We start from the raw sequence: 59,134 nt of genomic DNA, 5'->3' as shown, positions 1-59,134 counted from the left end.
TGCCAGCTTCGCCGTCATCTTCCGTCGAGGGATCTCCTGGCTGCTCCTCTCCTGGGGCCCGGAAGGATCAAAGGACTGAGGTTGCCAGCAACACCACAATCGTCCCTGAGTCTAGACTATGTTACATATTCTTTTGTGTGCATCTTTTAACCTTTCTTGCTTGTTTGTTATCTATGTTAATATAGTTCTGGTTTAAATTTTACTTAAAAGTTGTCAGTATTTATTTATGCGCCACAAACCAATGACCACTTAAAGGGACGACCGGTGATAGATACAGAATTTGGTGTCTGCATTTTGAAAATCCTCTTAAATTTAGGTGGCTAATTGACATCTCAAATCATTTATTACAGTTACTTTGAGTAACACAATAACCAACACAATAATCAACTGAAAAATTGTCTATTTTTATTTACAAGCAGGAGGGGGAGGGGGAGGAGACCTTCAACTGGGACAGGGACAGGGAGGAGACCTTCAACTGGGACAGGGAGGGGGAGGAGACCTTCAACTGGGACAGGGAGGGGGAGGAGACCTTCAACTGGGACAGGGACAGGGAGGAGACCTTCAACTGGGACAGGGAGGGGGAAGAGCTACTCCTGGGAGAGGTGGCCCCTGCGAGCACTCCTGCGGGGGCGGAACTACACATGCGGGGCAGGCCGCATTGGGGCAGGCTGCACGGGGAGGTGGGCAGGAGGAGGGGGCATTGCAAGGGCGACAGGAGCAAGGGGCTTTGGAGGGGCGGCAGGAGCAGGGGGCATTGCAGGGGCAGGAGGGGGCATGGGCAGTTCTAGGGTAGGGATGGCGGGGGTATGCGGTAAGGCCATGCCATAACGTATTGCATGTGCTATGTGCGCTGTGAGGGTGGCGATGGAGCCCAGGCCTCTTGGCACCATTGCAGGTCCCTCTGTACGCGCTCGCAAATGGACGCCTCTATTCGCTCGACCGCCTGCACATGCCGGCAAAGGAGCTGGTTGCGATGGCGGAGCCTGTGCCTGCGTGGTTGGGCAGCTGGGGGTGCCGCTGCTGACGGACTGAAGGGTCCCCAGCTTGTGCTCGGTCCCGCTGTAGGGAAGAGAAGAAAGGATGGGTCAGTCAGGCAGGCCAGCCACTGTTCCCACACCTCATGCCCTCCACCCCTGAGCCCAGGTGACCCCACAGTAGTGTGGCTTGGGCCCACTTGGTTCCCCTTCTGCCCCCTGTGTTGTACGTTTGCAAGGAGGAATGCCCCTGGAGTAGGGTCCTCCTCCATGTATTGTAACCACCGGTCTGTGTCCTGGCCCCGTGGAGGGTGGGAGGGCGCTTGTGTTGCGTTAACCTGTGGAACTCCCTGCCGGTGGAGACTGTGAAAAGCTTTGGGCTAGTCACTGGTGTTTGACAGGGAGCGAGATGCATCCCCACACAGTGCCTGGGGCACATCTGGCAGAGGTGGTCTGGGCTCTCAGATCCCCATCGCGTGGGATATCTCCTGGACGGAACCAGAAGAATGACTGGGGAGGGGGGTGGTGTCCCATCCTTGCAGCAAAACTCAGGCGGCCCTAAGGGCGGCCCAAGCGCTTCCCCCCCTTCTCCCTCACACTATCCCTCACACATGGTAGCCCAGGTACATGCGTGGCCACAGTGGGGACTTCCCTCGGGGAGCCAGCCAAGGCACTGGGAGCAGGCGAGGGGCTCGGTGGGGGCCACGGTCACAGGTCTGTGATGCTGTGGTTTACCCAAGAGCAGCTGGCTGTGCCTCACAGCCAGGCATGGGACAGTGTGCCGTTCTCTGTGCTGCACCCTTGCGGAGGTGCAGGCTCTGGGCTGAGTCCCTGAGGCCCTGGCCAGTTCCAGCCGGCATCCACTCTTCCCCCTGGTCCCGCTGAAATGTGTGTGAGCAGCACGGTCCTAGGCGTGCCCTGCAGTTGCCTGCTGCGGCCACGTGCTGCTCGGTCACCAGGCTGCACGTGGTTGCACGTGCTGCTTGCTGCCTAATGCTACACAGCATGTAGCTCACGTGGCCTGAGTGACATGCTCTCCCCCTCGCCCCTCCGGGCACCTGGCTCCTCCCCTCCGCCCCCCCGCCCTTGTGAGTGCAAAGTGAAAGACTCACCGGTGGATCCTTCCCCGGCCTCGGAGGGGCTGCTGGAGGGGGCCTGCTGGGTGACGATGCTGGCCTCCTCCTCCGACGCACTGCTGTCTCCTTCCCCCGCTTCGGTGGTCCGGGTGACCGGGGGGGAAGGGGGGTGCTCGCAGGTGTCTACGGGCACATCCGGGGCTTGCGGGGCTGGCTGGCCAAGGATGGCATGCAGCCGGTCGTAGTGTGGGCAGGTGTCTGGTCCTGTCCCCCTGCCCTCGTTGGCCTGCACGTAGCCCAGGCACAGCTCCTTTACCTTCGCCCGGACGTGGTCTAGGTTCCGGGCAGGATGTCTGTGCTGGGCTAGTACCTGGGCCATGCGGCTGTAGGTGTCGGCATTGCGGCGCCGGGACCTCGTGTCATGGAGGCCCTCCTCCTCCTGCCAGAGGTCCAGGAGGGTCTCCAGCTCCCTGGGGGACCACGAGGGAGCCCGTCTTTTCCGGCCCCTGGGGGCCTCCTGCGCTGGGGGTGCAGGTGGCTCAGCGCCCGGAGCTGCCATGGCTGGCTCAGATGGCTGCTGAGCAGGACAGGGGTGCCGTGGCAGACCTCAGGGCAAAGAGCTCTGTGGCACGGTCCTGCCACGTGTGCTCAGCAGCCTGCGTGTTCTTTAAGAGCTCGGGTTACCAGGAAGTCCGTGGCTCCTATGGGGTCTCCCGGCGATCAAACCGTTTTTTTCCGTTTAGCCTGCTTTTGAGCAAAAGCGTTAGCTAGCTGTCTACACTGGCCCTTTTGTGCAACAGTTTTTCGCAAAAAGGACTTTTGCCTGAACGGGAGCAGCAAAGCTTTTCTGGAAAAACGGCTGATTTCGCACAGTAGATCGTCAGTGCTTTTGCGGAAAATCAAGCGGCTAGTGTAGACAGCTGGCAAGTTTTTCCGGAAAAGCGGCTGATTTTCTGGAAAAACTCGCCAGTCTAGACACAGCCTGAAGGTTTCCATCACAACCATTTGTTTCATTGGGGACTGTGGGCATGGCAAGGGATGTACTCATCGAATGTAACTCCACTGACTTACAGTGATGAATTTGAAGCCAGATTGTGTGGCTTGCCTTTTTGTTTGTTTGTTTTTACTCTTACATATCCATCCCACAAGCCATGTATACTGTAACTTTCGTTGGTTATAGACTGGCTCAGAAGAACCATTTCAGGACTAAGATTTTTACATTTTTTTTGTCTAGCACCCTTTTCCTCTATATAAATGTCAGGGACTCGAACCCAGATGGCGTCCGTTCGTTGTCTGACCGCGAAGAGACAGACAACGCCAGCAAGGTTCAATCATAAGCTCTTTATTGAAGAGTGAACACAACAATAGAGAGCGGCCTGTCTCCAAAGAGAACCAGCCACGATTTCATTAACAGGTAGGCTTATATAGACAGTTCCGTTGCATCATAGACTATTCGCCCAAGCAACCCACCGCCCTTTATCAGTTAGAAACTTCTAGTATCCATGAACACCTGGCCAACTATACATCATGGCCTTAAGCAATTCATAATGCATCAGCAACTTTCTTATCAGCCTAGAAGATAGGTACCGGGCAACAAGGAGACAGTTTGTTGAGAACATAAACAGGGAGTTTGGAACAAACAGGAGAAGAGCAGAAACAGGGAGTTTCCTTATCAGTTCTCAAAACAAACTGTCCCTCATCACGGCAGGTACAAGAATGCAACTTCTTACTTATCTTACTTTTGCAACTTAAGCAAGCGTGTAGGGTGTGCCCCTACTTGAACCTATCTCCAGTTCTGCCCAGGGACTACCCAGAAACCTTTGTTACGTCTGCTTTAGCATAACTGCACTAGGCCTAATTTTCTAGGGCCTAACAGTCCCCTCTTTGTCCCTAGAGTACCATGAAGGGACTCTTGGGACACACTGCAACCATTTACTACTTGGTGGCGCATGCCTTAGTGCCCATCCAACATCCACAACGAATTATGACATAGAGAACTACTAAGCCACAAATAATGATGACAGCGCTATGAAGTAAGTTATGGAGCCAACCACCTATATTTGGAAACCAGCTAAACAGGTTGCTCCACCAGGAATCCCCTTTCTTCCCTCCATGGTCCTTTGCTACCTGCATAAGATGATTCGCTCTTTCCCAAGTGGCGTTATAAACATCGGGAATATACACACAACACTCTTGTCCTATCAAGGCACATGTTCCCCCTTGAGAGGCTAGTAGAATGTCTAGTGCTAAGCGATTTTGGAGAACCATCTTCCAGATCTTTTTCTCTTCGGTAGCCAGATCAGTTAAAGCATCAGCAGTGCCTTTATTTTCAGAATCCCTTGAAGCCTCATTACTCCTTCTCCTACTCGATAAAAGGCCCCACCACAGGCATGGGGAAATCCCGCACAAGCACCTGTCCAATCATTCACAGCCCACCAAGTAAGAGGACGAGATTCCTTAGCATCTGTCTCAGCGTCCCTTCAATTTCTAATCTTTCCAGTGGGGAGATGAGGGCGGTAAACAGCAGGTGGCTCTAACCAGGCCAAGTAGCAGGATCCACTCCATGAGGGAGGAAGAATTAAATATGCCTTGTTACCGCACACCCAGTATACTCCAAATAAAGGTGTGTTCCACGGTGCCCAACTACGGGGAGCAACCGGTGTTAGAGGACTATCAGGAAAATAACAAGCATAAAGCAATCGGTGACCAGGTCCCTGATTGCAGTGAGTGCAATTTAAGGGAGAGCAGTTATAAGAATTATTTATCTGAAATAGGATACACAAGGAAGGGTCTATAGTCATCCAGGTAGGGAGGAGTGAAATAGAGATTCCATTGGGGATCAGATATTTCAATCTCTTTCCTTCCACCTGATTCCTGTGACGGGAGAAGTTGTATCGTGTTTCTATCCTTTCAAATTGGTACCTAATATGTGAGGGTATGTCTACACTACAAAGTTAGTTCGAACTAACGGACGTTAGTTCGAACTAACTTTAATAGGTGCTACACTAGCGCTCCGCTAGTTCGAATTTGAATCGAACTAGCGGAGCACTTAGTTCGAACTAGGTAAACCTCATTTTACGAGGACTAACGCCTAGTTCGAACTAGCTAGTTCGAACTAAGGGCTGTGTAGCCCTTTAGTTCGAACTAGTGGGAGGCTAAGGCTTCCCAGGTTTCCCTGGTGGCCACTCTGGCCAACACCAGGGAAACTCTATTGCCCCCCTCCCGGCCCCGGAGCCCTTAAAGGGCCACGGGCTGGCTACTCACTTTGTGCCAGTTGCAAGGCTGCAAGCACCCGTGCCTGCACAGCCTGCACCTGCCACACAATGAGCCAGCCATCCGAGGGCTCCCAGCCCTCCACTGCTCCCCACGACCAGCCTGGCGGCTCCCGGGAGCCTGCCCGGGGGCGCAAAAGGTGGGCGCCCGCCTGGTCAAGTGTGGAGATCATGGACCTCATCGAGGTTTGGGGGGAAGCCTCAAATGTCCACGATCTCCGCACTAGCCACCGGAACGCGGCCGTCTATGGACGCATGGCTGCCAGCCTGGCCGCCAGGGGCCACCAGCGCAGCCGGGAGCAGGTGCGCTGCAAGATTAAAGACTTGCGGCAGTCCTACTCCCGGGCCTGCCTGCCAGGGGCTGACCCGGAGGCCTGCCCCCACTTCCATGCCCTGGACCGCATCCTGGGGCCTCATGCCGTCCCTGCCCCCCGGGACGTGATTGACCCCGGGGCAGAGGGACCGCTCCTGGACACCGAGGAGGAGGAAGAGGGCTCTGAGAGCCAGGAGCCTGCCGCCAGCCTTCCCAGGACCCGGGACCCCCGAGGCACCCCACAGAGCCGCTCGCCTGCATCATCAGAGGCCGGGGAGGCGTCCACCTGTGAGTACCCTCGTGTTCCCCTTATGTGTACGGGGGGCTGGGGCGAGAGGGAGCCCCGGGACCGTGCGCCTGGGCCTTGCCCACCACGGAGCAGCAGCTGGGGATCCTGCAGGGGCCCTGGCCTTGCAGAGGGGAGATGGGTTTCACACACCTGGGCCCCTGGGGTAATTGACCGCTGGTCTTCTTGCACCACAGCTGCAGCACCGGGGCCTGCAGGGCGCACCACACCACCTGCAGCAGCCGCCCGCGCCCGGGCAAGCAGGACAGCCAGGAACCAGGAGGACTACCAGAGGCGGCATCTCCGGTTCCTGGACCGACAGCTCCGTCTCCAGGACCACTGGGTCCAGGAGGACCTCAGGCTGCGCCAGAGGAGTCTGGAGGCCCTGGAGGAGCAGGGCCGTGCCCTGCGAGGCCACCTCCAGAGCCTGCTGGACCGCTTTCCATTTCCTCCTCCCCCTGCTCCCCCTCTTGCTCCCCCTCTTGCTCCCCCTGCTCCTCCTGCTTCCCCTCCTGCTTCCGCTCCTGCTTCCGCTCCTGCTTCCTCCACACCCCCTGTCCTCTCTGCCCCCCCCTCCACAACCATTCCCCACCGACGCCCCCGGACCCGCAGTGTGGCGAGACGGGAGAGGCACCCAGACTCCCACCCCTGAGCTTTCCTTTCCCTTCCTCCCTTCCCTCCCCTCCCCTTCCAGCTCCCTCGTCCCAGGTTTCCCCCTCCCTTCTCCCACCTTCATTCCTCCCTCCCCCACCCCAGTTCTCTGAAATAAACAGACGTTTTTGTTTGAAAAACAGGTGTCTTTATTGTACAGTAGATAGGGAGGGGAAGGGGGGGGGTAGGGTGGAAGAAGGCCCCGGTGGGGCATGCAGGGAGAGGTCAGTCCTCCTCCTCCTCCACCTGGAAGCTCTCCCGCAGGGCTTCCCGGATCCGGATGGCCCCCCGCTGGGCTTCCCGGACGGCGGCGGTGCGGGGCTGACCGTAGTGTCCAGCCATGCGGTCAGCCTCAGCCATCCAGGCTGGCAAGAAAGCCTCCCCCTTCCGCTCACACAAATTGTGGAGCACACAACATGCCGCCACCACGGGAGGGATGTTGTGCTCGGCCAGGTCCAGACGGGTGAGGAGGCATCGAAAGCGGGCTTTCAGTCGCCCGAAGGCCCCCTCCACCACGATGCGGGCCCTGCTCAGCCTGTTATTGAAGGCCTGGCGGGAGGGATTGAGGTGCCCCGTGTAGGGCTTCATGAGCCAGGGCTGCAGTGGGTAGGCGGCATCCCCCACCAGGCACACGGGCATGTCCACGTCCCCGACCCTGATGTGGCGGTCGGGGAAGAAGGTCCCGTCCTGCAGCCGCTGGCACACGGAGGAGTTCCGGTACACCCGTGCGTCGTGTGCTTTGCCGGACCAGCCCACATTTATGTCCGTGAACTGTCCCCGGTGGTCACACACGGCCTGCAGGATGACGGAGAAGTACCCCTTGCGGTTCACGTACCGGGACGCCTGGTGTTCCGGGGCACGGATGGGGATGTGCGTCCCGTCGATGGCCCCCCCGCAGTTGGGGAAGCCGAGGGCGCCGAATCCCCGGATGACGGCGTCCGGGTCGGCGAGGCGGACCACCCTGCGGAGCAGCACCCGGTTGATGGCCTTGACCACCTGCGGAGAGAGACACAGCAAAGCATCAATCAGTGGGGCGCCCGGGTGGCTGGGAGCATTCATGCCCTGGCAGTGCCCCGCGCCCCACTCCCGGAAGCAACCCCCCTGGCGGCGTGTAGTACGGCCGGGACAGCCCGACCCCTCCGGTGCGGGGCGCCTTCGCCTCCTCCCGCCCCCCCCCTTTGTCCCTGGGGCGGCCCATCCCCTCCTCGCAGCCCCCTCCCCCCCGGCTCGGTGGCTGACGAGCGCCGTACCTGCATGAGCACTGCTCCGACAGTGGATCTCCCCACGCCGAACTGGTTCCCGACGGATCGGTAGCTGTCCGGCGTGGAGAGCTTCCAGAGGGCGATGGCCACCCGCTTCTGGAGGGGGATGGCGGGCCTCATGCGAGTGTCCCTTCTTTGCAGGGCAGGGGCGAGCCACTCGCAGAGCTCCAGGAAGGTGTCCCTCCTCATCCTAAAGTTCTGGGTCCACTGTCGGTCGTCCCAGTGCTCCAGGACGATGCGGTCCCACCAGTCGCTGCTGGTGTCCAGACGCCAGATGCGGCGGGGCACGCCGGTGCCGGGGCGCCGCCGCGGCTCCTCCACGGCCCCCAGGGCGGCCAGGCGGAGAGGCAGGGGGCTGACGTTCCCCAGGTGGTGCCAGGCAGCCTCGAGCCATTGCTGGCAGGCTTGCAGCAGCAAGTCCAGAACGTGCACCAGAAGGTGCAGGGCGAGCCGTGGCTCCATGTTGCCACCTGCGGCGGCCCCCCCCGAAGGGAAGCACCGACACAGACGGGCACAGAGACCGACGCTTTGCTGTCCCTCGGCGAGGTTGGCAAGCAAGCAGGAAAAGCTGAGAACCGGCTGTCCAGGGGGGGGGTCCCTTTAAGCACGAGCCTCAGATAGCCTCAGACAGCAGCCACACAAAGCAACTGCTGACCTGATGCCCTGCCAGAACCGGTTTCAGCTGCCCTTAAATGCCCCCCTGCGTCCAATCAGTGTGGACGCGCTAGTTCGAACTAGCAAAACGCTAGTTCGAACTAGTTTTTAGTTCTAGATGCGCTAGTTCGAACTAGCTTAGTTCGAATTAACTAATTCGAACTAAGTTAGTTCGAACTAGCGCTGTAGTGTAGACGTACCCTGAGATATAATAAATTTCGCACTGACTTTCACCAACCCATAAAGTATTGGATGTAGAAGATCCTTTGAGAAGACACCATTTACCGGGTCGCTGCCACACCAACAGATATTTATCTGTATGGATTCCGGAGTTTGCCCAAGTTATATTCTGGGTGCCTAAGGGATCTTTCCACGATGGAGTCCAAGTCATATTTGCTGCGCTAAGGGCAATAGGAATCATGGGAAGGCCCTTTTGACTATCTATTTGCATTAAGGAGCAAATCCAGCAGGATATGTTACGTAATGCAGGCATGTGAGCCTTCATTTCATGAGCAAAGCGTAGGAAGGTATTAGCCTCTGATGCTTTCACATTCCATACTACCAAAAGAGCAAAGCAACAAATAAAAGACAAAGTAACACACAGAGGACCCCGAAAATATAACAAAGCCATTCTTCAGTAAAGGGGTACCACAGATCTGAGTCCTTTTCAACCGAAACTTCAGGTCGTCCAAAGGGATAGCAGTCCATTTGCCTCGGACACAGATGCCGTCTGCTTCTGGTTCACCCGATTCGCGGTGGGTTGAACGTGCGTGGCTCCCTAGAGGTCAGACGTCATCTGCTTCTGGGCCTGGGTTTCTGGTACCAGGTTTGCAGTGCTCCTTGTTGGGGCCAACCTGCGTAGGCACTGGAACCGGTTTGCAGTGGGAGGCATGAATCCAGTGGGCAATTTCTCGTACTTTATAGCAGTATGGGTGGTCAGAAGGACTTGGTAGGGACCTTTTCACCTGGGTTCCAGGGCAGTCTTCCACTGGTGAACCTTCACGCAAACCCAATTTCCTGGTTGTAGTTTATGGCACGGCACAATCAGGGCCTTCTGGAAGGCGTCCTTAACCTGAGAATGATAAGACTGTACACACCTCATAAGTTCCTGACAATACTTGACTATGCTTTCTTTAATAAGCGTGGCATCAGCCAGGTCAATTTTTTTGGCTGCTTAACAATTTCATAGGTCGGCCACATGCAATTTCATGTGGACTGAGTCCAGTTTTTCGATTAGGAGTCGCTCTCATGCTCATTAGGGCAATCGGGAGTGCTTCTACCCATGTTAAGCCAGAGTTCTTACATATTTTAGCAAGATTTTTTTTTTAATCCCGTTTCGTTTCTTTACTGCTCCTGCGCTCTCTAGGTGTCACGCACAGTGCGGTGCTTGTCTGATAGAGTAGTACTTTGCTAGTTTTGTTAAACAATTTGTCCAGTAAAGTGGGTACCTCTATCACTGGAGATCACAAAGTGTATTTCCTATAATGGGATGTAATGATTTAGAAGTTTCTTTGCCACTGTGATGGCATCAGCTTTTACCCATTCCAAACACAAGCAAACAATAACTAGCACATAGTCAAAAGATTGACATTTAGGCAACAGAATAAAGTCCATCAGGCATGGTCCCAAAGGTGGAGGTCTGGTTGCTGGAACTGTCTTTACAGGTTTGCCTACATTGTGGGCTTGGCAGACAGGGCAAGCCAGGCAGTAATCTTAAGCAAGCGTGTAGGATGCACCCCTACTTGAACCTATCTCCATTCTGCCCAGGGACTACCCAGAAACCTTTGTTATGTCTGGTTTAGCATAACTGCACTAGGCCTAATTTTCTAGGGCCTAACATAAACAAGATTGTCCTAATCACCACTGCATAGGATATGAGGCCCTGGATCTACCCAGGCACCGTGCTTTTCTAGGGTTGCCAGACGGTTTCAACAAAAATATTGGACATACGTGACATTACATCACAATCTACATTACATCTTATTTAGAAAATACCGGACATTTCTATTTTCTCAATTTGTTTCCCAAACAGAAAGCTCAAACACTGGACTGTCCAGTTCAAAACCGGACACCTGGCAACCCTATGCTTTCCATGCTGCTGGGTGTAATGGTGCAAGGGCCAGGAGCATCAGGCTGGTGGTTGGTTGTGGGGGGCCGGGGGTCAGGCAGAGGGGCAAAACTCTGACCCTAATTTAAAGGGGCTTCTGTTACGCCTCCTCCACTGTGTATTCCAGATGACACCAACATCTTTCTGGTTTGCAGCTGGTCTCCCTCAGCGTTAGATCCAGGGTACATGTCTGTAAATGAGGGTCTAAAATGCCCTCCCCTCCTGCTACATATTTTGCATGACTTCGCCTGTTAACTCACAGCCCTTCCGCCCATCCCCCACGGCCGTGCTCTTCTGCCTTCAGTTTCGATTCTTCTTACCAGCTGGACGGGAGGAGGCGCCTGCTCCGCCCAAGAAACCCAAGCGAGCGGAGCCGCCCACCGCTCAGTCCCGTCCTACCTCCGGGGAAGCGAGCAGGGATGTCGGACCCCGCGGTCTGCAGCTTCATTACCAAGGTGCTGTGCTCCAGCGGGGGGCGGCTGGAGTTCAGCCAGATCCCCCAGCACTTGGGGCTCCCCGAGCCGCAGCTGGAGCAGATCCTGCGGGATGTGGGGCACGAGCGGTTTCTGGTGCACATGCAGGGGGGCTGCCGCTGGGTGCTCGCCGTGTCGCCGCTGCGGCTCTGCGTCCGCAAGGAGTGTGCGGGCTGCCAGCGCCTCCACTTCTGCAAGCTCAACCTCATGGGCAAGTGCAACTTCGGAACCCGGTGAGTGGCGACGGGCGGGGGGCAGCGCGGTGCGAGGAGGAAAAGTTGGGAGGGAACTCGGCTCCAGGGTGTCCAGGAGGGGGGAGGCGGAAAGGGGCGGGGTGGAGCATGGGATCAGGCATTAGATGCGAGGAGGGGGAGGGGAACGGAACAGGGAGTCCGTACCAGTTGCTGGGTAGGAAGGGGCGGGGTTAGGCACCAGGGTGCCAAGTGAGGGAGAGGGCAGGGGGATCTGTGGCACACAAGATGGGGCCTGGTTGTTGTGCTTTGCACGCCTGAAATTCTAGGTCATGGGGGCATGCAGCTAAGGAAACCCTGTAGCTCTGAACATGGGTGGTTACAAATGGATTATTTAGTATCTCTCTCTCTAAAAAAAAAAGTTCCCCCCTGGGGGGGGCGGTAACAATGACGTCATCACACCCGAGGGGGGCATGAAGTCATCGCACCAGAGAGAAGGGGGTAGGCGAGTATAGCGGGCACGGGGCGCAGCCCGCAAGTAATACATTTAAATAGGCTTTCACTTAGGTCATGATCTCAAATACATTGAAAATATATTTGAACAAAATCAGATTTATGTAAGTAAATATTAAGGAGTGCACAAGACCACCGAGCTATACAGGCCCATCATGCCCAGGCTCCAGTAATAAACCCAACGGTTTTAACCATAAGGGTGATGCTTCCTGGTTAACGATTCCCATTCCTAATCCCAGCTATCGGGTGACTAGATGTCCTCCTATAACGCTGGATATGATCGGGGTGTCCTCACTAATGACTTATGTTATAGCTGAAAATTATGATGGTGTTGTAATTTGTCATAACCCAGATCTGACCCCTCTCAGATGTAATCCATATGTTGGAAAATCCAGCCTGTGTTGCTTCTATAGCCTGTAAAAATAAGATAGTTAAGAAGAGCTGCTAACAGAATTGGAAGAACAATTGTTCTGATGATTCCTTCCAAAGAAAATGTGCTGTGCTTTTTAGTCTTTTTAACTAGAAGATTTACCTGGCATTGCTCCTCTCCTTAACTGAAATAAGATTTTTGTTTTTCTTCACTTCAATTATTGCTCTGGGGTGGGGCTGGCAATGAGGGGTTCATTGTGCAGGCTGCCCTAGGGACAGAGGACAACCCGCATCCTTTCTCAAGGCAGCAACTTGGGGCCAGGTGAGAAGTGCTTCTCCATGGCCACTTACGTTCCAACAGGCACAAGTGGGGGAGGGGTGCATGTTCCCCAGCTGAGGGACAGACAGACACATTCACACAAACTCTCTGAAATATACAGTAGATAGCTATCCCTTTCTCTACTCCTGTTCCTTGCTAGCCCAATGGGGTCATAGCTATCCTGGTCCCCATCTCTGTCATTTTGCAGCCTCCCATGGCCATTCTGCCATATCATTTCCTCTTGCCATGCCCTTCCCTTTCCATTTTATGAGAAGCAATTGAATTCCACACATATCCCATTATCCTGGAGCAACCAAACCCTCACTTTGCTTTAAGTTATGATAAGAGGAATCTGGGTACCAAATTTACCACTTAGGAGAAGTTCTTGAATGGATGGACAGACTGACAGAGTCACATTTCTAAAGTCTCTCTCTTTCTCTATAAAAAAAAAATGTTCCTGTGAGACACAAAGTGACGTCACCACGTCACAGCATCCACAGGCTGGGGCTAGGCATGGATGGGTAAAGCCCCGCCCCCAACCCCACTCCTTCTGCCCCAGGCCCTGTCCCCGGAGCCATGCCCCATCCATTATCAATTGGAGAGATGGGGCATAGGATTGCCAGTTGTCTGGTATTGGCCCGGACAGTCCAGTATTTGCTGCTTCTGTCCAGTAAAAAAAAACCCCACAAAATACCGGACAGATGGCCGCTTGGGACATTCTTCCCCTGTAGCGTCTGGTGGGGGTTGGGAGCGTGGGATTTAAAGGCGCTGGGACTTTTTTTGTGTGCGTGTTTTTTTGGGGGGTTTTTTAACCAATTTTTTCTTCCTGCCATGTTCGGTATTTTTTGTGAAACTGTCTGGCAACCCTGCTCGGGCACCATGACCTTGGCCTTCCCCTGCCACCGGGAGGTGAGCCGGACTAGGCACACCATGGCCTAGCCTTCCCCAGATGCTGGGGGCAGGGCCTGGCATGGCCTCGCTTGAGAGGGGTGATTTAGCGTTAGGCTGAGGGGTGGCCGGGGGACGGCTGGTGTTGCCGGGGGCGGGGAGGCAGAAGGGGTCTGGGGTGGTGCGGTAGGGTATGTGTGAAGGGGCTTGAGCTGGCATGGCCAGGGGCAGGAGAAGGGGCTTGGGCTGGCAGGGCTGGGGAGAAGGTGCCCAGGCTGGCGCGGCTGGGGGAAGGAGGAGCAGGGACGGGGAGGGAGAAGGGGCTCGGGCTGGCACAGCCGCAATCTGGCCCTGCCTGGTGGCTGTGGGGGAAGCTGGGTTTGCCTACTGCCCACGATAGGGGGGTTGCTGAGCATAGTGAGCAGGGCGTGTAACTCCCTAATATACTATCTTAGGCTTTTCACTTGGCAACCCCACAAATCTCCATCTTAATCTCATTTTTTTGTTGTTTTACATAGATATAAGATGATATTCAAATTTGTCCATTTCCTTTAGGTTCATAAAAAAGTAGACAGTATGTTGATAAAATGTGGAAATAACTCTTTTCTGGGTAAACAGCCTCTTTTCTTAGGCAATGCAATATTTTTCTTAACTTAGGAATTTTTAACAGTTTGATTCTGCAACAAATTATCTCAATTCTGTTGGACAAGTAAGCTACTTTAGTTTATGCTGGAACAACCCAGAAAAGAATGAGATTGTAAGGGTAAAATCTACACTTAAATGTGCATGTGTTATCTCCTCCTGAACCTAATCCTGCTCTTGATTACACCTCTGTCACTGTTGACTTCACTTCTATGCAGGCTCCAGGAGCCTATTCTCAAAGGTCCTGCTGCAGAATAAGGGGCCTTAAAGCAGAGAATTTACCTTATTTATCAATAAAACACCAGGCAAAATAGAATGTTGATATGGGGAGGGAAAAAACTCCAGAAATCAAGTCTTGTACAGGAGATGTGACTCAATCGCAGCATGTGAACAGAAGGTTCAAAAGTCAGTGAGATCCAAAAAGGGTAAGGACTAAAAAGTAGTTAAATTTAAACAGTGTCAGGAGAAGTTTTATTTTACAAATGTTATTATTTTGGTATGCCTGGCTACGGGGCTTTACTGAGTTACATTTTAGGCTAGCCAGACTAACAGCATTGTTTCTGGATCTGTCCTTGTTCCCCTCTGCGTTTCTCATTTTCTTTTGTTTTCATTGGTTCTCACTGCAAATGGCCTATTGTGGCTCTGAGATAAACAGATCCCTTTTAATATTTTATTGTCCTAATGTCTTCCAGAATTTCTTCCCACCCTTCTTTGTACAGAACCCATAAGAGTGGGTTCCATATTCTTTAGACACATTTTATAAGTCACTCCTCTGCCTTCCTTGTCACTCTCTCAATGACTTAACCACCTGCATTCTGCTACAAAGACCTTTTACATCTGCACTTGAAAGGGAATCCTCTGAACTGTCATTCATGTTAAAATTCGACACTTTCCAAAAAGGACTGAACAAACATTTGAACTATCTCACCCATTACCAAGATAGTTTCCCCAATTATCACCTCTAATACCATTAACTCACAAACATCCCACTCTCCCCACCTCTAATATCATCAATTCACAGACACTTACCTTCCTTCCTTCCTCCCCCCCCCCTGCATCCCCCTCCTGTTCTGCAATGTGATTTGTCCTTTTCATATGTGTTCATTTTTTTAATTGTATCCTTTGGTATATATGGTTGTGACTACTTTCTTCCACTATTTGATCTGAGGAAGTGGGTCTGGCCCACGAAAGCTCATCATCTAATAAACCATCTTGTTAGTCTTTAAAGTGCTACATTGTCCTGCATTTTGCTTCAGCTACCCCAAACTAACACGGCTACATTTCTATCACTATTCCTTGTCAGTGAGTGTGCAATGGCCTTGTTATATGCAATTCCTTTCTCTAGCCTGAATGCATGTGTGAGCTCTTGACACTTTCTCTACACTGGCAGTTGAGCTACAAAGCTTTTGTTATTCACAAGTACTTAACCCCACCCTCCCAACTACAAAATCTTTGCTCTGGTAAGTACTAGTGTACATTGCTGCTCATGGGTGGGGGTGGGAGATGGAGGGGAGATTGAAGCAGGCTTCCCCCCCCCCTTGCTGCCTCTTTGCATTTGCTTATCAGATAGTTGTCAGGGACTCTAGCCCAGACGGCTTGATTTGTTGTCTGACCGCAAAGAGACAGGCAACACCAGCAAAGTCTAATCACAAACTCTTTATTGAAGAGTGCACACAACAATAGAGAGCGGCCCGTCTCCAAAGAGAACCAGCCACGATTTTAGTAACAGGTAGGCTTATAAAGACAGTTCTGTCGTGTCATAAGCTTTTCACCCAAGCAGCCCACCCCCCTTTCTCTTAATTAGAAACTTTTAGTATCTATGCATATCTTGGCCAACCATACATTGTGGCCAGAAGTGCTTCATAATGCATCAGCTACTTTCCTATCAATCACAAAAGGCAGGTACCAGGAACAAGGAGACAAGGGATTTGAGCACAAACAAAGGGCAAAAATAGGGAGGTAAGATTAGCGAAGGGGAACAGAAACAGGGAGTTACTTACCAGTTCCCAAAACAAGCTGTTCTACTTACAGTAGGTACAAATATGTAATTTATCACTTATCTTACTTCTATAACCTAAGCCAGCATGGAGGGTGCACCTCTGTTTGAACCACATTCCTGGTTCTGGTCAAGAATACTCAGAGGCCTATGAAATTAGCCTTTGTTAACTTTTCTTAGCATAATGTTGACCAGGCCTTGTTTTTCTGGGCCCAACATAGTCAACTAGTCGTTCATATCCCAACTGCAGGAGCAGTAGCTGGAGCCAGCTCAAGTGGCCAGTGGTCAGCCACTGGGGTTAAAGCAGTAGCTGGGGCCAGGATGGGGCAGAAGCAGTAGCCAGGGCTAGTACTGGATAGGAATGTAAGTGACTAGTTGAGTAGTCGACTACCCGATAAGCCTAGGCTTCTTGGGTAATTGATTATCAGAGGGGTAGCCGTGTTAGTCTGAATCTGCAAAAGCGGCGAGGAGTCCTGTGGCACCTTATAGACTAACTGAAGTGTTGGAGCATAAGCTTTCGTGGGCGAAGACCCACTTCATCAGTCCCATGGGGGGCTGTATGGAGTATAGTTAGTCTATAAGGTGCCACAGGACTCCTCGCCGCTTTTGGGTAATTGAGTCACTACTTGACTACCTGCTCCCCAGATACAGAAGCAGCAAAGGGGGGGAGCTGGTGCTGGGAGGAGCTGATTTAAAAGCCAGTTCCTTGGTGGGAGCCGGAAAGGCTCTGTCCCAGCTTGCACCAGGTCCCGGATCTACCCCAGCTGTCGCTCTGCAGTTTAAATGTAGTAGGAACTAGGCTGCCTGCTCACCCGTCTCCTACTGCATTTAAACTGCAGAGCTGCAGCGGGTCCCCTTATCTACTAATTGTGTAGTTGATACAAATTGTATTGATTACATGATTAATCAATACAATTAATCTGTTACCCACCTCTTAAAATCCTTGATACTGGAGCAGGGGGTCGGTGGGGGTGCTGGACAAATTATTTTAATGTGGGTGGAGAGACATAGAACAAACCTGTACATGATAGAAACCATTTCAAGCCAGGGGGTACAAGAATATCTTTAGTTCCAGCACGTATGGGGGGGCTGGATCAGCTTCCAGGGGCAAAACTGAAGCAGCTTGACCTTCATTTCCCAAATAGCTCTGCCCAGTACACACACTCCTCCAGTAATGGACATGCTTGCTGACAGGTATTTTGAAATAAATTACCTAAATCATTGAAATTGGCTTGATTATATTGTGTTCTTTTGACAAAATATACAGAATTTTAAAATATTGTGTGCAGAGCTTTTTAATTCTTTGGCACAGAATTCTCTCAGCAGTAGATTTTAAAAGTTATCGGTTACAGAAAACTACTTTCAATGTGCTGGATACATAAAAAACCCAAACCCATTATCAAAACATGTTTTGCTTTTAAAATTGATTAAAGAAAAGCAATAATGTCTGCTATTAATGAATTGAATTCATTATTTCTGTGGTCACCATGTCCTTCAAACTTTTAGTAACTCTTATCTCTCTCACATTTAGTTTTTATGCATAGACTGTCAGAAGAAAACAAGCTTCCCTGAATTTTCAGCTCCTAACTGGTTTCTTGCTTGAATGAATTAGTCATTGTACTGAACTATTTGAATAAACTGAAAGGAAGAAAATAAATATTCTCTCTGCACATACAAGAACCTATGGTTGTGAAAAGCTTGTTTAGTACAGTACTGCAGCACATGCTGTTCACAAGTGCTTAGCTAGTGACTTTGCTTAGTTCATTGTTTTGGCAGCAAACATCTGATAATTTTTCAATTTAATGTAAATTATTTTAATAGATTATATTAAATTTAAGTCTTAACACAGGCTTTATATTTATATTTATATTTTAAATAAGTTTAAATTAAAGTTTTAATTTTTTTTAAATAAACAAAATCAGATTTAAATAAAACATCCAGTCTAGGACTTGTCCACATGCTTGTTGATCACCTCCAAGAACTCTAGTAGATTAGTAAGGCATGATTTTCCTTTACAGAAACTATGTTGAGTTTTCTGCAACAAATTATGTTAATCTATGCATCTTATAATTCTGTTTACTATAATTTCAACTAATTTGCCTGGTACTAACATTAGATTTACTGGTCTGTAATTGCCAGGATCACCTATAGAGCCCTTTTTAAATATTGGTCTCACATTAGCTATCTTCCAGTCATTAGGTACAGAAGATGATTTAAAGGATCGGTTACAAACCACAGTTAATAGTTCCGCAATTTCACGTTTGAGTGAATGCCATCTGGTCCCGGTTACTTATTACTGTTAAGTTTATTAGTTCGTTCCAAAATTTCCTCTACTGACACTTCAATCTGGGACAACTCTTCAGATTTGTCACCTAAAGAGAATGGCTCAGGTTTGGGAATCTCCCCAACATCCTCAGCCATGAAGGCCGAAGCAAAGAATTTATTTAGTTTCGCCACAATGACCTTATCATGTTTGATTGCTCCTTTACTATCTCTGTTGTCCTGGGCCCCACTTCTAGGTTAGCAAGCTTCCTGCTTCTGAGGTACTTAAAAACATTTTGCTATTACTGTTCTTCATTTCCTTTTTGGATTTTTCTTCTTATACTTTTACACTTAATTTGGCAGTGTTATGTTTCTTTCTATTTTCCTCACTAGGATTTAACTTCCACTTTTTAAACAATGCCTTTTTATCTCTTACTGCTTCTTTTACTTGATTGTTGTGCTGTGGTAGCACTTTTTTGGTTTGTTTACTGTGTTTTTTAATTTGGGGGGTATACATTTAAGTTGGACCTCTATTATGGTGTCTTTGAAAAATCTCCATGCAGCTTGCAGAGATTTTATTTTTGTCCTTGTACCTTTTAATGTCTGTTTAACTAACTTCCTCATTTTTGTGTAGTTCCCCTTTCTGAAATTAAACGCCACAGTTTTGGGCTGCTGAGGTGTTTTTCCAACCACAAGGATGTTAAATGTTATTACATTATGGTCACTGTTTCCAAGTGGTGCAGTTATATTTACCTCTTGGACCATATCATGCTCCACTTAGGGCTGCATCATGAATTGCCTCTCTCCTTGTGGGTTCCAGAACCAGTTGCTCCAAGAAGCTGTCATTTAAGGTGTCAAGAAACTTTATCCCTGCATCCCATCTTGAGGTGAATATGAGGAGAGTTGAAATCCCTCACTGTTACTGAGTTTTTATTTTTATTTTTTTGAGTCTCATCTCGTTCCTTCTCCTAAACTCACTTTGCTGTCCCTTAAGTGTGGTTGGTCTTGTAAGCCATGCTGGTTGAAGATCCATGTATTTGATCTGACCTTTGTTTTGTTTGATCTGACTTTTGTTTCCTTTGCAGGGCATGTAAATACTCCCATGATATCTTCTCAGATGGGAACCGCAAAGTACTGAAGAGCCATGAAGTCAGTGGCCTTAATGAGAATGAGCTGAGGGTCCTCCTTCTCCAGAACGACCCTTTCCTCCTGCCTGATGTGAGTCATACTGATTTCATAAGGAAAGGCCACTTGCTAACTAGGAATGGAAGAGGTGAGGGATTATGTTGAAGCTAAAGCATGGAACTGGATATCAGGGAAGCCATGCCAACAAAAAAAACATTAATGTCATTGGGGTATCTGAGCAAAATGTGTTGTGTTATGTAGCAGGTCAGAGTAGATCAGGGTGGGCAAATACTGGCCCCATGGCTGGATCCAGTCTGCCAGGGATGGCGCCTTGTGGGCCCCCCACTGCTGTATTACCTACACTTTTGCAGGTATGAGCAATTGCAGCTCCTGTTGGCCATGGATCGCTGTTCCCAGCTAATGGGAGCTGCAGGAAGTGGTGTCCTGGACCACATCGCTTCCTGCCACTCCCATTGGTCAGGAATGATGATCTGCCGCCAATTTAAGCTGTGATTGCTGGTACCTGCAGTGATGCAGATAAATATAGCGACCTACCAGAGACTAACCCTGGTGAACCACCACCATTTTATTGCCCACACCTGGACTAGATGATCTAATTGCCCCTTCTGGCCTTGGAATCTATTAAACAAGAATCAACCAAGACCGGGACAGGAACTTAAAAAGCAACCACACATTCCCCTTTCAATCAACATGTTTATGAATGAGTTGAGATTCCAGCACCTAGTCTATTCAGTAATAATGAACCTGAAATCTGAGAATGATTGAGAGTCTCATGGATTTAGTGCTGTTTATCCTTTTTAACCTTTATTTGTCCCCAGAGACTTGTTATGTGTGCGTTTATTTGTCAGCTGCATGTGAGATATGCTTTCGTATTTCCTGGTTTCATTATCTCCTTGATGCTGTGTTTGCATTTGCTGTGGAAACTAAGTCAGTTGATTTGTCTGCAACTTTCCTCTTGTCTGTAACCGGTGCCATGAATATATTTTGTACAAATGTTGTGTAAATGAAAAACATGAGAGAGAGACAAACATGTAAGTCCAGCATGATGTCTGACTTGCTTCCTGCATACAATCACAACTTCTCCAGTGTATAGTCATGACTTGAAGCTTCTCCAACAATTCCAGTCCTGATCTACAGAGGCATACATGCATCTACTAAAGGAAAAATCTAATCCAACATTACATAAGGATATCCCTAATTAACAGTCGAGTCCATTATAAATCTTTTTACTGGTCTTTGTCAGTTTCTGCTCCAGGGCACAAGCTCCTAGAATCCCTATGAAGTGACAGACTGGTTGATCTGTTCCAAAGTCTAGCTGTCAACTAAAACCAATTAAGATTTCTTTCCCTGAAACTTCTAGGGTTACTCCTTTCAAAATGGGAGGCTTTAATAAATATCTGTGGAGGCATGAATGTCTGTTAGCCTGGTCCTGGAGCCATTGAAAGTACTGTGAAAAGTTGATTGACATGAAGGAGAGGCAGTTTTATGAGTATATAAGTGCAGGTATGAGATGGAGGAACCGCTAAAGAGGGTAAAAGTGAATCTGCGATGGGAAAGTGACTGAAACACAGAAAAATATGTTGTACCTAGCTGGGGAAGACAGGGAAGAGAGATTGTCCTCTGGGAAGAAAAAACAGTGGCAGTGAGCATGCTACACATTAAATACTAAGGGTCTTCTAGCTTTATATACCTTGTCAGTCAGATTAGACATGTACCATTCCAAACCTGGACATCCTGTATTGTCTACTCCCATTGCTAGGTTCACTGTTAGAGTGGAAAGTTCCATTCTGCCACAGGAGCAGAATTTTCAGCTGTGATTGTGGGTGTCCTTGGCCCAAGTCATTGAGAGCCTGCTCTCTGTTCAGTGAGCAGATAAAAATCAAGGATAATGCATTTCGAAATGTACTCTTAGTTTCTTTTGGCGATATTAATTTTGTGTCTAATTATTTGATGTGCCATTTAACTCTTTACAGTAGTATCTTCTAGTCATACTCAGCATTACATAGGACTTTTCCCATCAGAGTATTTTGACACTAGATGTTGTTGCAAGACCAAATAGCACTCTTTGTTAATTAGGGAGACAACATCATTTGTGTATGAATTGTAAGGTGTGGCTCATTTACTTCTCAGTCCAGCCTAAGAAAGATCTAGAAAAAGCACAGAACAAACCTGTCACCTAAGCAAAAAGGAGGCTTGGCCGTTGCAGCTTAGAATTTCATATTTTTAATTACTGTAACATCTAGGAACCTTAGTCATGGACGGCAGGACCCAGCGGTACTATGCGCTGTGCTAGGGTTGACCGATAAGCCTCACCCTTAACAGGTGAGGCTTACAGGTTACGGATAACTGGCGGGGCTGGAGCAGCTCCCTGCCTGCCATGGGAGGGTCGCAGACAGGGTGTAGGAGGGCGTTCCAGCCCAGCGGAGGGAGAGGGGCTGCTCCAGCCAGGGTGGTGTGCCTCCTCCCACACATGCCCCGTTTAATCAGTTAACCAAATAAACAGGATTTTATAATCTTACACTGAACAAATAGGAACAAAACGAGAGACCTTGCCTTGGGAAATGATGAATTTATGCAAAATATTACATATCGTTCTATGTTTATACAGCAACTAATGCAATGGGTGCTTGGTCCATGGCAGGTGCAACACAAATCATAAATAATCTATGCAAACAATTTGGTGTGGCCAAAAGTGCCATTTGTTAGAAAGGTTGGCATGCCCTTCTAGAAACTTCACTCAGCTTTGAAATCCATGAAAATGTCTGCAGAAGCTTACAATGTCTATTCTCTGTGACCTTCCACTCCACAAATATGGCCCGGTTACTGCATCTAATCGATAGTGTCTTTTTTTGTTTGTTTTTTATTCCTGTTTTTTTCATCACAGAATCCATATGCAAGTCAGGTTAAGCAAAGCCTAATGACGCATTTTTCCTCCCTCCTTGCCCAGGTATGCCAATTCTATAACAAAGGGGAAGGACTGTACGGGTCTTGCAGCCAGCAAGGCAGTTGCAACAAACTTCATGTTTGCCGACATTTCCTCCGCGGAGAGTGTAGGTTTCCAACGTGCAAGAGATCCCACAAGATTCTGGACAGCAATGTGCTGATGTTGCTGCTAGCAGAAGGATTAAATAGTAGTGTGGCAGAGAACATCCAGATCATCTGTGATCACAAGCATGCCGAGTTCAGCAAGGTGGTGGGCCAGAGGAGAAGTAAGTGTAAACAAACAGGTGTAAATTGTAGCATGAATGATACTTCAGCCTCTCCCTTGGATGTGCTGGAGGCTATTCTTTACCTAGTGCTGTGTGGGATTCCACCATCCTTTTCTGCTTTCAGTGCCACAGTACAGAGCAACACAAGTTAGATATAAAGTGGAACCAAGTGCTGGGAATCCAGAAGAAATCAGACCTAAGCCCACTTCTACACCAGCCTCTACACCATATGTGTCTCCATCACAAGGTAAAGCTATACACGTACCAGTTAGTTTGTATGTTCAGCCATCTTTTCTGCTTTCCGCATCTCCTTAGTACTTGAGCCTAGGCTGGATATTGACAATCCCTCCTCCTTTCCTTCAGTAGTTGTTCTGCTCACAAGAATGGATCAAACAGTGGCTAGATCCTATCATAGACCATGCAGAGGGAAGCACTTGTACACAATATGCATTGGTATCTCTTCATGCACATAATAGATCCCTGGCCAGTAATTGTACAGTAAGTTGCTACTAAGGGCTAATAAAATAATTTCTGTTTTCCTAGCTGGAATGAACACATTCATTTGTAACCATTACTACCGACATATTATGTAGTAGCATGTTGCTGGGGAAAACAGTGTATTTTCATTGGACATTCGGTGCAGGTCATGTACTCATGTAAACCAGTGTGATACCATTGAAGTCAACTAGCAGAGGATTCAGTTCATTGGCAGCTTTTTGTGGTATTATGTTGTGAGTCGCAGTGGAGTGCTGGAGTGACACCAGAAGCTGAGAAATTATTGGGGTGAAGACAAAGGCACAGACTTTTTTGGACTGTTAACTACTAGAAGCTAATAGAGGCTAATGCAGAGACCTGCTCTCCCTACCTGCCTTTTCCCCCTCATCCTTGAAGCTGAAGATTTCATTTAATTTCTTTTGTTGTCCATCTGTTAGTGGCTTTGGCAGCTTTGTTAGTATGTCGATTTAAATCATCCCACATTGTGTTTTATTGTTTGGCATCTTTGTTCTCCCCATCTCCTATCTAAGAAGTAGAATATAAAATTTAGTATTACAACTTTATTCGCTGCGAGGTTGTGTTGAAGCCCACTCTGAGATATCAGTAATGTAGTAGAGAGGGAGCCCAGAGCACAAAGCCTGGTGCAAGACCTGTAGCCTGAACCATAGGCAGAAAAATCAGGCCATACTCTGAACCAAAGACAAGCCATGTATCAGTCAGTGCTTATGTGTTCGCTGTCTGTTACATGAACTTGGCAAAGGGCTAGTGGTGCTAAAAAATCAGGCACTCCCAAGCAGTGTTCCTGCTAAGGTGTGCGCCTGCGCGGGCTAGCACCCAGAATTTGAGGCCTGCCCACCTGCCCAGGAGAGCCACGCAGGGGCTGCTCTGGGGCAGGGCTGATTGGCAGGTGGATACCCTGCCCCAGGAGCAGTAGGGAAGCCACCACCTTCAGCAGTTCCCCAGGGCTGGAGCCATGGGCCAGGCAATGGGCAGCAGATGCTCTGGCCAGAACCACATGGCAGGCGGTGAGTTGCTCTGCCAAGTCCCATTATCATAGAATCATAGAGCTGGAAAAGACCTCAGAAGGTCATCAAGTCCAGCCCCCTGCTCTAGGCAGGACCAATCCCAACTAAACTATGTAATTATCAACCCCAGCCAGGACCGGAGCCGGAACTGCGTGTCAAGTGGGCCAGAGCCACATGGCGGGGAGCGACTCTGGTGACCGGAGGTGGCTAGGGTCATGTGGTGGGGAGCCTAATGGGGGTGCCAAGACCGTGGCTGCCTTCCTCACCCTCCCCCCACCCATGCCCAGCTCAGCAGTGAACAAAGGTTGCGAGGGGGAACAAGCAGGAGGCCGGTTCGCAGCACCTCACGTCCCCTGCAGAGCACTAGCAGGCAAGTGTTTACTGTGGCTGGCTCCTCTCCCCTGTGTAGAGCAGTGGCACAGACAGGGACCCAGCTGTTGCTGGGGGAGCTATGGGGGGGACTTCCAGGGAATCCTGGTTGATGACAGAGGCCCCCTGCAGAGGTGTGAGACCTTCCTGCCTGTCCCATGTCTATCCCCCTCCCCTCCCCAGTCCTGGAGGTGGACACAGTGCCCTGGCTTCTCATGCTGTTGCTGCTTCTGCTTTCCCCGGAGTGCCAGGTAGGTTGGAGCCGCTCTGCCTGGTTCATGTGTGGAGTGTGCAGGCTGGGGAGCCTCGCTCTACATGTCTTCCGTTCTCCAGGGTTGGGGACTGAGTGTCCTAGAACAAGCTCCTTTTAGGTTTAAGCTCATGGAGGGTTTTGTTCTGTTGTCCAAGAGCTGTCCCGTAATCCCTCGACTTTGGAACTTCTGTTTGGCAAACTTTTGTACAGCAGTGGAGCAGAAACACTGAACCTTAATCTGGATTTTAACTTTCACTGATAACCTGATATTTGGAGGAGAGGGAGTTTTGGTTGGTTGGTCGATTTTTTTTTTTTTTTTTTTTAAGTGCATGGTTCCTATAGTACTGGATTTTATTATGGGATTTTACACATCTCTGAAGTGTTAGGCATTCTTTCCAGTTCTAAAATCCTATTATGTCATGTTCTGGCTGTGATCTGACCGTTCGTGTGTTGAGAGAAATCTCATGTACACCATAATGCTATATTAATGAGGACTTTTTAGTGGGGGGTGGGAAGAGAGATCTGTAAATCAATCTTCAATCTCCCGTTAAAAATCTGTTCTCTGGAAAGAGCAAAGAAATTAGAACACTTTCTCCCACTCACTGATTCTCCCCCCCCCTCAGATTTTTCGTTAACTTCTCTTATGCACACTGATTGCATGACTATTTTGAACTCCTTTATATTTAAAAAAAATGGTGGCCCACATTTACAAACCCCCCTCCCCCCCAGAAATTCCTGCATACGGGCCTGTCCTGGCTTCCTAACTGTTCCCTGGGCAGGCTGCGTGGTGGCTGCCCAAAGCTGGAGCCGGGCTGTGGTGCGACCGCTCATGGGGCTGGAGCCCCCTGCATCTCTTCCCCCCTCCCATACCTCTCTTTTGCCCCTCAGAGCCCTCTGCCCCCCAATGCTCTGCCCTCCCTCCCCATTCCCACATGTCACTGCACCACCCCTAGCACCTCACTCTCTGCAAACCCAGAGCACTGGCAGCAGCTTCCCTCTGCCCCAGGTGGGGACACACAGCTAGCCCCATGAAGGGTAGCCTGGGGCAGTCCCTGCCCTGCACATAGGCTGACCAGGGAGTAGTGCTCCCTGGGAGGAGGTGCACGTCTCACCTTCTCCCCACGAGGTGGGGGGGACGACACGCTATCTGGTGTAGTAAGTTGAGGGTTGGTAACATGGAGTCAGCAGGCCTGAATAAAGGCCTGTAACATAAAAACAGCAACAGGCCTGGAATCTAGTGAGCAAGACTTTGGTTCAGTAACACGGCAGCCAAGAAAGAGGTCCTATTGATAACTGTGTGATTGTGTAAGTTAGGTCAAGCATGGAAGGACATAAGGAGGCACCGGGTACAGACTGTGAGCCAGAGGGGAGTAGCAGAACATCTCAATAAGAAATGTCTTGGTACCAACTGATTCCTCAAAAACTAACGTACATACCGACCTAGGTTCAGGACCGGGTCGAAGTTAACAGCATGAAGGATAGTAAGTGAGCTCCCCTTCTGCAAGGGGAGGGGTGGTAACTAGGTAACAGAGGGTGGCAGCCTGGTAGGTAAGAAGTGATGTAACTTTTGTACATGTCTATAAAAGGGCACTGCAGAGGGTGAGCGCCAACCAACCCTAGTTGCGGGGGTGCTTTATGCACATTTGTATGTGGGGGCGTTATTAATGCTTACAGAATGCACAGTGACTTAGTGTTGAGACTTTCTGCTAACAACTGTTAATGCATAGCATTTGGCAATACACCTGCTCGACTGGTTTCATCCTTGCCTGAATCTATCATTTCTGGGGGTTCTCGGAGATCTACTGCATTGACCCAAGTGCACGGGGTTTAACTCTTTAGATAAAGGGAGCACATGCATGCATGCAGCCAAAAGTTTATCAGCACCAACGGAGTAGAGGACCTGTCAGGAACTCACCAGGACAACCCCAAAACCCTGACTGATGACACCTGGGAGAGTCTCTTGGGGAGCCATGCAACTCGTGGGTGCCATGGTGGCGCACATCCAAACAAACGCACATGACCTCATTGTTTGCACACAAGACACAACTCACTCCAATCATGAATGGAAAAGCTTAGAACATAAGAATGGCCACACTGGGTCAGCCCATCCTGCCCATTGGCCACTGTCGGCAGACAAAGGTTCATACAGTCCAGTATCCTGTCTGCTGATGGTCGACAATGCCAGATGTCCCAGAGGAGGTGAACACAACAGGTAATCATCACATGAGTCCTCTTCTGTCATCCATTTCCAGGCAAACAGAGGCTAAGGAAACCATTCTTACTCATTCTGGCTAATAGCCACTGATGGACCTAACCTCCATGAATTTATTTAGCTCTTTTTTAAACTCTGTTAAAGTCCTAGTCTTCACAACATCCTCTGGCAAGGAGTTCCACAGGTTGATTGTGAACTGTGTGAAGAAAAACTTCCTTTATTTGTTTTAAACTTGCTACCGATTAGTTTCATTTGGTGATCCCTAGTTCTTATATTATGGGAACAAGTAAATAACTTTTCCTTATTCACTTTTTCAAAACTAGTCATGATTTTATAGACCTCTGTCATATCTTTTATCATATCCTACATTTTATAGACCTATATCATGCGCAAGCAGTGTTCTTTGTAAGCTGAGTGCTTGGACAGCCTCCCCAGGAGACGTTCAGGTGCCTTCCTGCTGATTGGCAGAGTGCCCACAGCTGACTACTGCCAGTAGCATGTGTTTCTATTGGTGGCGTGCATCCACACATTCCTTGGTGTATATAACAAAATTTATTCCACTCAAAGATAGAAAATCTTAGAGGGAACATTTCTCCCATGTAGTACAAGGCACAGGTATTCATGTTGACACATTCCAGAAGGTTAGCACAGGCTTACCCCAACATAGTTATAGCATAAACACACTCCTTGAAGATGATAAAGGGATGCATTGATCCTGCTTAAAATAAGGATGAAAGGGTAATGGGTGGGAAAGTACAAGGTGTGGGCTGGTAATAGGGATGTAAATACCCCTTTAAAACGTTAACTGGTTAAACAATTAAAATGATGTCATGTAACTGGAATCCAGAAATCCCGTAGTGGGTGGGTGGGGGGGGGGGGGGGAGGTGGCTCCTCCAGCCCAGCCCAGCCCTCCATCAGTGACAGGGCTGCTCTGGCTGGCCGGGAGTGCTCCAGCCCACCTACGTCACCAAGTAATCAGTAAGCATCATCCAGTAAGGGTAATGCTTACCAGGAAATTAGTTACATCCTCAGCTGGTAACTAATCATATCAGAAGTTTAATATGTAACTTGTTTGTATTAATGTATAAAAGAGAAATCATGTTAGGGTCACTAGCATTTTGTGTGCGTGTGTGTGTGCGTGCGTGCGTTCGTTTGTTCGTTCTCCCCTCATGCTGTCCCAGTCCTGTGCAGGTAGTTGGTTTAGCAGACCTCAGGAGTACCACCCAGAAAGACCACAGGCTTGGTTCAGTGGTGAAGGCACTGACAATAAACATGGCCAAATGAGGGACAGACCTAGTATCCTAGATGAGCTACAGGTACACTAACACTTGTATGCCCACAGTGTTACCAGGTCGGTGAGCAACAGGAGTCTCTGCTGTCCCCGAGGTTGGACAAACATGCCCTTCCTATGATTTTCTCTTCTATACATTGACACAAATGAGTTACATATGAATACCCAGTGCCTCATACTTCTTAGCAGAACTTGGGTTTTAGCAATGTCATTGCCAACTACTGGACAGTGAACTTGTAGGCATCTGCTTTGACAATGGGCTTACATTGCAGCAAGGGAGGTTTAGGTTGGACATTAGAAAAAACTTCCTAACTGTTAGAGTGGTTAAACACTGGAATAAATTGCCTAGGGAGGTTGTGGAATTTCCATCACGAGCTATTTAAGAGCAGGTTGGATAGACATCTATCAGGGATGATCTTTGTGGTGCTTGGTCCTGCTGTGTGGGCAAGGGACTGGACTTGATGACCTCTTGAGGTCCCTTCTAGTTCTAGTATTCTCTGTTTCTATGGCCTGACTTTGGTTCAGAGCATGGCCTGACTTTGTTGCCTATCAGACAGAACCGAGACTCAGACCCATCTGTTTTTTTTCCTCTTGCAAGGTGATTTGTTGTTGTGATCTAAAATGTTCTTTCTACAGGTATTAAAGCGGTTCCTTCTACTAAAGTTCCTGTGCGCAAAGACATTGAAAAACGTGATGAGATATGCCTGTACTATATCTGGAGGCACTGCATACATAAAGGTAAGTCTGACTAATAGTGTTCTCCATTAAATGTCAACAGGAACTACCCAGTGCAGACTATGCATCTCTGACTAGAAATGGGAAACTTTCATATCTTAATCACTGGCTTAACATTGATAGTAATGATTCTCCATCCCATATCTGATGCCCTCAGGGTGGCTTGGCCCAAAACAAGGACTAAAAGCTGTCACAATGGTGATACGATTCAGAGGAAAAGCCAAAGGCTGAACAGACAAACACGGATGTGTCCTGAGATGGGCCCTCCCAATTAGAGCCGGGTCATGCTGGTGTGGCTGGAGGGCCAGGGGAACTGCTTGCATGTTTCTGTGTCTAGAGTAGATTGGTCTCCAGAACTGTTAAACCTAATACTTTTGGTGAGTGAAGTAAGAAAGAAAAAACATCTTTTTAACAGATTTTTTTTTGAGGGTTGCAGGTATCTAAAACTTTGATCTTAATGATTTTTAAAAATCTCGTGTTCCTAATTAATACTAGGGATCTGAATGACTGGTCGACTATCCAATAAGCAAATGCTTATCGGATAGTCGACACACTTGTTGACTAGTCGCTTCCCCTCCCCCCTACCCCGCCCCAGATGCCTCTATCAGAAAGAGGCAGCAAGGAGGGTGAGGAGAAGAGGGGTGCTTCAAAGCAGCAGCGCCACGTGAAGCCTGCACCATGCGGCGCTGCTGCTTTGAAATGCTGCGAGGAGCATGGCACCAGCAAGGGACTGCAGAAGTCCCCCGTTGGCCCAGTGCTCCCGCAGTGCTTTCGCCTTTGAAGTGTAGCAACAGTGTTGGGACTGTTGCTACACTTCAAAGGCGAAGGAACCCTTATTGACTAATCGAATAATCGATGCACATTGCATCGACTGTTCGATTAGCCCATTAATCTAAATTTAACATCTCTAATTAATACAGGGAATATTAGATTGCATTAAGGCTAGATCTTTCCTTTGTGGTAGAGTTCTGGCTTTTATGAATCAAAAGTAGCAAGTACTAGGTGTGTTGCTTATTGTTTTGTAGGATGAAACCTTATTTGCAAGCTCTTTGAAACATGCATCTGTCTACATACTCTGAAGCCATGTGTTAATTTGTTCTGGGGCATCTACTGTTCATTTCGTTAGTCTCTAAGGGTATGTCTACACTACCCTCCTAGTTCAAACTAGGAGGGTAATGTAGGCATACCGCACTTGCAAATGAAGCCCGGGATTTGAATTTCCCGGGCTTCATTTGCATAAGCGGGGAGCCGCCATTTTTAAAACCCCGCTGGTTCGAACCCCGTGCAGCGCGGCTACACGGGGCACGAACTAGGTAGTTCGAACTAGACTTCCTAGTTCGAACTACCGTTACTTCTCATTTCACGAGGAGTAACGGTAGTTCGAACTAGGAAGCCTAGTTCGAACTACCTAGTTCGTGCCCCGTGTAGCCGCGCTGCACGGGGTTCGAACCAGCGGGGTTTTAAAAATGGCGGCGCCCCGCTTATGCAAATGAAGCCCAGGAAATTCAAATCCCGGGCTTCATTTGCAAGTGCGGTATGCCTACATTACCCCAGCGGGGTAGTGTAGACATACCCTAAGGTGCTGTGGGACCATTCTTTTTTTTAAATAGTTTTTTCTGTTAGACTAACATGGCTATCCCTCTGAGCGTGAGTTGGTGACATACACAAGGTGAAAGTTTCAAACCGGGGGATTCTATACATTCCCCAGATAAACTGTATAAGCCTTAATAGATGCCCAAAGGAAAATTCAACCTTCCCAAGGATAGAACATGTTAGCGGGAACACTACCGAGCAGTCTTGGATGAGGGAATTTATCGAACTAAGGCAGATCCCCTGCCACAAGCTCCCTCAGTCTGCCACTCTCCCAACCACTGACTCCTTCAGCCACGCTGCCAACCAGGCAATGTGGTTGCCCCAGCCCCACTGCCAGCATTGCAGCATGTAACCCCGGCTCCGATGCTGTGGCACCAGCCCTACCGCTGGATGTCTTGTGGCTCCGGCTGAGCTGCCCTAGTCCCAGCCAGGTTGCCGCAAGAGCACCAGTCCGGCTGCCATCCAGCAGACTGCTGGGTTGCCCTGGACCCGCTGCCACAGTGCTGCTACCACTGCCAGGCTGCAAAGGCTCTGGCCCCACTTTCACCAGCCTTGCCATGCGTAGGGCTCTCTCCTGCTGGCCCTCCTGCCCTGGAGCTCTGTCACTCAGAAACATCCATGATCCAGCTGGTTTAGGGAGGTGCAACCAGTATATACAATCTCCCTACTCTGTGATTTCCAGTCCATGCGACTGACAAAGCAGTTTTTACCCACTAAAGCTTATGCCCAAATCAATCTGTTAATCTTTAAGGTGCCTCAAAACTCTGTTTTTAAAGAGTGACTTGACCCTGATGCACTCTGCAGCATCTCAAGGCCAATGCAAGTGCTGGCTAAAGGAAGGAACTCAGCTTCACTCTGCCTCTGTCCGAAGTGTGAGATAAAATAATAGCTTGATATAAATACAGAGGAGACAGAACTGAATGGAGAGTTTCCTCTGGCTAGGGCTCAGATTCAATGGCTATTTGGGGCAGGGATCATCTTCTTTTTTCTGTATTTGTGCAGTGCCTACTGCCACAGAGGGGACCTAGTCCATAACTGGGACTTTAGGCACTGCAGCTATTACAAATAATAATAATAATAATAATGAATCTTTCCTCACTCCTGCTCTGGCTGCTTGATGGACATGGAAGTCTTGCCAGTCCTGTACGCAGGGACGCATATGGACCTCCCCCTCCTTAGTCCACTGAGGGAACATGATGGCCCAAAGACAGCAGGAGGAAGCCCTACAGCTCTGTCCAGCCCCCACACTTTGCCTGCAGAACAATTTGGCTTCCTCTGTACTTTATACCCTGTAGCGTTGCAGTTCTGTATTGCTTTGGGCCGTGCCTTCAGCATGTTCCCCTTTCTGGTCCTGAAACTCTTTTTTTAAGAGACTGAGGGAGCAACAAAACTGCACACATAGCACATGGGTTTCCCTGGTGAAATCTGTTTGTTTAACCTTGTGTGAGAAATTACATACTCTCTCCCTGCGGTGTTTTGGGGCTGAGCTGATAAATGCTGAGTCATATCTACCTGTTACAGTGATAAACAGTAGTGCTCTCACGCATGCCTGTGTTGGTTGTCAGGGCTGTATCTAAGCAAAGAAAGTTGTGTGAACTATGACTTACAATCAACAATATAAAGAGCTTACAGCGCTTTACTGGGTAGAAGGGGCATGTTTCAACTCTTGCTTCAGTTTCACTCCAATCTAGCTCTGACTTCAGTGGCCTAACTTTGATTTACCCTGATGCAAATGAGAGCAGAATCAAACTAAGGGAATAAAAACGCATTGCAGGATTTACCACTAGGTTCATTTCAGTGTCTTGCCATCAGTCTGTTCTAAGGTTGTGTGAACTCTTTAGCATATTTGGTTTTTTTTGCAGATAACTGCAGGATGATTCATTATTCTCTGCCTTATCGATGGCAGACATTTAATGGAGTCAACTGGATTGATCTTCCCAGAATGGAGGTAGTCGAAAAGGCTTATTGTGACCCCCAAAACGACAGGTATAGCGACGCTTAAAACCTCTGTGCTGGCTCTGGTAAAGGCACTGCATAGCTCTGTGGTAGCACAAGGGCAGCCTAGCTCAGTTTCTGGTTAACTCCTTACCTCAAGAGAATTTGGGACATTAATGCTTGATGCCCATAGACAAGACTTCTCCCAAAAGCCGTTTGATGACCTCTGAAGCTTCTGTTCAAGCCTTCTCAGTAACATAAATTGTTGCTGAATGGGGTCTCTGAGAATATACAGAGACAACCTGAGTGTGCACAGGAAACGAGAGAAAGGTTAGACAGAAGAAGGCTTCATGTTCTTGGAGTAAGTGGAAGAACCCATAGAGTTCTGTGCTGCAGTTGAGATTATATAGGGTAATGAAATGTGTAGCATTTGGTTCACAGACTGGGTGTGTAATAAAATAGAATTTATAAAGCAGTTATTTGTAATAACTCTTCAGAGCCTGTGGATTGTGTAAGTCAATACAAGCTTTATAGTTGTCAATCCTTTATACGGCCAATGTTTGGAACTTGCCTTGAGGAATCTTGTATGAAGTCCTCCATTGTGAAGGATGGGCACATCGTGGTGGATCTTATTCATCCAAGCTATAGGATGCAATGGGAGCATCCTTTATGGTCACCCTCTTTCGTATTCATTCCTTCTGTGACAGACCCAGCACTTGGATCTTGGGGCTCTGGGGCTCTCTGAAGCCCAGGATTGGCAAAAATAAGATTTGTTTGAGAGTTCTTGCCTACCCAAGAACAAAGACATTTGGTTCTGTTTCTGTAATACCTGTTCTCAGGCAGCATAGCACAGGATCAGGGCTTTTATCCATCTGCATCTGGCAGGGCACTTGGCTTGAGCCAGCCCAGGCTTATTTTAAGTCAAATTCCAAAGCTTTACAAGGATTAAAATCAGGCACATTCAAAGTGCAGCATAATGCAGCCTATAGAGTCCACACATGTGGCCATTTCCTCTATAACTGCAACATGAGAAGAATGCTGATCAACTGCAGGTTTTTATTGCTGATTAACTGCAACGTGACACAATTTATACTCTTCTAGTAAGAGGCAAACAACTACTGGCATCATGTGCATTTGTGAGTCATTACAAAAAACATCAATAAATAAATTAGGGCTAGCCAATAAACTTTTCTAGACAGTCAGCAGTGATGCTTCTGGCGTCATGTAGTTTGCATGCTCTGTGTTAGAGATATGGACAGGGTTAGTTTTTATCTGGTGTTCAGTTCTCAGTCCCAAGAATCTGAAACTCTTAAATCAGAGCATGTTTGTGTGGGGCAATTTTCTTGAGCAAACTTAACTTAGAAGCAGTGCTGCCAGTTCTGCCTCTAATGTATAAATTTGGAAGCTCTTTCAGCTGGTGATCAGAGAGGATAAGTAAGTTAGCACTGGTGTCATTTTCTGAATTTCTGTCTCTAGCGTAGCAGACCAGAACATCAATTTCAAGTCACTTTCCTCTACTTCTACTTTGTTTCGACGTCTCTCCACACCTTCATCGGTTACAAAGCCCTCCAAATTCATACTGACAACAAAATGGATTTGGTACTGGAAAAATGATCTAGGCAAGTGGATTGAATATGGGAAACAGGTGAGCACCTTGTAATGTCCATGCCCTCTGAACCATCTCTGGAGAGATGTCACAAATACAGTTTCCTCTCCTGGATAGTAACCTATAGATCTTACTTATTTATTTGCTTTTTGATTAATTAAGCCAACGAGCCCCTTCCCATTGCTTAATTAGTAAATAAAACAGCCTGAGCACCGACTGTACGTGGGTATTTATTTCTGGCAAAGCAAGCACTATAAGCTGTTCTAGGTGCCCCCTCAAAAGAGCACCTGATAATCTTGTACCAGTTTCTCTCTCCCTTCCTAAAATAACATGAGAAAAGCTAAGACTTGCTTAGATTTCTTAGCCTCTTGGATACAGCAGGCCTAGTGATGGAAAATCATACTCAAGATTTATAGGGCATTCCAGGAGAATGCCTTTCCAATAGCATTATGCATAAGAAAACTGTGATAACATTATTAAGGTTGCAAAGTCAAGCACTCCAAAACTGAGAGATGCCAGAATGAAAGTTGCCTGTGCAACCTTAATTTGGCTCCCTTGTGTATATGCACTGATACAATCTTTAACAACATGATCACATTTTATTTTTTTCCCATAGGACTTCAGCCTTAGAGAGAGATCAGGATGGATGTTGATCAATGAAGGGGTAGTTATTCAATATTTATTTATACCCTCTTCATTCAGTTGTGAGGCAAGGCTTTATTTACTGCCCACCGTCCAAACCTGGCACTTAATAAAGAGTTCTACATTTTCTCCTTGGCTTTTCTGTGGCTGTCATGACTATAGTATGTGAATGCTTCATAACATCCATGAATTAATCTTCACAAGACCCCGATGAGATGAAGGGATACTATTATCCTTATTTTACAAACCGGGAGCTGAGGCACAGAGCGCTTAAAACTAAAACTGTCAAGTGCCCACTGATCTTAATACTGGCATTTCGTTTTTAATGTGCAGTTTTGCAGCCTGAACATTCTCTTAATGTAAACTTCTGTGTGCACTTTCTTATTAAGAAAAAAAAAGATAGAGAAGCAAATTGACAAAAGAGAAATTTCATCATATGAAACAATTTTGACCCTGTCATAGGAACTATCTATCCCAGGCTGGTTTATCAGCCAAAGTATTAGCAAAGCCACTGCCTGCTAGCTCAGCTGGAAGTGATTGGCAGCCCACAGAAGCTGTGAGGTTAAAAGGGCAGCAAGGTGAGGTTAAAAGGGCTGCAAGGTAAGTGGGCAAGGCAGCTGCCTGAGAGGATCCTTCCTGCAGAATGAGAAGCTGCCAGACAAACCAATGGTCTAAAGGGGGCAGAAGGCTGTCAGGATTACAGAAGGGCTGGTTCTCATTGTTCCAAACAAGGATCCCGAGCTGGAAACAAGGCAGGCGTAGGTTCCCCTTTCTACCTTGGCCAGCAACTTTTAGAGAAGTTGTTCCTAAACCCAGGATACCTGAGGCTCATTAGCCCCTATTGGAGCCAAAGAATTTCTGCCGTCTCATTGTCCTAATCGGGACAAAGGTTATTGAAGCCCTGAACAGGGGGATTGATTCTCAGTAAGGACTTGACAAATGCAGAATTGGGTTTGGTAGCATAAGAGGGAAGGAGCCTTGGAGGTATAGCTCCTTGTCCTATCACGAGATGCTTACTCCCCCCACGTTTCTGACTCCCATGTGGATCATCAGCAGGGTTGGAGATAATGGAGCCACTGGCAGCAGTAGTAGGCTGTTATCCTTATAAGTGGACCATCCTATAGGAGGCGATGAAAGAGCCACTTTGTCAATGGATTATTTATGCATTTTCTAGATGACAAAGAAACATTGGGATTTGGGGGTCCTGAGTTCTGTTCCAGGTTGTGGAAAGGAGTATGTCCTTGTCCTCCTCAGTCTGTCTCCTAGTATATTTCTCACACCTATTTCTGCCTGCTGTGCTCTTCTACATCATACCCTGTCCCTGCTTTCGCTTTTGCATGTGATACAGGCTGCCTCCTCTTCCTCCCTGGTACCTGGGCACCAGCAGTGGAGCACTGAGAGCACAGAAGAAAGTCTTTCTGGTCTCTGTTCATGTGTCTGACACGAAAGTTGGCCCCAAATGTCTGATAGGAAGATTTGCAGGAAAAGCTCTCTGAGCCCCTGTAGTGCTGAGCTGGAGCATGCTCTGCTTGGACAGAATGTTTGAAGAAGTTAGATGCCAGACTCCTTACAAGCTTCTGTGGAGCATGTGAGCTTGTGAAAATAGCAATATTCAAAGGCTTATCAACTTAGCCAAATTCATGTGGATTGTAACCAGGACAACAAAAGGCGCCTGTCTGATCCCAGGGAAGTCCCCCAATTTGCCAAAATTTCAAGGGTCTGCTCCCAAAGAATGAGGGCTGGAGAGCTTCTCAGCAAAATGATTGCAAGAAAGTTTTAAATAATGGCAATTGTTTTCTCTTGGTCTAATCTTAGCTAAAACTTTTCAAAATAATTTAGCCTGCATTGGACTCCCAGCATGGGAAAGTTCCGCCTGAATAGTTAAAGTTTAGCAAAGTTATAAGCAACTGTAATGGTGTCACAGCCAGCTGCCAGTCTACTAGAGAGATCCCTGCATGAGCAGCTATAGCCTGGCATAGGAAGAGAAACGCTCTCCCAGCCTGTTCACAACCAGTAACATTTTGAACGCCACCGGGTGCCTACATTTCCAGTTGAAGTCAATGGGAGCTGCAGATTAGATGACAGGTGGGGCATTTGGAACCTTGGATGGCATGAAAAGCAATTTGAATCTTGGGGAAGTCAGTGATCAGTGGTTAAGTGGTTCAATTTTACATTGGACTTGACATCATTAGATTTCAAAGATAATGCCCCATGGAGATGAATGAGGCATTTCTCATGTCCAGCAGTGTTTGGGTGGGTTTCTTTATTGTACAGAATTTTTGAGAGGCACAGGAGGGTAATGACACCCTTTCCTTATACGGCACTTTGAGATCGATGCATTGTAGGCATTGTAACTGCCAAGGATTATGATCATTATTTATTTTTGTCTTGGTCTCATTCTCCACCAAGCACCTTTAGCTTCTTGCTGTGCCCAGAGCAAAGTTTCTGACCCTGTGTACCTCCTTCAAAGTCTCTGCCTCAGTCTTCCAAAGCTGACCTCCATCCCTCCACCATATTTTCCCACTCTCAGTCCTTCACTGTGTTAGACCTGATATAGATATGTCCAGGGATCTGTCCGTTTATTTACCTGTATAGGACCAGGCCCACTTATCATATATAAGCACTATAATATTTTACTAGCAGAGGTCAGAAATCATGGCTCGCATTTATCAACGAATGAAATTGGCAGCTGTGCAACAACTTTTGTCCTTCCCGATGGGCTTAAACTTGCTGTCTTTCCACCCTTCCATTCTATAGGATGGGCTGCGTGACGCTTCTGCGCTAACTTCTGATGACTTGGAGAATTTATTTCTGGCGGCTCCAAATGACACGGTGCAATTTCAAGCTGGATCCCAAAATTATGAGATCAGTTTTAAAGGTACTGTAGCCCTTTAATTCAAATTGAGCACAATGCATTATAGCTTATATTTAGTCTAATAGCTGTCACATGCCATATTGCAGTGCTTTTCCACAAGATGGCCTGTGAAAGCTACTAGACTATATAGAAGTGTACAGAGGGAAAACCCTGTAATAGGTTTGGCTGTAGAGTTTTATGAAGAAAGAAAACGAGTTCACCTGTGCAATATCTTTTGGGGGGAGAAGCCTGCAATCTGTAAAGTAGTGAAGGTATTAAGTAAGTGAACACACACTAACATATTCCTTCTCCACTTCACAGATTGCAGGTTTCTTTCCCCAAACAGTATTGAAGTAGAGAAGGAATATGTCAGTGTGTGTTCACTTACTTAATACCTTCTCTACTTTACAGATTGCAGGTTTCTCTCCTCAGATGATATTGCACAGGTGAACTGGGTTTTTTTCTTCTTCATAAAACTATACAGCTACTAGACTACATATAAACTATCGTGCATTGTTCAGTTTACAGATCCCTGGCAAATTAATGACAGAATAGAACAAGGCAGGAATTGGACAAAGAGGGCAGGATAAGATAAAGGGGGAAAGACGGCTTTTCTCTTCGGTTTTTTGTTTTGCTATGACTATTATTTTGTTTAAGATGGCCGTGGTTGTAGAAGAGTTTACAGGGATGCTGAAAAAACACGTCTGCTTTTCCAAAACTTTTTTCAGAAAAACAGACACATTCCTTGGACGCAGCAGTATCCCGGAAAAGTTCCGCAGTGTGGATATAGTCTTAGTAGTTGCTAAACAGACAAAAAGTTCAACTGTCAGATTCCATCAGCAGATGAATGTTTATTTCCTCTTGCAGTAGAGAGAGAGAGAGAGAAACATACATATAAATTTTAAAATAAAATACATTTTCTCTTTCAAGAAATGGTGCAGAAAAATATCCACTATCAGACTCAAAGAGAAGTCCGCAGGCGACCAAAGTTTGTGTCCTCTGAAGATGTGAAAAAGATGAAGAAAGGGTACTCAACAATGCATTCATATTTATGTTTTTTTCACCATCACATGAAATACCCCTATATGCAGGGCTCGACAAATAATACAAGAGCTGGATTCGGGCGACCTGCGCATGCACAGAACGATCTGCACATGCACAGATCACTGGACAGCGTGGCTGGCGAACAGGGCTCGTCGTGGTTTGGCAAGCCTTGCCTATATGGAATGGTGGCTACTAATGGAGAAGTTTCTTGATTCTTATTGATAATTCTGGTTTGCTGATTGCATTATGGTTGATGCTACGGCAGATGCAATGGTTCTTGTTTACCTCAAAGTACTGCATTCTTTGGTTGAATCATGTAACAAACTGCTGGTTTGCAGATAGTATTAGCAGTGCCACAATCTGTGTGCAATGCTGCAGTGTCTCTGCTGCAGTGTCTCTGCTGCATGAACAGGAATCTGTCTGTTCCTGTCCTACATGGGGTAAAAGGAGAAAAAGGTGTTGATGGGGAGGAACATGTCTGTTACAAAAGCATAGCATGGGGCTAAGAAATGTTGCCCACCAGAAAAAGGGGGAATCGTTCCTGTAGGGAACCTAGTCACGTGACAATATTTAATTGATAATATGACATAAGTAGCAAGATTAAATCTGTGTTGTCTAATTCTGACTGGGGAAATGACCAAAAAAGACTTATTTTGAGGGGACCCTGTCAGTTAAGGAGAAGACTGGAGTGGAAGTACTATAGATTCATTCCTAGTTTTCTTTTTGTTTTTCAACAGCCAAACAGGGACTGCTGCTACTCCAGATCAAAACTATCCTAAACACTGGGACAAATCAGCATTGCCTGACATGGGGTACAAGGTACTTGTGTTTTCTCCTTTCGGTTCCAGTGAGATTGGGTTGTTCCTATGCAGGGTCTTGTAATGGAAAGGCCCTGAACCCAAAGGAACATGATAAAATTTCCATGTCTAGTGAAACATGCCATTTGAGAATATAGTTACAAAGAGCCAGATTTTAAAAAGTATTTAGGGTCAACATCTATGCAACTCCTAGGGCATATCTAGACTATGCGGAATGGTCGAAAGAGGATATGCAAATTTTGTGGGAATTGCATATCTTCTTCCAATCGCACTTTAAAAAGCAGAGCTTTCGAAAGTGAAAGTAGTTTAGTAGCGGCTTTTTTTGGCAACCCCCCCCTTGTCGAAAAGCCGCAAAAAAAACTCATTTTTGAGGCTTACACGGCTTTTCGACAAAGGGGGGAGTTCGTCAAAAAAGCCACGTCTAAACTACTTTCACTTTCGAAAGCTCTGTTTTCGAAAGTGCAATCAGAAGAAGATATGCAAATTCCCGCAGAATTTGCATATTCTCTTTCGACTGTTCTGCGTAGTCTAGATGAGCCCCTTAAAACCCCACTAGGTGCTGTGCTCCCATTGATTTCATCTGCATGTTTAGGTGACTGCCTTTTAAAATATGTGGCCCACAGCGTCCTGAGGCTGCCAGTATGGATGCTAGTTGAGCTGATGGGTCTAATTTCAGTATATCGACACAGCAATTAGACCCCTGTGGCTGGCCAGTGCCAGCTGACTTGGGCTCATGGGGCTTGGATGAAAGGACTGTTTAATTGCAGAGTAGATGTTTGGGCTGGAGCCCAGGCTCGGGGACCCTGTGAGGTGGAAGGATCCTAGAGCCTGAACATCTGCACTGCAAAAATGAGGAGTCCTGTGGCACCTTAGAAATGAAGAGATTTATTTGGGCATAAGCTTTCGCGAGTAAAACCCACTTCATCGGATGAATTCAAGTTTGCGTTTTTTCAGTAGGACCTGGACTGAGAGTACCAACTCTTGCCACATAAACCACCAAAGAGCCATCCTATGATGATGATCTGATCATTACATCATGAAGTTTGGACTGGTGACTTAGAAGTGAAAATCTCCATATCCCATTGACCAACACCAAGTATTCCATTTTTTTTTAGGTCTAAGCATAGGCCAAGGACTCCTGTAAATGAGAGAGATTAAAGGTTGTTGCTAATTATAAATGGTAATTGAAAGTAGCTCTCAGATAGTGAATCTTGTACTTTGGCTTGCCTCACTGAAGCTTGCAAAATCTTTGCCCCTCTTTTCGTATCTATTTACATTAATACAGTGTTAAAATATATACACAAATAAATAAAGCTAACCAACAAGAGTGAGGCTGTTGGACGTCTAGGAGTTTTTGCTAGCAGTTTCTATAGTATTTGCATGTTGCTTCAACTGATGGATCAAAAGAAATACTGGAATCATCTAGTTAATAGTTTTTATGTGGCTAATGAATGAGACTGAGTCAAGTGCTTGGATACAGAGTACTTTTATAGTTCCTCCTTTACTTTCCTTTGGATATTCCAGCCTGTGTTCCCATCAGATACCTTGTGCAAAGCCCAGTGGAGATAGGGTTGCAGAGGTTTAAGTGCAGGCTCTATTACTTGTGGTGCCACACGTGTCCTCTGTGAAGCTGGCCAAGTCACTTGGGCACAGAATAAATTGGCGGCATGAAGAAGCTAGTTTTGGATTCGTGATTCTCAGATTGTTTTTATTCTGGCCTTATCTCCATGGCACTAAGGCAGCTGGTCTGTGCAAGGAGCTGGTTTTTAAAATGACTCCCCTCGCGGACCAGCTCCCACCTGGCACCTTATGCTGCTGCCTCTGATACAGAGGCAGCAGCATGGAGTGGCAGGGGGATCCCTGGGAGTGAGGCCAGGAGTGCATTGGCTACTGACCCCATCCCTGGGGACTATTGAATAGCTGTGTAACTACTAAAATTTCATGTGGTTACATAACTATTCAATTATGCTGTATCTAATATCCCTAGTGCCAACTGGCCCATAGGCTGTATGGACCAGATTTAGATACTCTTATTCAAGTTGGGTGCTTTTATTTACCACGAATAACTTATGGAGTAAAGTGCTACTCAGCACAAGGAAGGGGATCAGAATGTGGGCCAAGTCTTTGCTCCTCTTATCCCTGCCACTACAGCTGAATTAGGAAATTCCTCCTTGTGTATTATCAACAGAATTGTTAACAAAGGCTAGCATTTTCAAAACATTCTAAGGCAGTTAGATGCCCAATTCCCTTTAAATGGCAATGGGATTTGGAAGCCTAATTCCTTTATTTTCTTTTTTATAATCCCAACCTAAATTCCAATTCTGCATACCTGTGTGAACCTCACTGGAGGCAATGGGGTTGCACAGGCTTAATTTCACACACAATTTGACAGAAACATCTTATTACTGGTGGTGTGAATGAGGTGAGCGATTAAACGAATCTGGCTCGAGTTTCAGTCAAGTACCTTGTCTCAGTTAATGTTTGATGATAGAAGACGTAAATAGCTGCCAAGTATGAACAGTTCATAAAGTGTAGCCCAGATAGAAGCAAATCTGAGACAGATCATAAGGCTTTTTTCACAGTAGGTAATCCTCCTCTTTCACTGCATCATGACTGGCTGGGATGTTGCGTGCCTTTGTGGTGCCCTTCACAACATCTAACATCTCAGTGTTGATTAATTTTCTTCATTTTCTTCATTTCTTCTTGGCTTTGTAGACTGTTCCTGCAAATCTTTCTACACTGGAAAGGATCACATATGAGAGACTTACCAAAAAAAAAAAAAGTCTTCCCTGTTTAGTGTAAGGTCCTCAATATTCTTTTTCCTTCCCTATACATAATATTGGAGATTGTAATATTTATTCTGTAAAGTATTTTGAGACATGAATGATCCTGTGCAAAGTAAAGCTTTATATGCCTATAATCTCAGTTGTTAGATATTGATAACATGGTAGGATTAGTAAATCTGGTGTTGTGAATCCCTACCTTACTTTGTTTAATGGTGACAAAAAGGAGTTGATAATTGAAAAGATATAAATGGCAAAAGAATGAATTTTGATATTGTCTTAAAATTCCTCCTGAGGAGATTCTGCACCAAAAATGAAATATTCTTCAGACTGTATTTTAGAATTCAGTATATTTGTCAAAATAACACAATATAATCACACTATTTTCAATTATTTGATAAGAATTTTGAAATATAATACTGAAAGAATTGAAAATGGTGTGATTATATTGTGTTATTTTGACAAATAAAATATTCAGAACTTTGCAGAATTTTAATGTTTTAAAAAAAATTTCAGTGCAGAATTCCCTCAAGGGTACCAGGATTTTCTGTGGTACAAACTGGATATGAGGTGACTTGGTAGGGCTTAGTCTTCTAGAATCAGTATCAATTTACTGGTGATTGTTAATCAGTCCTGGAGATCTGAATAGGATATTTTAAAAAATGATTTTATATTATGTTGGGGGGGTGGGGGTGAGGTTCATCTCCTAGAATAGTTTGTCATAGTTGGCAACCTTACCCCAGGAGCATAAAATGTATTAATATAATATCTGCAGTGTATATTCTAGCGCACTCTACTTTTTACATAGAACTTCTAAATCTGGTAATATTTACAAGGGGTCAGGGCATTTGGTGACACTTCCCAAAGTTGTCAGGAGCCTTGATACCACCTGCCCTTAGTATGAGGCAGCCTTGTCTGTACCTACTGTGGACCAACTCCTTGAATCCACCCACCTCTGGCAACATGAGGCCTTTCAAGCCCCTCTCTCTGTGTAGATTAACGATAAGCACACATCAACCCCTGCGTCCCAGACCTGATCCACTGAACACTTAGGCTATGTCTACATTGCGCATTCTTGTGCAAGAAGATATGCAAATGAGACACGGGCCTGAGGTTCCCCACCCCTGCTCTAATAAGTGTGGGTTTTGTGATCTTGATGACTTACATTGCGAAATGGCTTTGTAAAGGTTTCTTTGCATAAAAGAAGCATGAGTTGCAATTTTCACACTGCTGGCTTTTTAATAAATCTAAAGAAATAATTTTTGTCACTTCAGCGTGGTTCAGTCTAAAAATCCCATTAACTGATTTTTTAAAAGTGTCCATTCAGAGGCTGTCTAATATATAGATACTAACAGATATACCTGACATTGCTCGGGTCCTTAACTCTTTTGTAGGGAGGGGGTGAAGGAAAGGAGGAATATGGAAGGTGCAGGGGTCAGGGCAGAGGGTTGGGTGTCGGGGAGGGGCTCAGGGCAAGGGGTGAGGATGAAGGAGTCAGGGTAGGGTTTGTAGGGTGCAGGGCAAGGAATATGGGGGTGCATGAGTCAGAGTAGGGGGGCTCAGGGCAGAGGGTTCAGTGGAGAGCTCAGGATGAGTTGGGAGTGGCAGGACTTAGGGCAGCGATTGTGGGGCTCAGGGCAGAAGGTGGGTATGTGTGGGGGCCCAGAGCAGGGGATGGGGTGCAGGACTGGCAGTGGTAGCTGTCTAAGGTCATGCTGCTGTGGCAGCTGCTCAGGGCGTCCTTTGCTAAGGGTGCAGGAGGACAGTGGCTTGGGCTCACCCTGTGAGGCATGGGAGTCAGCTAAGGAGAGGCAACCATGGTCAGCATCAGCCACGGAAACTTATCAGTGGCCAGTAACGTTCAGAGCCCATCCTCCTGCTGGCCTCGGTGTCCCTCCTGTGGTCACTCTGCAGCAGTGTCCCTCCTAGCAACTCCCTCCCTTTCCATGTTATGGAAAACAATCCCATTGCAGGCACATCTCATTTTCCTGGCACAACCAAACCCAGATCTTGCTTTAAGTTAGGGTCAGAGGAAGCTGCCTACCACATTTGGTGGTCCTAGTTCTAATGGTTTAGGAGGAATTCTTGAACAGACTCACAGATGGAGAGACAGACTCATGGACAGACAGATGTACAAACTCTCTCTAATATATAGTAGACATAGTAAGCAAAAGTAAACTGGATACAGAGCTGATTGTGCTACATCCAAGTCCTACTTAACTTTATAAAATCACTGACATGCTTGAATTTTCATTTCTGATTATGGCACAACTGACAAAGCTGCTGCTTTCACAATGCACTGTTGACACGTTGGGGCCTTTCACTTCAAATTTCGATTTCGTATCTGCCCGAGGCAGCAGTGACTGAAAAAATGTTACCAACTGATGTCCGTCTGGTGGCCCTGTGTTGCAGGAGTTGGTAGTCTTAGTCTAGTTTATAATTGACAGATCGCCATCTCAACCGATAAAGTATGCAATGTATAGAAACACTTGGATTCATCTTTCCTTTGTCTGAGAGGTCCTTCCCAAAGAGAGCAACGCTGCACAGAATAAAATGGGGGAGCTCACATAGAACTCTCTGTGCTTATTATTGCTCTGTGAGGATGCGTCTACAGTACACCCTTATCTCAAAATAAGCCACAAAATTTGACCTACGTAAATTGCGTAGCTTATTTCAAGTTAATTTTGAAATGGCTTATTTATTTCAGAGTAGAGCATTATTCCAAAACGTCCCTTAATCCTCACGGAACGAGGTTTATAGGGATGTTGGAATAGCAAACCTGTTATATTTTGAAATAATGGGATTGCTCAAAAGACACGGAATAGATATTTTGAGATATTTCCAGTATCCTGAAATAGCGCCGCATTGTAGACATAGCGTGAGTGAATAGGATTTCAAACACTACATATGCTCAAAAGAGCCATCTTTGATCCTTTGTTCTCACTGGCTTTGCTTATCAAAGCCTGGTCACTCCCTCACATCTACTTGAAACTCTTCCTGTAACCTTTGGTTGTGATTTGGTATTTTGTAGACAGTGGAGATCACTAAGACATCCTCTGAATACACTGACATCGAAAGCCTATTTAAAAAGACAATGAACAACTTTGCTATCCAGAGAATAAGGCGGATTCAGAACCCATCCCTGTGGCAAGTCTTCCAGTGGTTTGTATTTATTTTATTATTTTACACTGGTTGCCCATGACAAGGGGAGTGAGTCTCATAACTTCCACAGATGTTTCCTGTGCATACTTGCTGGTGACTGTCATTAACTCTGGAGGGATCCCAGAGTGGTGCTGAATTTTACTTTAGCTGCGTGACTTAAAGGGACTCTCTGAAACACCTCCCAGTCTTTTCTGGGGTGAATTAGCTACTTATTCCTGATATGCTGTTGCTGCTGAGCTTTAGCGCCCCCTTCTGGACAAGATAACATTCCCTCTATAGGAAAGCATCTGACTGCATGGATTAGCTACTCCTGTGGAAAGAACTGGGGTGCAAATATGCCTGTGTTTACTGAATATAGAATTGCCCTGAGATGGAGTCTTCACTACACAGGGACAAAAGGAGACTGGATCCCTTAATAACTCTGCTGTAATGGAGCAAGAGTGTCTCTTTTAGAGGGTTATTTTACAAATGGGTCATGCTTTTTTCTCAGACCGTGCACCCTACAGGCATTTTAGGGGTTCCTGGTGTAAAAAAACCAAACTACATTGAGCTACATTCCCTGTGGGTTGGCTTATTTGTTATCAATGTGCTCTAGTTCCTTCTGGGTTTAAAATACTGTATAGCATAGTTGGCCAATTAAGAACAGTGGCAGAAGTATTTAATGAGTGCTTTAATACAGTGGCAAGTACGGACTGGGCGAGCATATAAGAATCTACCTAGTTAGATAGAATGTTTACTCCTCAAAAACAGTTTGGGTTTGCCAGTGATGGATCTAATAGTGTAACCAAGAAACAATCACAATTGCTAAGAAGCAAAAAAAGTGTTTGCTAGAAATGGTTTAACAGAACAGACCTTGAAAATAATTAACAATATTTAACACAGCTTCTTAATCCATTTGCTGTGTAGCTTTCTCCATGATCCCTTTTTACATTTTTATAAAATGTCTATCTATTCCCCTTAACTTAGAGCCCTTCCTGAAGGATTCAGGGTTGCTGATTTGCACAGTAATACGATTTCTGAAAATCTTGATGAGCTTTTTCAGAACATTAACACTTTTAAAATGACTGTCTCTCTTCTATCTTCCAAGTACTTTTTGTGGCTTTCTAGCAGCTCTAATCTGCATTCTAGGGGAGTGCAGAAGGTGGCTGGAAATCTCATCTAGTATATCTTTAAATATATTTTTCACATCAGGCAAAAGGAGCAGATGAAGAAGAAAAATGGAGGGAAAGATGTAGATGAGAGGCTCCTGTTCCATGGAACTAACAGTTCCCATTTGGAAGCCATCTGCAATCACAATTTTGACTGGAGAATCTGTGGGGTCCATGGAACGAAGTATGGAAAAGGTGAGGAGGAAGTGGCTGTGTATATGAAATCACAGGCATTCTTTACAGCACCCAATGATGACGATACAGTGGTAACTGGTTGCATTGATTTATGTTCTCTTGGAGTAGAAAGGAATTGGCTTGCGTAGGTAGAGAATTTGATGGTAGGAGAGAGTTTGAGAAACTGAATTTGGGAGCTGAAAAAGAATTGTTATATCGAGGGTGCCTGTTTTGATTCCTAGAAAGTGGGAGGAAACTTGCCTGTCCATCACCTCCTTCACCTCAGCGGGAGGGGAGTTGAGGAAGATGGTAATTCTCTCAGTTAGGTTTTGTTTTCACTGCGAGTTCTTCTGTCAGACAGTATGCTAATGAGGAATTCATTAGCATAAGTCGCAATCTCATTCACATGTTTTCTGCCATTTCTTTTTGCACAAGGGGTTTTTGCACAAAAAAGCAGTGTGGACTCTTGCAAAAACCCCGTTTTGCGCAATATCCTTATGCCTCTCCCAGATAGGCATAAGAATTTTGCGCAAAATGGGGGTTTTTGTGCAAAAAAAGAAAAAAATCCACACTGCTTCTTTTTGCGCAAAAAGAAATGGCAGAAAATATGCTAATGAGATAGCAACTTATGCTAACGAGCCCCTCATTAGCATATTTTCTGCCAGAAGAACTTGGCAGTGAAGATGTAGCCTTAGATGGAGACAAGTAGTCTCTCTCCTTACCTCCTTCCTGTTCCCATGCCCCCCCCCCGATGCTGACTTTTGTTCCTCCAGCAGTCAATGTTAATTATTTTCCCTTGTGCTATACCTGTTGATCTGATGTCTTACTCTTTCTATGCTATTTTTATTTACTCTTCCTTTCCCTCACTCCTTTGTAACCCAGCCTCTACTTTCCTTCTTCTTGAAATTAATGGGAACTGTATGGCAAAATTCCTTCCTTGTCTGGGGTGAAATCTCCACTTGGGTGGCAATAGACAAAAAGTTCACTCGTTGGAACTTGAGACAAATACATCCTAATCACTGTGCTGTCTTGTGCCGCCTGTATAAAGTACAGCATACTCATCAAGTATCCTTACCGTGCTTGTTTGTCCTTCCCAGGAAGTTACTTTGCCACAGATGCTAAATATTCCCACTCCTACAGTCAATCTGCTGCAAAAGGGAACACAGTGTTTGTGGCTCGAGTTCTAGTTGGAGACTTTGTTAGAGGAGACCCAAGCTACGTTCGTCCCCCACAAAAACCGGTGAATGGGCTCTCCTTTTACGACAGCTGTGTGGACAGTACGATGGTTCCTTCCATTTTTGTCATCTTTGAGAAGCATCAGATTTACCCAGAGTATATGATAGACTATAGTGAAGAGGAAAAAAAATGTTTTGTATCTTAAATGAGAGAGAGCAGTTTGTATCTCTTACTGCAGCATTCAGACCTAATTGCACATATTTCTTAGTGGTTCTTATCCTAGATTTGATTGTCTTGTCTATTACTGATCTCTCATTTTTAATAGAGCACCTTTCCAACTGAGACATCCAAAGAAGTTGCTCCTTGAAGGAAGTTGGCAGGAGGAATATCCTGCATACTAGATGATTACACTTTTTCATCGAACTGTTGACTTTCACCTCATAATATGTAAAACGTAGGGTAGCTCTACACAAGGTGGGAGAGGGTGTCAGAATTGGGAGCATGCTAGTGGAATACTGGGATTCTTTCTTTGTGCAGTAACAATAACCTTTGGGAATACTGATTAGAACAGATTTCTCTTCAGAATTAAGTTCAAAAAGAAAAATTGCCTATTTTAGGATAGTTTATACGTAAATTGATTGTATACTTATAGCTGTTCGATTTTGTCGTGCTCTGAATGATGAGTCCTTCCTTCAACTCTGGGGATTTTACTGAGGTGGCTCTTTCCACTGCCTTGTCTACCACTGTTGATGTTCTACCCTATCATTTCTAAGGAATTAACTCATTGTGGGTTTGACAGGGTGATATTTTTGGGGAGTACTGTATGTTTATGTCCATATTTTAGATTCAAATCGCTAACTAGAAAAATAAAGTCGCTTCTTTTAAATCAGTGTAATGAATGAGGTCACAAAAGGAGGAATTCCTCCTATTGTACAGGCAATGTCAACTTAGTGGTGAAAGTAGAATAATGCCAGCCATGGTTCTGTTTCCAATTCTGTACCAGAACCTGCTGTGCAACTTGGCCTATAGGTAGGAAAGCTGGAGGTGAAGACCGTTACATTGACAGTATGGGAAAAGGCATGCACCAGAATCTGTTTCAATCGCTAATGATTGCATGCATAAATTTAAAGGCTTAGTTGAAATCCATTTGAAAACTTTGCCTTTAGTGTATTACGTTTTCCACATGTGGGTGGATGTCCAGCAAATACTGCAGGACAGAAGTAATGTCTTAGGATGCTTTGATGTTTTCTGTCATGCAGGGTGGACAGTAATTTTCGTTGTGCCAGTCCTATAACTTGTGTAGAATTAACATCTTTAAAGATGTTCTTCCTCACTCTGGTACAGTAGAATGTGCTCTCTTGTTCAGAACTTGCCAGTTCCTCATAACATATGAAATACTCAATTTCATGGTCCTACACTAGGAAAATTACCCACTGCTAACAATAAGTCAAGCATGGTCATATCCGTGTTCCAACTACTGTGTCTGAAGTGGTTCAGGTTTCCCCCATTGGTGCTCTACATTTTCATGTAAACCATGTTTAGCATTACCCCATATCAGCAATGGGTAACTTTCCTAATGGTGATTAAGCATGTTTTATTAACAGATCTGCAGCCTGTTGAGCTGTCATGCAAGGGAAGTTTTGGTAATGAAAATCACATTTCCATTATTCCCTACTAACTTTCGAAGGTCTCACTTTTGGGGCTGAAATACCTCTGCTCCAAGGTGAATCATTTTGACAAGAGTGAGCAAACTCCCTCAGCTAGCGGGAAGGGAACACTGCTACTGCAAGAATTGCTGAAGTTTATAATACGCTGTAGGACTAATGTACTTTGGGAGGCTTGGAAGAACAACAACCTGGTTTTGAATTTAGCCAAGTTATAACCACGTTCTAGGTGTGGGGGTTAAGCCCGTTCCAGTCTGGAGATGTGCATGTGCTCTTCTGGGAACATATAAGCTCCTACTGAGGGAGAAGTCTGTAAAGAAAAGAAAATGTCTCAGATCTTTATACGATCAAAGAACATGTTTTCAACTTAAAAAAAAATCAGAAATTTAGAATCTGATCATACGTGGTGGTGGAGGATTTCTAGGAGACATTCCAAGATATGTAATGAGTGCGTTGACACCTCAGCTTAACAGTGAAAAGAGGTGGAAGTTAATTATTTCCTCTTAGATGTTCACTATGCTTTGGAGCTTAGTACTTTAGACACCTATTTAATAGAGTATAAAATCTGTTCTTTTCCTCAGCTTTTGTTTCTTTTGCTGAACTAATGTCACCAGACCTTTAGTTACCACAGAGTCAGCCAGGGTACACACAACCATAATTTATAATGCAAAAAACAAAGCAGGAAAAACAGTTGACATACCTTTCAGGCCCTCTGTACACATAAGAAAGGTTGGGGAGGTGTGGAGAGAAGTTCACATTTTTTCCTGTGCATCTCATACTTAAAGTAGCAAAATAAATGTTAACTTAGCCACATTGCACCTTCTTTTCTCTTCTTAAATGTGTAGTGTGATATATTGAAAGCTTTATGCCATAATCAAACAGACTGCACAATATAACCAGTTAATAATGCTATTCCAGGCTTTTTAATTCTGTGTTTCTGGACTTTGATTTGTTCTTGGCTATTATGATTAGGCTTCAAATGAAAGTTTTTTTTAAAGTTAATTCTAAATACAGAGTTAAGTTTAAGGACAGCATCAAACATAATAACTTGTGTACAGAAGTTGTTTGTAACCAAACTTTGCAATCAAAGTGTCTTTTAATAAACTGAATATGAAAATATGATTCAGACATCTTGTATGTTTTTTAATTATGTGGCATTGGAGATATATCTTCTGCAAGCAGTTACTTTAGACATTCATGGAAGAAGCAAAACACAGAGTGGAAGCAACTGTGGTACCACTGTTCAGAAGTGGGGACATGTTCTGGCAAGGCTGGTACATGCACATGCTACAATACTGACTTTTATTGTCATCCGCACAGTGCCATCTAGATGCATGTTGTAAGAAAAGGGATTTGATTTAGGCACCTAAGTCTCATTGACTGTCAATGCATTTTAGGTGCCTCAGGGCCAGATTCACAAAGGACCTTAGGTGTGGCGATGCTGAGCATCACTATGCCCCCCTTTAAGGCACCTTGAAAAATTGCTGGGTTTCACAAAGCCTTGAGTTTGGTGCCTCAGCTCCCTGCCCAAGGAATGGAGGGAGACAGGTGCCTCAGAATGGCCAATGGGAGCTGCCAAGATGATAGGTTTATTATAAGCCATGCCCCTCTGAGTTTGGTGCCTAAGGGCAGGTCAAAACTTGCAATGTTGCACTAGTGCTGCTGTGCTGCGGCAGCACCAATGAAGATGCTGTAGGACAGTGTTTCTTAAATTGTGTTCCGGTGTCTCTTCAGGGTGGAGGAAGAGATCCCTAATCCCTCCCCTGAATTGAACCTCCTGGAATAGGCCCCTGTCCAGGGGGGAGACATGAAGTCGCCCCCATAGTTCTTAGGGCAGTCTTTCTTAAACTGTTCCGTGGCAGTCGGAGGTGTTCAAAATGGCCACACTTAAAGGGCAGGCAACTTTCCCCCAAACCCCCCCCCCCCTTTTTTGTTTTGCTCAACAAAAAATCCTTGGTGTTCCTCATTTAAAAAAAAAAATTGTTTGGTGTTCCTCAGTCTTAAAAAGTTTAAGAAACACTGGTGTAGGACAATGGGAGCTCTCTCATTAGCAGGGCTCGACAAATAATGCAGTCTACTCGCCCATGGCAAGTAGATTACAACCCGGAAGAGCAGGGTTCGGGCGATCTGCGCATGCGCAGATCGTCGGACAGCGCGGCTGGCAAGCGGGGCTCACCGCGGTTTGGCGAGCTCTGCCCATTGGCATAGTTAATCCACCTCCCTGAGAGGCAGTAGTTGTGGCGGTGGCGGAAGCTCTTCCAACTGACAGAGTGCTGTACGTACATGTGGTAAGATCCACATAACTACATTGCTGGGCATAGGGGCAGGGATTCATACCTCTGGGTGACCTACTTCTACTAATATCGGTCTATAGTGTAGATCTCAATCTGAGCTGATGGGAGGAGCCTCCCTCTTCTTGGGATTCTAAGTTGCACTCCCTTTTCTGGTGTTAGACTCCTATTCTCTTTTAGCAAGGAAGTGAGGGAGAGGGGGTAATCATAACAGAATGCAGAAGCCTTCCTGTTAAGTCTCCTCCCAATGTCGTCCAACCACCTGAGGGGGAGAAGGGATGTGAGTAGTGCTCCCTGCCCCTCCTAGGTGAGTGTTCTAAGCACTGAGAAATGATAAAGTCTGCCTGGGCAGAGGAAGGGTGGTGAGTTCCCTTAGACCATATCTCCACTTCCTGGAGGATCCACACTCTAGTGATTGATCTTCCAGGGTTCAATTTAGTGGGTCTAGTAAAGACCCACTAAATCGAACGCTGGGGGCACCCCCGTCACTACTGGTACTCCTCGTTGTGGCGAGGAGTAAGGGAAGTCAACAGGAGTGTTTCTCCCATTGACCTATTGCTGTGAAGACGGGCCCAAGCTCAGGTTAAGATATGTTAACTCCAGTTACGTTATTCACATAGCTGGAGTTGCATACCTTAAACCAACCTTCCCCCTGCAGTGTAGACCTGGCTTCTGTCCCTTGTTCCAGCTTTTCCTCTGTGGCTAAAAGATGGAAAAACATTGACTCAGAGAGAAAGCCATCATGACACTGTAGCCTGGTGTTTAGTGCAGTTACGTAGGAGGTAGGAAAACTAAGATCCAGTCTTCCTACTCCAATGACTTCATTATTTAGCCGCAGAAGAACAACTTCGACATGAGAGATTTAGGGAACCACAGAAATCCCTCTTCAAAACTTTTTTCCTTGTAGTGAGGCTTTATGAAGGAGCCACTGAACCCAAGACTCAACTAAAGTTGGGCAACAACTAAGGAATAACAGGTTTGGAAGTGGGAGTGATAGGTTCAAAACTAGGGATCCAGAGGGGGACACCAAGCAGAGAACCTTACCCCAGACAGCACCCACTTCTCCTCAAAACTCTTTAGGGAACCAGAAGACACTGCCTAAAGGAGTAACACTAATTCCAAAATAGTTATTTCAAAATAACAATAGTGTGAACGCTCCAATGCTGCTATTTCAAAATAATTACTCCCCAGAATAATTCAAACTAATTACTCCCCAGTGCTTCCTGGGGCTCTAAGTCTGAGGTAGAGAGTTCACATTAATGGAGCCTGTCTTGGACTAATTTCAAGGCTTTCCCATAGTGAGGACATGCTAGTTCAAATTTGTTAAATTGGGAGTTAAGTCAAATTTACTAATTTTGAAATAATTTCCTAGTGTAGACACGGCCTTAGAGACTAACAAAAACATATAGTATCATGAGCTTCTGCGAGCAAAACCCGCTTCATCAGGAGCTGGACATCATCTAATGAAGTGGGTTTTGCTCATGATACTATATATTTGCTAGTCTCTAAAGTTCCACAGGACTACTGGATACTTACAGTGGGGCAAAAGTGTGCATGAATACAGGCAGAAGTATAGATGTCCAAGGAAATTTTTATGGCAAAAATATATGGGCCAAGAAACATCAGGCACCTACAAAGTTTGATGGTAATGGAGGGAGCATTTTATGAATCCCGGTAGGGCTTGATTCTGGGATTTAGGTACCTAAAGTGAAAGTTATGAACCTAAATCATTCCTGGCCCAAGAATAAAGTAGATGCAACACAGGAGTTCTAAAGTGAATACTGCACCTGAGAAATTCAAATAAAATTCTATTCAAATGGACGTGGTGGTGGCTGAAAACTGGTTTGTAAATGAAGGCCAGCATAGGCTGCTGGGAGAATAGGAAAGCAGGCATCCAAGAATAAATTAAAATTTGTACATAATTTAAAGGGAGTTTGCCATATATTTTGGGCCCAATCTGCTACTAAGTTCACGTAGTATTACCTATAGATTTTCTGGGGATTTCAGACTCTATAGGCAGGCCCCTAGGGAATTAAAATAACAACCACCCCTCCACAGGTAAGTGGTGCAAGGAAGGGGGAAGAAATCTCATCAAGCTCCTGGTACCTCCAGTATCTTGCTGCATGGGGTGTGGCTTTCCAAACAATGAGGAAGGAAATGTGACCACTCAGCTACCAGCCATGTGTAACCAAAAGCCTAAGGTCAGCGGGCTACCTTACAAGAAAACACTACCACACATAACAGAAGAAGCCCACTTCCAGACTCCCCCTGGAAGGTCTATAATAAACAGCAAATGGGAAAGTGGATAAGGGCAATTTCTTGAAGGGTTTCCCCGGCCTCATAACTCAATAGCTATGGATTGTGCCCTCAGTTTATGTGGGGATAACATCCATCAGCTGGCATCCTAGGGGTGTTTGGGCAGCACTCTAGCTACTGGAAAAGAAGTGTAGTGGCTAGACTTCATAGGAAGCCAGGACAGAACCATGCTTTCCCTGACAACAGAACTCCAAAATGTCTTTTATAGGCAAAATAAAACCAAGCAGATGCTTGTTAGGGCTAGTACAAAGCTTTTGTTTTCAAAATGAGTGACAGTAGCTAAGTCAAAACATGAAAGGAAGAAAAGGGATCATTACATCTCAGTCATTTAATTTGGCTAATAGCACTCTGAAAGCCAGCTGCTTTGGTACCCAGGCTAACTGGCTTTCAGAGGCTGGGTTGTAAAACAGGCTCTTGCCACAGGTCAAGGAATCTGGAATTAATTTTCATTGAATTTAATATCGATGGTTGGGCCAACTATTCCCAAGATCAATTCTGCAACACTAGCTGTAAATACAAACCCCACCTCCATTAAAGGAAAAGTGCAGTAACAGAAAACTAATCCCTAGAAAGATCTGTAAGTGTTTAAAATAAGGGCCAATTACAGGCAGTCCCCGGGTTACATGGATCCGACTTACATCGCATCCCTACTTACAAACGGGGTGAGGCAATCCCGCACTAGCTGCTTCCCTCCAGCAGACCAGGGAGACGTGAAGCTAGCCCCCCCCCCACCCCCACAGCAGACCAGGGAGATGCGGAGCGGCTTTTCTCAGCAGACACCTCCGCTTGAGAATAAAGGACTGAGGGAAGTGAGGTGTGGGAGAATAAAACTGAGCTCTGGAGAAATGTTTGGCTAGAGTTTCCCCTACAATACGTACCAGTTCCGACTTACATACAAATTCAACTTAAGAACAAACCTACAGTCCCTATCTTGTACGTAACCCGGGGACTGCCTGTATCTTGGGCATTAGAGCGCCACACACTAAGCTCCTTCAGCACTAAGTTCCATTTTTTTTAGGTGCCACTGCAAGCTCTAAAATGGCTGATTGGGCGCCGCCTAACCCCATAGGTGCCTAAACTCACTCTGCATCTATCTTATTGCAGTAAAATTGCTTGGGCAATGATATTTTGGCCTCTGGGCATGCACACTGCTGTCTCGCCCTAGGTTCCAAATACTTATCTACCACAGAGCAATTCACAAACTAGGAAAGCAAGAAAAAACAACAAATGCTCTGGTAGCAATTTATAGACTAATAAAACATGTGGATGGTATCATGAGCTTTCGTGGGCACAGCCCACTTCTTCAGATGACTGGAGTTTTGTGTTTAGGATGTGCAGACCCAAAATAAATAGGAGAGAAGTGGGGGAGAGGAAAAAAGGAGGGAGGTGGGAGACAAGGAGCAGAGGGTATGGAAAATCAAAGGGAAAAACAGGAAGGCAGAGCTGGGAATCAGTAAGCACCTGAAAATTAGATGAAAAAAAATGAAAAAATGAGGAAAAACGGCTCTTGCGCAAAAATGGCCCCTAATTAATTAGGCAAATGAAGTGCGGCAATATGCTAATCTGCACTTCATTTGCATAGGCTTTTGCGCAAAAGGGATGAAATGTAGATATAGCCCTAGGCTACATCTAGACTGCAAGCCTCTTTCAAAAGAGGTTTTTTTCGAAAGATACTTTCAAAAAAAGCCTCTTTCGAAAAAGAGCATCTAGACTACAACCAGTACTTTCGAAAAAGCAAGCCGCTTTTTCGAAAGAGAGCACCCAGATAGTCTGGATGCTCTCTTTCGAAAAAGCACAGTTTGCATTACATAGCACATTTTCAAAAGAGCACTTTCAAAAAAAGGCGTTCTTTCCCGTAAAATGAAGTTTTCTGCGGTTGAAAAAACTGCCGCATTCTTTCAATTTTATTCGAAAGAATGCAGGAGCGGTCTAGACGTAGGGGAAGTTTTTTTTTTAAAAAAAGGCCACTTTTTTGGAAAAAACCCTGTAGTCTAGACACACCCCTAGTGTACAGTTTCTTTACCATTAAGCAGGAAATAATGTGGAAGTGAACTATGAGAAAGGGTCAAGGTAGAATCCCTACAGTGAAGCTGCCTGTCAGTCACATGGAGGCTAACACTATTATCCTTATTCCTTGTTGGACAAAAGTGACTCTCTGTGAATGTGACCGATGGCAGATTTCCCCCCCCCCCCCCCCCCAAGCAGCTACTTCCAGCAGAGGATTAAAGAACCAATTGCTCATCCAAATCAGCAGAAAAGCAAGGATTCAAAATTGTACAGCTTTGTAAATGCTCAGTTATATGGCCTAATTTAAGTAATTGGTTTTCATTGCCTTCAGTGAGAATTACAGCTCCTCAGCACACCTTAAATTTCAGCCACTTTTATTTGGGTGCCTCATTTAGTAATCCATGTATAAATGTTGTCCTTTATCTTCTGGGTAAAGATGATTGAATGAATGATTACCTCAACTGGTCACTAGGGGACACTTTGCTTCTTAAGTACTAACTTCATGCTTGGCCATTTCACATGTTGGATGGAGCTGCACCTCTACAATTTTATATCTTATAGAAGATTAAAATTACTTAAATCTTACAGGCATGAGTATGGTGACTAAAAGAGTAAGCATCTTAAAACAGTTTGTTTTACTTGCTTAGAAACGGGCAAGAATTTATTCACTGAAAGCTAATATAAATAAATATAGAAAATTGTGTCTTTTTTTGGGAAGATATAGAAGCCAAATTCTGCCCTCTGGTGCACAGCTAGCTTCTGTTATTGACTCTGACACTGATGCACAATGATGTTTGGCAAGTCACTTTATCTTCTGTTTTTTCAGTTTTCCCATCTTTAAATCAGAAAAATATTCATGTCTTGCAAGTACTGTAAGATCAGTTGAAATATTTCATAGAACATTGTAGCAAACTATCTTATAGCACAGTAACTATATGTGAAAGAATACCTTCTATATGGAACAAAGTAAATGATTTCTCAATGGGTGAATTATTCCTGTATAGCATATAGTTCAAGCTATCCCTATCTGATTCTTTTCTGAAAGAAATAAGAACTGTGCATGCGTTTCTCTTCTATGTATTAAATACTTCTGTGGCAACATGGTCTCACATGTTTCTGCCTGGAATTAGACTTGGACAAACTAATTCAGGGAACATTTAAGCAATATACTCCTAAGAACATAAGAATGGCCAGTCTGGGTCAGACCAAAGGTCCATCCAGCCCAGTATCCTGTCTGCCAACAGTGGCCAATGCCAGGTGTGTCAGAAGGAGTGAAATGAACAGGTAATGATCAAGCGATCTCTCTCTTGCCGTTCATCTCCACCCTCTGACAAACAGGCTAGGGACACCATTCCTTACCCATCCTGGCTAATAGCCATTAATTTACTTAACCTCTATGAATTTATCCAGTTCTCTTTTAAACTCTGTTATAGTCCTAGCCTTCACAACCTCCTCAGGCAAGGTGTTCCACAGATTGACTATGCACTGTGTGAAGAACTTCCTTTTATTTGTTTTAAACCTGCTGCCCATTAATTTCATTTGGTGGCCCCTAATTCTTATATTATGGAAATAAGTAAATAACTTTTCCTTATTCACTTTCTCCACACCACTCATGATTTTATAGACCTCTATCATATCCCCCTTAGTCTCCTCTTTTCCAAGCTGAAAAAAAAAGCTAAACAGAAAATTATTTAGAAATAAATCATAGTTATTTTTTTACAGAGTGACGAGACATTGTAGCGCTTCTATTATACACTGCAAAAGTAACTACAGTCATATAAGTTATTGGGATAATAAAATACATCTTTCATCCTTCTAGCCTCTTAAATCACTTTGTGTAATTTTTCTTTGTATTGTCTATATCTAACTGATGAGTTGCTTAGAAGGGAACAAAGTATTCCAACTATGGTCTCCACAGCCAACTTCTTCCCCTCTCAGGTTTCAAGATATCTGCCTGTGGATATGCTCTGCTTTAGATTTTTAAAATTAAGATGTGCCATAACTCTGGCTTTCAAAAGCACCTCCTACCCTAAGCTGCACTGGCTCAAAACATTCACTTCAGAAAAAAATCAACCACATTAAGAGTATGGATTTCAAAAGCTTCTAAATGATTTACATTAAGTGGCACTTGTGGTCCTAAGTAAGTTTCCTCTGTGACTGCCTCGCCAGGCTTTCTTCTTGAGCTTTCAGTCCGGGGGCAGTATGTGAGCTGTGCAGCAGGCTGACCGTCAACAAGCAAGTTAAGTAACACATGTGACTACATCTACACTACAAGATTTTTGCGCAAAAACCGGCAGAGCGTCCACATCTCAAGCGTGTTTTTGCGCAAGAAAATCTACAGTCAATCGACAGAACAGAGAGCTTTTTGCGGTGTAGGTAAACCTCCTTTCACGAGACATAACTCTTTTGCGCTACAGCTCTTGTGCAAAAAGGCAAGTGTGGATGCTCTGCAGGGGTTTCTTGTGCAAAAAAGCCTATCCGAAAAAGCACAGGTACTCTGATGGCCATGACTGAATGTCCAGGGAGGTTAAAGTGTTCCCATTCCTGATGTCTGATTTTTGTCCATTTATCTTTTGGCATAGAGACTGTTTGGTTTGGCCAATATACATGGCAAAGGGGCACTGCTGGCCCCTGATGGCATAGGTCACATTAGATGTGACATGATTCAGAGCTTAGGTGGATTTGAAAATCCCAGTTTGTAGAGTGAGGTGTCTACAGTATCTGGAGAATTTGGTCATGTTTAAATGGTGGTAGTAAGTGTCAAAATAGCTTAGAGGATCTGAGCTTTGTTATTTATGGTTATAATTAAAAATAATACTTTACACATATAACTAAAATGCTCCTGAAATCACAAATAAAGCTAAGGTTGTACCAGGATCAAGTCCTGAAAGGCAAAACATATCGGAAATAGTTACCGGTAAGTGTGTTTTGGGTTTAT

At 45.8% G+C, this 59,134-nt stretch overlaps 1 protein-coding gene across 10 annotated transcripts; it reads left to right on the top strand.

Moving 5' to 3' along the window:
* Window positions 1–10,942: 10,942 nt before the first annotated feature.
* On the top strand, window positions 10,943–50,704 carry LOC102450231 (protein mono-ADP-ribosyltransferase PARP12-like). Of its 10 annotated transcripts, none has more exons than XR_012896470.1 (15): window positions 10,943–11,301; window positions 19,334–19,466; window positions 22,342–22,603; window positions 22,728–22,850; window positions 24,254–24,493; window positions 28,885–28,986; window positions 32,439–32,562; window positions 33,988–34,156; window positions 34,734–34,781; window positions 37,517–37,637; window positions 38,544–38,640; window positions 39,395–39,476; window positions 42,191–42,273; window positions 45,290–45,420; window positions 47,840–47,976. XR_012896470.1 is itself a non-coding variant. In XM_075900893.1 (15 exons), the coding sequence occupies exons 1-15, from the start codon at window positions 11,015–11,017 to the stop codon at window positions 48,121–48,123; spliced, it is 2,355 nt and encodes a 784-aa protein (XP_075757008.1). In that variant the 5' UTR covers window positions 10,946–11,014; the 3' UTR covers window positions 48,124–50,704. The 10 variants fall into 10 exon arrangements, 8 of the variants coding, with proteins under 8 accessions (XP_075757047.1, XP_075757062.1, XP_075757069.1 ...); XR_012896469.1 differs by lacking the exon at window positions 47,840–47,976 and adding an exon at window positions 46,612–46,751; XM_075900893.1 differs by lacking the exon at window positions 42,191–42,273 and adding an exon at window positions 46,612–46,763 and having other exon boundaries at window positions 10,946–11,301; window positions 47,840–50,704.
* The last annotated feature ends 8,430 nt before the right edge of the window (window positions 50,705–59,134 follow it).

This window comes from Pelodiscus sinensis, chromosome 1, assembly GCF_049634645.1.
Source record: "Pelodiscus sinensis isolate JC-2024 chromosome 1, ASM4963464v1, whole genome shotgun sequence".
Lineage (NCBI taxonomy): Eukaryota > Metazoa > Chordata > Testudines > Trionychidae > Pelodiscus > Pelodiscus sinensis.
Note: the sequence above shows the minus strand (reverse complement) of the source record. Positions and strands in the feature narration are given on the sequence as shown.

Bases quoted from the DNA above. Each gene is read 5' to 3' on its own strand.
- LOC102450231 (XM_075900893.1), top strand. From the start codon at position 11,015: ATGTCGGACCCCGCGGTCTGCAGCTTCATTACCAAGGTGCTGTGCTCC. The intron at 28,987-32,438 runs GTAAGTCTGACT...TTTTTTTTGCAG, and splicing joins GAGGCACTGCATACATAAAG to ATAACTGCAGGATGATTCAT. The intron at 34,782-37,516 runs GTAGTTATTCAA...TCCATTCTATAG, and splicing joins GGATGTTGATCAATGAAGGG to GATGGGCTGCGTGACGCTTC.